Source organism: Spinacia oleracea, chromosome 2, assembly GCF_020520425.1.
Source record: "Spinacia oleracea cultivar Varoflay chromosome 2, BTI_SOV_V1, whole genome shotgun sequence".
NCBI classification, from domain to species: domain Eukaryota; kingdom Viridiplantae; phylum Streptophyta; class Magnoliopsida; order Caryophyllales; family Amaranthaceae; genus Spinacia; species Spinacia oleracea.
This window is the reverse complement of record NC_079488.1, coordinates 78,593,475-78,665,563: the sequence shown is the minus strand read 5'-3', so window position 1 is coordinate 78,665,563 and position 72,089 is coordinate 78,593,475. Positions and strand designations below refer to the sequence as shown.

At 35.6% G+C, this 72,089-nt stretch overlaps 6 protein-coding genes and 1 pseudogene across 7 annotated transcripts; 2 read left to right on the top strand and 5 right to left on the bottom strand.

Moving 5' to 3' along the window:
* Positions 1–2,277: 2,277 nt before the first annotated feature.
* Positions 2,278–8,670, bottom strand: LOC110792179 (nudix hydrolase 19, chloroplastic). Of its 2 annotated transcripts, XR_008928063.1 has the most exons (8): positions 7,860–8,670; positions 6,131–6,271; positions 5,922–6,026; positions 5,350–5,449; positions 5,109–5,201; positions 4,631–4,919; positions 3,032–3,212; positions 2,278–2,904 (listed from the first exon to the last, which is right to left on the bottom strand). XR_008928063.1 is itself a non-coding variant. In XM_021996988.2 (7 exons), exons 1-7 carry the CDS (start codon positions 8,439–8,441, stop codon positions 3,170–3,172), a joined length of 1,353 nt encoding a protein of 450 aa, XP_021852680.1. In that variant the 5' UTR covers positions 8,442–8,670; the 3' UTR covers positions 2,278–3,169. The 2 variants fall into 2 exon arrangements, 1 of the variants encoding a protein (XP_021852680.1); XM_021996988.2 differs by having other exon boundaries at positions 2,278–3,212.
* An 8,364-nt stretch (positions 8,671–17,034) lies between these two features.
* On the top strand, positions 17,035–17,643 carry LOC110792181 (agamous-like MADS-box protein AGL61). Its single transcript, XM_021996991.1, has one exon. It carries the CDS (start codon positions 17,035–17,037, stop codon positions 17,641–17,643), a length of 609 nt encoding a protein of 202 aa, XP_021852683.1.
* Positions 17,644–19,889: 2,246 nt separating this feature from the next.
* Positions 19,890–20,968, bottom strand: LOC110792182 (auxin-binding protein ABP19a-like). Its single transcript, XM_056835526.1, has one exon. The coding sequence runs from the start codon at positions 20,869–20,871 to the stop codon at positions 20,242–20,244; it is 630 nt and encodes a 209-aa protein (XP_056691504.1). The 5' UTR covers positions 20,872–20,968; the 3' UTR covers positions 19,890–20,241.
* Positions 20,969–24,447: 3,479 nt separating this feature from the next.
* Positions 24,448–32,828, top strand: LOC130467945 (uncharacterized). The gene is made up of 2 exons (XM_056837097.1): positions 24,448–24,766; positions 30,475–32,828. The coding sequence occupies exons 1-2, from the start codon at positions 24,671–24,673 to the stop codon at positions 31,321–31,323; spliced, it is 945 nt and encodes a 314-aa protein (XP_056693075.1). The 5' UTR covers positions 24,448–24,670; the 3' UTR covers positions 31,324–32,828.
* Positions 32,829–37,016: 4,188 nt separating this feature from the next.
* LOC130467944 (auxin-binding protein ABP19a-like) lies at positions 37,017–39,999 on the bottom strand (annotated as a pseudogene).
* Positions 40,000–41,002: 1,003 nt separating this feature from the next.
* LOC110792174 (auxin-binding protein ABP19a-like) lies at positions 41,003–41,865 on the bottom strand. Its single transcript, XM_021996984.2, has one exon. The coding sequence runs from the start codon at positions 41,799–41,801 to the stop codon at positions 41,169–41,171; it is 633 nt and encodes a 210-aa protein (XP_021852676.1). The 5' UTR covers positions 41,802–41,865; the 3' UTR covers positions 41,003–41,168.
* A 27,139-nt stretch (positions 41,866–69,004) lies between these two features.
* On the bottom strand, positions 69,005–69,949 carry LOC110792175 (auxin-binding protein ABP19a). The gene has a single exon (XM_021996985.2). The coding sequence runs from the start codon at positions 69,872–69,874 to the stop codon at positions 69,206–69,208; it is 669 nt and encodes a 222-aa protein (XP_021852677.1). The 5' UTR covers positions 69,875–69,949; the 3' UTR covers positions 69,005–69,205.
* Between the last annotated feature and the right edge of the window lie 2,140 nt (positions 69,950–72,089).

Here is a 72,089-nt window from a genome sequence, read left to right as displayed (position 1 = left end):
TCAGCCTGAACATAAACGAATCTAAATTTGGGGTCTTATACTGAAACAATAGACGAACTATTAAAAATAATGCATGGTGTGATAGCTTCTAATTAATTTTTAATAAGTATTCACTTCTCTAATGTATGGTGTGATTATGATCCAACTTTTTTTCCCAGTTTGGATTGCGTTTTTCAGTTGGAATTTGAGTCAGATAATGCTAATACTTTTTTAAGGAGTCTATAATTAACATAGCATCATTATTATCTTTAAAATATTCCATATGAAAAATGTTCTAACGAAAATTTATCATATTCTATCTCTTCCATGCTTTATATTCTATATATGTTACCCATAATGATAAGATAAATATTATAAAAGATGATAACTAAAATAGCATTCTAATTATCTTTAAAATACCCCATACGAATAAAATATCCTAACGAAAATTTATCATATTCTATCTCTTCCATGTTTTGTACTACGTGTAAATTATCCATAGTGATAAGATAAATATTTGAAAAGATGATAACAAACAAAATGGTAGTAGATTTTCAACGTAAATTTATCCTACGTACTTCTACTTTTTAACATAATAGAGTTTTACTTACATTAAGCCTTTAATATTCGTAACATAGAGTGTAACCCGTGATTTAAACCCCTACAAGACTACAACTCTTCAAGTGCTAGATGCGAATAATTAATTCAAATGACAATTACTAATACATTATTATAGTCGTATACAGTATTTAAGCACGACATTACCAAGAAAACAACAACTAATGTTTAAGCTGGTAACAAGTAGGTAATGACAATTACTTTACTAATACATTATTATAAAAGTGCGATAACATACACATGATATACGATTAACTTCTATTTTTAGATAATTATCAAGCATGTAATAGAGTTTTATTTATATTAAACGTTTGATATTTGGATCAATTCGTATCATAAATTTTAATTATGATAATTATTATTAAGTATTTAATAGAGTTCTAATAGCATCACATGAATAACTAACTCGAGTTTTTCCATTATTGAACTAACCATTTTATAAACTCGGTTTTTCTATGAGACTCTTATGCATAAACATTTTCAATGTTAAGAAAATATTTATATTCTAACTTGAATAGGGATCTATTTTAACTTTCTATTATATGTGTAATTTATAAAACACCTATTTATATATGATAACACATGTTGTAATAATTTGGCGGGTTTATTTAGAAAAATGATCTAGGAAATTCTTTAAATTGTTTTTTAACAAATAATCAGACATTACAGTTTCTATTTTTCATGTTTGCCAATACGTATTTTGTATCACTTTAATCTCTAATAATACATTAGACAAAATAATAACATTGATATTCTTAATGTACCCATAAAAATGGATCAAACAAGACCCTACATGAATATGTTTTTTCTTAAGTATTGGAAAGAGTTTAGTAGATTCTCTTCAATTATGAATACCGTTAACATTCGAAAGTGTAACATTAGAGGCAAAGGGAGTAGTTGTTTTAGCTTGTTATTTATCCATAGTAATAACTAATAAGAGTTAAAAAAATAAAAGTACAAATTGGATCTCACAATTAAAATAAAATAAAATAAATGATTAAGGCAATTCTTGATCACAATAGTAAGTGAGTATAGTTCTAAGAACGATTAACAAATCATATTTAAAAAAAACCGTGCATCGCACGGGCTTAAATCTAGTTTATATAAAAGGAGAGAGAATAGATAATAAAATAAAGTAGATATATGAAAGGAGTTTTCGTTGGGAAAATTTTACACCAATAAGTTATATGTGTCATTCCTAGTGTTGTTTTAGTATAATGTAATAGATGGATTTATAAAAGTTAATCAAAACATGTTTAAATTACAAAACCGCGTAAAACTTAGCTCAACGTACACCTTGTGCGTACAAGAGTTTTCTTAATATGGATTAAAGTATTTAAAGAACGAAGTTTTACTGAACTTTATCCGAACTTTATCCTATAGACAAACATTTGCCATAAAGAAACTCATTTAATCAATTTAGGATAAATACATGCATTTTCCCTAATAGGCAATTAAGATTTGAGATTTTGAAGCATGTGATGATAGCCGCTTAGGGAAATTGAAAATCAATAAGCCCTTTCCCTCAATCCATAAATCCTGCTATCAATCCACTCTCATCTAAAAAAAAAAAAAATATAATTTGCATAAGGTTGCAACCTCCGATCCTAATAATAGAGCGTTATCCAATTGAGAGGTATTATGGTTTCGGAAATTGCAGTCTGATAACAACCTGATTCGTTGTGTAAAAAGTTGATTTACTTAGTTAGAGTTTTTATTGTTAAGCCTAAGGAATTGTGTGAGTTGATAGTAAACCTTTGTAAAGTTTCTACACTGTTTAAATAGGCCGAGACACTACATAATGTGGTAAACCGATCTTTTTACAGAGCAGTTACAGATGAACCTAACCCAAATTTGCACATCACGACCTTCAGAGGAGGGGAAAGGATAAGAAAATCTCCATGCTTAATAATCCTAATTGGGGAGGGTAGCACTTGATATCTAGTACGGAGTAACAAATTTAACCCCATCAACTATATATACCTCAAAATAAAAACCTAACTCAAAGTTAAGGGGTCGTTTGGTATCACTGCCTGTTTCCAATTTCTGGTTTTGCAAGTCATGATTTAGCCCATTTTGCAGCTGATCTTGCCAAAGCATCTACAGGATCAATCGCGACCCTTAACAAGTTGCGTGCTCCCTTCATGTCTTTCTGCTTCAAGGAGAATATAGCTGGGTTTATGATGTGCTCCATGGTTGATTTATCTGGCTACACTACCTCAAACCCATGTACTATTTGTTCCGGTTGTGGAGATGGAACGGTTTGAAGGTCGGACCTGATATTATGTATCATGCATCCGACTTAATCTGCACCATAAAAAGGGTTAACTAGCTTCGGGGGTGGTCCAAGTATCACCCCTCCGATGTCTAAGTCAGTAATGTTGATTACTCTGCAATTAATGAACTTTGGAATGATTGGTGAGTTTTTACATACCTCCGGCAATTAATGAGGGTCCATATATATAGGTGGGTGACCCGTACGGACAATCTAGCGGAAGATCCGTAGGACAGCGACCCGCTTAGGCTTGATGGGGGCTAGTTATGAGATCAAGTCTGGCTGGCACCTCCTCAACTAGCATCTTTTCCCACGTATTCCTATCTCTTTTTCAGAGCAACTGCAGCAATAAACGTGGATTGAATGTTTTGCTACATTAACTAATACAGACAGGGTATATCTTTTTCAAAGCGGTCTAAAATAAACGAGTATTTTCTTGGTAATACAGATTACAGACAGACAATGAAAGGGATAGTCTCGTGTTTGTCTCTTGAATTCCATAATACAAACTTCTTGAGGAAGATCAATGTAGAAAGAACGGACACACCTCCAATGATCCCGACAGTATTTTCTTGGTTATAACAGAGAGGAGCACTCAAAGAGCTGTAAAACTCCTTAGATTCTGCTGAATATATCGTGTCTAGAGCAGTTATTATAGGAAGAGAAGATGACTGCAGGAAAGACGAAGATGAAGAAGGAAGTGACCTTATCATACACAAGGCATGCCTCAAAGAACAAACCAGTAACCCTAGAGTAAAAAGGAAGTCCAAGAAAAATCCCACACTCTCTGTATATAGTATGTTGCTGTCAACTTTGTTTTCTGGAAAAACTTTGATAGATACCTATATACAGACATCAGAACTGGTGGGTTCTTTTGTTACTATATTGGGTTGTGATAGTTCAATGGACGGCAGGAAGAAGATGTGAATTGTTTTAGTATGAATCATTGAGACAATGCCTTCACTCATCACTCATCACTGAGGGCATGTGAGACAACAACCAAGTTGATATGTCATCCTCTAATGACAATATCCATCACATACAATTATACAAATACCAACTTGGGCTCTATAGCTCTTACCTATACCTCGATCAATAAGTCACCGGAGTGAGATGGTTTGTACATGGACTAGAGTGTGATTTGTTTTCCTATCAAAGATGATTACATTTTCTATTCTAGTCATTTTGTGATAGGTTCCAGGTGAAGTGTACTTCAAGTTCTGTGACATTTGTAAACATTTAGGCTAAACCAAAGTTAATGTGGAGGATATAAAAAAAGATTCCAGTAACAGCCTACAGCCTACAGCCTACAGCCTCAATCCTGTAAGGGCTGTAACAAAAAGTTAACAACTCAATCTCGCAGCTAAGGCCGGATTGGGTAGGTTCAATTGGAGAGTTTACCCACCTACCAATCTACCATTAGAAAGACCTGTCAGAGAAGGTATTGGTACAAGTTGTACAACAATTTCTTTTATAAACTCCGCCAAGAACGTAACTATCAGGATGCAAGGCACAACAGTAGTGCACTCAACTTTTGATTTATATATATATATAAGGAAAGGAAAATAGGTAGTGCCTACTTAAGAAAGCACTAACCTAGATCATCCCAACAGATGAATTGATAAGATTACACCAAGGTACGTATAAATATGGATCACAGCCAAAGAATAGTTATTTCTCAATGAAACAAGAACAATCAGGCTGAACTAAAAAAACTAAAGGGAACAAATAGAAAAAGAATAACAAAAGAAAACCTACAAGTTTGAAAAGGAACTAATAGGCTGTTTAAGTGGATTGTCAGAACTGCTTACTGGCACCCCTTGAAAGACCCAAGTAGAAATGAGGTGGTGGGCGATGGCGTAAGGCCCTGGAATAAACATTGATGCTAGCTCTCCACTTTCGGTGTTGAAATCCGAGGAAAGGTTCTGATTCTGTGTAACTCCCTTACAAATCTGCTCTACCTTAAAAGCAGCTGTTCTTTGTGCCTTTTCATATTCAGCAAATGTAAGAGCTTTCTTGACATCTTCTCTACTATGCCACTGAGCATCTACACAACCACATACATAAAGTATGTGATATAAGTTAATATTTGCATTCAGTTAATCTAGTAAGAATGGTTCTTTCTAAGTTCTTTATCAAGTAATATTGCGATCCTACTTTGATTTTCTTGTCTAAATGAGGAAGGGGGAAGAAAGAGAAGGTTAGTAGGAGAAAAATTATGTCAACATATATATACCTTCCAACTCATCCTTATCCACGCTTATCTCTAGAGATTTTGCATAAGCATAGAAGCCTACCATCAACTGGCATGGCATGCTGCTTGGCCCAACTGGAACAGGTTAAAAGTAAATCTTTGTTAAGCTGAGACAAGAAACTGATTGCAGAGATTTGTCTGATATCACATTACAATACAACAACATGACGAAAATCAAATAGGAGATGGAATTTACTCAAATACCAGCCGCAAAAGAACTTACCAGGCCATGGCTGAGAACTGTGGTAGACAACTTCTCCTACTTCAATCCCAGTTTCCTCCCACGTTTCTCTTCTCACTGCTTCTTCCAAACTCTCTCCAGGCTAAGACAAATATAAATGTATATTTGTACATGATACTTTTTGAAGTGATAAAAAAGGTACTAAGAAACTGAAGCAGAAAGCACAAAGGAAATGAGAAGAATATGATGTTTTCGGACACCATACAGCTCAAAACTGGAGGTGCAAATGTATCACAAATACAAAAAAAAGAGACATGCATATTCTTCTAAATAAAAAAGAGACATGCATATTCCCTCTAAATAAAAGTAATATCCTCACAACAGAGGAAATGAAACAACCCTTCTCAAGCAAAGCCAATACTATGCTTACTCCGTATTATTTAAAAACAAAAGGAGGCGGGGGTGGAACCGTGGAAATGAGACAACCATGCTCATGGCTCATGCAGCCGAACCGTTCTTTTGGGACTAAGGCTTTGTTAGAGTTATTACTATTTACGAACTAAGTGGTTTCTTAAATAAGCTACAATCATAAGATTTTCTGCAGGAGCACTCACCTCTATAAAACCAGCTAAACAGCTCCACATTCGAGGTACATATCTCGACTGTCTGCTTAAAAGTGCACGATCGTTCTCCTTATCAATCACGAGCATAATGACTACCTGATATACGGACACACAACAAGAATAATTTCATTCCATGCATTCAAAATGGATCATCTAGTCATCTGCATTTCATAATGAATGAGAGATTGGCATCACCATACTGGATCGACACGAGGATAGATCCTCTTTTTGCACAGTTCGTTTGAGCACTGCACTCTTTTCCCAGCTTCCATAGGAACTGTTTTACATCCACAATGCCCACAAAATCGTGATGTACCATGCCATTCTAGCAATGCTCTAGCCTAACAAATACCAGAGGCAGAAAGAAAAAGACCAGAGTTACGTGGAATTAGAATAAGAGGGACAAAAAGCAAAAGAAACTGGACAACTGTTTTGAGCTTAAGCACTGAATCGGCACGAGGAATAATACCAAATATATTGAGCTAAAACACTAAATTGCCAGCAGTTAGCCAGTCACACAACGAAACTGGTCAACTATTTCAACGAAGCAAGGCTGTAAAGTCCGACTACAATAGAAACTCAAGCTCATTGGAAAGGCTAAAACTCAATCATTGAAAGTTGAGATAACAGAACAATCCGTTCCCAACTCCATAATACCAGAGTTGTGGAAACTTTGCCTTGCCGATTAAATTACTTATAATTATTAGTAGGTTGTACGTAATCATAATCTGTTTCCTGTTTGATCCTTAGGCAATAATATACGGTGGTTTGAAATATTACTTCTCACTTACCCAAAAAAAAAAAAAAAGTTAAAGAACTGAAAAGGCTAACTATTTTTTATCTACATACATTTATATCCCCCCGTGGCCCATACAAGGCTCACCATTCCTGCCATCAATACACCCAAATACACAGGAGGGGCTTAAATCAGTCTAACGATTAAACAAATAATTGGCAAAAAAACACAGTCGATACATCATTCAACGGATAGACCAAAATACATCTCTGACTACAGGATGCAGGAACCACTTGTGCAAATTCATTACTCAAATTTCTCTCTCTGTCAACACATCATTCAATGGATCAACAAAAATACATCTCTAACTATAGGATGCAGGAACCCACTTCTGCATTTCATCACTCAAATTTATCTCTCATTTCCATCCTCCGTATGCCGCACTCATGTTATTGTTAAAGTAAACTGATCCAACCTTCAAAACTTACCAAAATAAATTTTCACATGTTTACCTCCCGTTGTTTAACTATTACAGAGTAGTTACATCCGTGACATAAACCAAGACAATATTTTCCATCTCCAGTTATAAGATGTCCAATTACATCTACCACCATGACTAAATCTTCAACCTCCTTCAATAACCCCACTTCACTTAATTCAAATTGAGTGAAAAAATTAACAAACATAACCCCATACTATTCACTTATTCAGTATTCAGTAAACACACGTGCTCATAATCTGGGCCTATTTTGTTCCTGGTTGTAAGAATCTACGAATACTGATCAATGAAATACAACTATTTTCCCTTCAAACACACTCTTCTCTCGAACATAAGACATCCTCACAAATTCCTCAACTTAAGAAACCTAACATCAACCCATTTGTGGACCTCATTCCGAAGTAGATCAACTCTACAATCTACATCATACAAGTCCTCTCTCTCTTTCTCTTTACCAGAACATCACGGCGAGTCAATTATCATTTGGATAGGTGCTATTGTGTTAATCATCATTTCAAAGTGTCGCCTAGCTATGATGTGCAATAGTTTGCAATACAAGATGGCAATCAACTTTAAACAGGAAGGCACAATCAAATAGGGCTAAAATATTAAACTAGCTAAAATGTCAAAGAAATCATAACTCCAATCCAACAAGAAACAAAATGAAAAAACAAATAAACAATAGCACACTTACATGGCCAGCAACAGCTAAATCAGCCATGGCACGAGAATCAGACCAATCAGTAGCAACCATTAAAGTCCTAAGCTCAACAAAAGAGAAATACTTCTTCCCCAATTCATCCACCAATTTATCATCTTCGGACACATCAATTGCCCAATAAACAGAATCTTCCTCTGATTTTGAACCCAGATAAACCAACGAATTTCCCTCCAATTTGACAGTGAAATCAGCCAACAAACCCTTACAATCCCCCAAACTAAGCCAACCCAGATGCCAATTTGGGGAGGAACCCTGAGAACCAGCTAAAGGGCGCCCTTTTCTGAAGGGTAGGACCTTAAAATTAGGGGAAATGGCGTCATGGGTATTGCTCAGAATGTGGGATTTGAGTGTCTCCAGGGCGGAATTTGAAGAAAAGGGGTCGTTTGATTTGGGGGTTTTGGCTTTGATGGGGTTGCCGGCGAAGGCGTGGGATTGGAGGTTGATGGAAGACATGGTGGAGAAGCGGAGGAGAGAGAGTGGTGGGGTTAGTTTAGAGAGAGAGAGGAAGAGGGAAGTGGCGGCGGTTGTTGTGGCGGAGGAGAGGAACAAGAGCATTGGTGCTCTGTCTCATCTGCGGTGGTTTTTAGGGAGGAGGAGAAAGTCGGTGATGGTAATGATTTGAGGAAAGAGCCGGTGAGTTTGGTGAGGAAATGTTGACGTGTTACGTCCATTATGAGATTTTTTGTGTGGATGAGGAATTGCCCATGTCTCTACTCTTTAGATCATGAATCATTGTCTCCTCGGTTATCTTCACCTACTCTTGTTTGATCACTTCTACTCTATTTAGATCATGAGAAATTTTCCATCCATCTATCTTTAGATCAAAACCTGGTTACATGGTAGTATTCAACCTGGTTACATGATTTGTACTATAAACAATCCTTAGAGTTGATCAAAACTCGGGTCAGACCGGACCTTAAACAAAAATTCATGTCTAAACCCATAATTTGGTACGGGCTTTTCAGGCCGATCTCGGGCTATGGTAAAAAAATGTGTATATTAGGCTACCCAAATTCACACTTTCTTGGGCCTGGTCGAGTCAGCGGGTCGGGCTAAAATTGATTAGGTCTAGTTGCCCCGAATCATCTAGGGGTGTCACAACTCACAAGCTCGCAACTGCATTCCTTTCACTTTATTTATGTACAACTAGTCTTATATGTACGCGATGCATGCGAATTTAAATTGTGATGGTATAATGTTGTTATTATATATATCTAATAACCTCAAACAATAGTAAAGGAAATTTGATAATGTAGTTCCTCTAATTAACAACATATAGTGTTTTATGGACGCAATGTAGATATGGTTTCTCTCCCTCACGACAGGGCCGCTCTCCGTTTCAACGTTGTGACTCCAGCAAAATGGCTGAGGAAATTATCCCTAAATGTTCTTAATTGAATCTAGATGACGATGAAGGAGGTGTAGCGGATTTGAGTGGTTTGGAGGATCCAAAAACAAAGGAGAAATTGACAATTTTATTGATTGATCCAAGTTTATTTGCCTTTCAGTTTTTCCATTGGAGAGACAAGGAGAAGGCTTTGAGCGGGAGGCCATGGTGTTTCGAGAACAATCTCTTGGTGTTAAAGGAGATTAATGGAGACGAGCAACCGTAAGATGTTAAACTAACTCACTCTCCATTCTAGGTTAGGGTTAGCAAGCTACCTTTTAATTGTAGGTCGAACAATGATGTCAAAGCTCTCACATCAGGGTTGGGTGAATTCATGGAGATTAAGGATGATGTGTTAGGGTTGACCGCTTTCGACGTATATGCATCATGATAGACATTACTAAGCCCATTCGATGAACACAACAGTTAAAGGACAAACGTGGAAATGAGGTGGAGGTTGAATATAAGTATGAAAGGCTCCCGTATCTCTGCTTTGCTTGTGTCATTATGGGGCATTCGGAGATGGATTGCCTCAAGGTGTCGGAAGAAGATAAAAAGAAGAAGTTGGGACGGAGTATACATTTAAGGGCCTCCCCAAAGAAGGGTTATGCGAAGGAAGTAGAGGAGTTGAACCAGATTACATCAAGTAGACGTCTCCTTTTTGTGACAACGGAGCCAGAAGTGGTGGAGACGGAGAAGTTGCAGGAGAAACTAGACGTTGTTGATGTGAGTGTGGATGATGTAGACGTTGTTGTAGTTGTTCCGCAACTGAAAACCACTCTTGGGATTCTACCTCAAGGGTCCCATGAGAAAACTATAGATTCTCAGGCAGAGGAGCAACTTGACCATGCTAATATGGAGCAGGCACCAAATAAGTTCATGATTGGTCTATCTGACCACAAGGAGGATGGATGAGGTAAAAAGTGGAAATGTACTGCAAGACTGACTAAAGGAGTAGCTAGAGATGGAGCACAACTAGGTGCACAGAAGAGGCACATGGGGATGGTAGATATGGAGATAGAGGATGGTGACGAAGGAGATGGAAAACTTAGCAAACTGATTTCTCATGTCAATTATGAGCCTACCACATCGATGGAGGTTGGGGACGCCCAATCACGCCGAGCACAATGAATCTTCTTTGCTGGAACTGCTGGGGGATTGGCAACCCCTAGACAGTTCGTCAGCTCCGTAGGTGGAGCGACAGTTATGCCCCCGATTTGATTTTCTTATCGGGTTATTTTATTGGAGGGAGGAGGTGGATTTCAGGTTAGTTTCATACTCACATAATCACATATGTGGAAACATTTTTCGAGAAGGATTGGTACATGGAGGTTCGTGGGGATTTATGGATGAAGTAGTTGGTCACATACTTTCATTTCTTACAACAAAGTGCGGAGTGAGCACAAGTATATTATCAACTAAATGGCGAAGTTTTTTTTACGTTGACAAACAGTCTTTGGTTTGATGATAAAAAGTATCTGATTCATGGGGAAGTCGAAGAGAAGAGGACCGAGGAAGAAGAAGCAGATCAAAAGAGAAGCTTTGAAACGTTTGTGAATATCACCAATTAAGAAATTCAGTCTATAGTGTCAATACACTTATGAAATTTCATTTCTACATGCATGGATTAGCACTGCATTACAAAAGGGAGTGCAGGAGCTCCATCTCTGGCTTTATAATAAACCAAACGATGACACGCCACCTTTCTTCTTCGATTTTTGTTTTCAGTTTAACCAGCCTAAAGCATTGCCACATTCTTTCTTCAGTTCCCAAACATTGGTGGTATTAAAAATGAGGTTGTATATTTATCATTTTGAGGTTCCCGAGTCAGTAAGCTTGCCAAGTCTCAAGATACTTCATCTTGACAGTATCACATTTCAAGATTCAATTGTCAGATTCTTTGCTGGCTGTCCAGTGCTAGAAGAATTGAATATTTAGAACTGTCAGTTTATTTTGGATGAGCATGTTCACATATATATATATATATATATATATATATATATATATATATATATATATGAAGGAAATATCTAAGGACATAATTCCTTCAAGATTTAACCATAGCAGAGTAATGCGCTGTCTCAGCATGCAATACCACAGAGTTGCACCTGGTAAAAGGATTTGTATACGTATGTTGCTCACAATCTTTATCTTCTATTCTTCTATACAAATTTTTGTGGATTATGTATATGCCACTTCTCTATTCAAAAATAAAATTTACATTCTAAAGAAGCTATAAAAAATAAGTGGCATACATGTGGTACACAAAAACGTGGGACTGTCTCTTTCATGCATTTATTCATCAAGCTTGCTAGTTGCTAGCTAATACTATGTTATTTCTTTTGGTCAAGAATCTTACAAATGCCGAAGATGATCACTTACCTGTATTCCCTATGCTGGAACGATTGTACCTCGATTGTTGTCTTCCGAGAGGTAAGTGCCACCTCTATTAATAATCACTGCTGCATTTTGCTATCTTGGCATGATTGAGAATTTACTCATTTATGTGCTCCCATAAATTATATTTTAGGACATTTTGACGTGGAGAGAATTACCCTTGTTTGTTCCAAAGTGTACTCTTAGTATAGATCTAGTCCCATTTTTATCGTCTGTCAAAGTAATTGAAGTTTATCACTTCTGTGGCTATAAACCAGTCACAACTCTTCTGAAATACCTGCTTAGAAATAAGAAGCTGATTCTGCATCCATGTCAAACAAAAGGGCAGAAGACGCCTTCATTACGGGTGGTAAAGGAATTGGTGGCAGTACGGAAGGCATCCCAAGTCCCAACACTTTACTATAGATATCGAATTGGTCTAGCTGATTTTCTTTTTAACTAAACTTGACATTTCTTTAAAGAGGCGACTAACGCCCACTCTTTTATACTTCCTCCGTTCTTTTTTAGCTGATACAGTTCATATTGGTAAACATATTATGGAGTGCGGGAGGAAAGAGAAAGGAAAAAGACATAAAGACCCCTCCCACTAACCCATCTCCTTCAATTTGGTTTGTTTTAAGTAAGGGAAAAACATAAACTTTACATTTACAAAATTTAACAAAATAAGGAGTGTTCCAACTTAAAAGAACTTTCCCTAAAAGGAAAGTGTATCAATTAAAAAAGAACTGATGAAGTAGTTTACGTCCTATTGCTAATTTTGCAACAATTTTGCCCTTGATTTTATTCCCATCTTCATCTTTGAGATCAAAGAACAAAGTGAATGAGATAAGGGATCTCTAAAACAAAGGAAGACAGTTAAAGCCAAACTAGTTTTTGGGCCCGTTCGATGAATGGGCTGGTTATATGATGGTAGTGTAATAGAGTTTAGAAATTATGTTTCTTTTAAGCAGGTGTTAGAAGGTGTTAAAACCAAATGACAATAATAAAACTTTACGACCTATGAAGTCTTGTCTTTTTAATCATTATATTTTTCTACTTATGTTCATCTCCCCTGAAAAAATAGATCAACTTTAAATCACATATTGCCACTAATAACATATCATTTGTACAAAAATCAAACAAAATTGTTACAGTGTACGACTATACTCATGATATCCAATTAAGGGAAGGCTTTACAAATTCTAACTATTGAACTATATTGACAAAACTTTTCTTATTGGAGAACTAAAACTAATTGTAAGTTCTCTAACAACAAAAATAACCAAATAAAACCCACCTAAAAGTCTCAAAATGTTGATGACGATTTGCCTACCTTTAATCATTTGCATGGAGACCATACATTATAAGATTCTCCTTCTCTGAAAAATGAATTGCAACTTATTAAGCAAGAAAAATAAACAACATACTTCCAATATGCTTAAGAAATCAAGAACAACGTGCTTAGAGAGAGAGAGAGAGAGAGAGAGAGAGAGGGGGTGGGGGGGGGGAGGTGTTACTACAACTTGAATTGCATGCATGAAAATAAACAATCGAAATGTTGAATTAAAACACCCTATAACCTCCTATCGTTCCAAAAAGGATCAGTCAAAAATTCTATTAGTTGGAGGTTAAATTTTGAATGAATGCTACAGGAGAATGAGAGAAGATTTGGGGGATCGAATTAAATTAACATTGCAAAATAATTAAGGTTGGAGAGTTAATGGGAAGATGAAGTAGGGGAAGATGAAGTAGGGGACGGTTGTTTAGGCATAATCAAGTTGAGTATCGATCCTAATTTTTGGTACTCCCTCTGCCTCATTACTGTAGTCCTGTTTTTATTTTGAGCGTCCCAAAATTTAGAAAAATCAAGAACATTGTGCTTAGAGGGGGGGGTACTACAACTTGAATTGCATGCATGAAAATTAACAATAGAAATGTTGAATGGAAACACACTATAATCTCCTACCGTTTTAAAACGGACCAGTTAAAAGGTCCATTAGTGGGAGGTTAAATTTTGAATAAATGCTACATGAGAAGGGTAGAAGATTTAAGAATTGAATTAAATTGACATTGAAAATAATTAAGGTTGGAGAGTTAGTGAGAAGTTGAAGAATTGGGAAGATGAAGTAGGGGACGGTAGTTTAGGCATAATCAAGTTTAGTATTAATCCTAATTTTTGGTACTCCGATCCCTCCGTCTCATTTTTATAGTTCTATTTCTATTTTGAGAGTCCCATAATTATAGTCATGTTTCTATTTTTTGCCATTAAGTTTTTCACTTTTCCATGTACTATATTAATATAAAATGCATTGAAAACCCAACAAAACTTCCCCATTATATTTCAGTTCTTCATGTACTATATTCCCTTTTCTATGTACTATATTCCACTTTATCACAAAATCAATTATCAATGTACTATATTCCAATTTCCCGTGTACTATATTGTATTTTTTTTAAAACCCGTGTTTTTAGTTAACGGGACTATAAATATGGACGGATGGAGTACATTTCTAATAAATTAAAGAGACGGGGATTAGTAGTCTACTACGTGAAAACTAATGGAAATAAAGTGGAATAATGAATGACCATTATTTTTTTATAACAAAAAGTAAATAGAAATATTAATAAGGTTTGGACACGTGTCTTCAAGACGGTGTTGCTTATGTGTCATTCAAATGATGATGGTTATGTTTTTCAAATACTAGGTATTGATTTCCCGTGTACTATATTGCATTTTTCTTAAAACCCGTGTTTTTAGTCAACGGGACTATAAATATGGACAGATGGAGTACATTTCTAATAAAGTAAAGAGACGTGGATTAGTAGTCTATTACGTGAAAACTAATGGTAATAAAGTGGAATAATGAATGACCATTATTTTTTTATAACAAAAAGTAAATAGAAATATTAATAGGGTTTGGACACGTGCCTTCAAGATGGTGTTGCTTATGTGCCATTCAAATGATGATGGTTATGTTTTTTAAATACTAGGTATTGATAATCGTAAAAATGTTACCTCTTCCGAAACTGGTATTGACCACACCCAAGTACCCAACATATCATTTGTTTAGAGTCATAACATAACGCATTTGATAGGTTTTTTTTTTGAGGGACGCATTTGATAGGTTCATATGAAATGTGATTACACGTTTAAAATATTACCTCCCGGATATTTTACCATCTAAGCTAGTGAATACTTCCTCCGACTCAAAAAAATTGTAACACTTTGATTAATACGTTTACCGAGACATAACTTTGACCGTAAATATCTCTAATCATACTTCTTTTTTTTAATCTTAAAATTTAATATTATGAAAAATATCCAATGAAATCAATCCACCAACATTTTACTTATAATATTTGGTTTTAATAATTTAGTAAAAATTTATGGTCAAAGTTAATAAATGAATAGTGGCAAAATTGAAAGTGTTGCAATTTTTTGAAACGGAGGAAGTATATATATTGGATTTTTCATGAAATGCCCCTGAGGTTTGCCTTAATGCACCAAATACCCCTAAACTTTTCAGAATGCACCAAATACCCCCAAGGTTTAGTATAAATACACAAAATGCCCAAAATGACTATATTCCGTTAACTCCGTTAACTTTAAATTTAATTTAATTTAATTTTTTCTCTTTTCCTTTTGATTTTTTTTTTCCATTTTTTTCCTCTCTCTCCCCTCCCTTCTTCCCTGTCCTTCTCTTCTTTGGGTTGGAAGCACCATGGAAACCCTTTTCTTCCTCACCACCACCACAACCACCACACACCACCCTGCTATCCTCTTCTCTTCCTCACCACCACCAAACACCGCCATCGATACCAGCGTACTTGAGCGGACCCGCCCAGATCGTCGCGAATCCGCAAACACGCAGCCATCCACCACACACCACCCCGCTAACCCCTTCTCAAATCTGTAGCCGCCGCAACCCGCAAACATCCAAACCCGCAGCCACCGCAACCAACCAACACCGCGCCCGCAAATCTAACAATCTTGTATTTTAGGTCCTGATTTTTCTAGAATTGAGTTTGTTTAATTCTTATAGAAATTAGGGAATTAAATGGAGAGTTGAGGAATTCAATTGGAGAATTGTGAATTTTAATTGGGGAATTTTGAAGGTTGATGCGTGGAGGAGAGAGAAAGCTTGAACTATCTTGAATGGTGGTTCCATGGCAGTGGGGAGAAAAATAGAAGGGAATGGGCGAGATGAGAGAGGAGATGGAGATGGTGGTTACGTTGGAGCGAGGTCGGCGGGCCAGCGGCAGGAGAGCATTGTGTCTGGTGTTTTTTGGGGGTGGTTGCTATGGTGGATTGGTGGTAATGTGGGAAGGAGAAAGAAGAACCAGAGGTGGAAGATGCAAGGATTTTTTTTTTAAATAGTTAATTTTTTAAGACTTTAATTAAGTTAATTAAGGGTTAATTAATGTAATTAAGGGTTAATGTTAGGATAAATAGAGAATGATTTATTAAGGGCAAAAAAGTAAACATACGCTAACGGGGACTTAACGTCCGTTAGCCTTGTGGGCATTTTGTGTATTTATATTAAACCTCAGGGGTATTTGGTGCATTCTGGAAAGTTTAGGGGTATTTGGTGCATTAAACCAAACCTCGGGGGCATTTCATGAAAAATCCGTATATATATTGTTATCACACACGATACCGTAGGAATGAGATTAAGAACTAAATGGTGTACTCCATACAACTTTTACAAAATACAAACACGTATTTCAAATTTGTAAAAATAATCGACATTGTACGGAGTATGTCAATTCGCAAAAACAAATACCCATACATAGTACTCCATAACCTAGTCAAAACCCTAGCATTGGATTCATACATAGTATTGGATTCAATGTCATGGTCTATTGTATTTAATTTGCTATTTCCATGGCTTAGTTGTACAAGATTAATTATGTTGCAATTACACAGAAATTAAAACAGAAAAAGGAGGCCGGGGAATCCCAAGCACTAACATAGTAACATATTGTTCCTAACCTTTGAAATAAATACACATAATTGTAACATAATTGACTTTTAAAGGTCAAATGCTTATCTATGTGTGTTTGTTATGTGGTTTAATTCACATTGAACATTGGATTCATGCACAATAGTTACCAAATAATTGGAATTAAATCTCCATAATGAGAAACATATTAATTAGATAAGATTTGTTAAACTCCTAAATCGGCAATAATTGGTAAAGAAGTAATGAATTAAGTTATAATTTAAAGCCCTCTTAAGAACCACTCCTAATTAATCCTTTAAATACCCTTCAAGCTAGTCTTACTTCTCACAACAACAGAAATTCCATTTTGTTCTAGTCAATTGTTTCCAATCCTTCATCATCCATGACAAAGAAAGAATCGAGAGGTCGTCAAAAGATAAAAATGGCCAAGATTAAAAACCCAAGCCACAGACAAGTTACCTTCTCAAAACGTCGTTTAGGCCTGTTTAAAAAAGCTAGTGAAATATGCACTCTTTGTGGTGTAGAAGCCATTATAATTGTCTTCTCCCCTGGCCAAAAAATCTTCTCTTTCGGACACCCTGATGTCGAATCTATAGTCAATCGATTCCTTAGTCGTACCAAAGATGAAGGTGGTGTTGGTGGTCAACAAAGCTCTACTATGCGTGAACTCAACATGCAACTAACCAAAATACTTGATCTCCTAGAGGCTGAAAAGGTTAGGGGAGAAGTGTTTAACAACTTAAAGAGAAACCCTAGCCAATGGTGGTGGGAGGCGCCTATCGATACCCTTGGCTTGCAAGAACTCGAAATTTTGAGTGCTTCAATGGAGGATCTTAAGAAAAATATAGCTAATCAAGCTATTTTTCTAGAGAAAAAAACTTCTTCTGCATCAATTATGGATAATGGTAACAATGATGTTCGAGTTTCGGATCATCAACATTTTGATCTTAAATCTATTGAGGCCAAAATTGAAGGGTTTTCTAATCATGATCATCAATTTGGAAATTTTCATTCACAAAAGTTCTTCTAAACAAAAACAAAAGGGAAATGGAAAAAAACATTTTCCGAAAAAGTGTTTTTCGAGTTTCGGATCATCTACTTTTTGATCTTAAATCTACTGAGGCCAAAATTGAAGGGTTTGCTCATCCTGATTATCAATTTGGCAATTTTCGATTTTTATATAACGGGAAAAATTGAAAAATCATTATCCGTGAAAGTGTTTATTTTTCAAAATAAACAAAGGTTTAATTAGTTTTACCTCTTAATTGACTAGCATCTCACTAGTCCAACCTTGGTGTTTTTTTTTTATTCCTACTTTATTTTGTTTTTTTGGTCGTATCTTGTATTTTTGTTTTCTTTTGTTGAAATAATTATTAAGCACAAGTTTAGTAGTAATAATTAAACTTTGTTCATGCAATTAAAGTGACGAAGATTATTCTATTTGGTTTTGATTATCTGTGTATGTAACTCATACATGTGTTGCCTAAAATTATCATTTACAATAAACATGTAACATTAATTAAGGTTTTACATAGGAGATTTTATTTGCACCAAAATAAACATAAGGAGACGTATATACTTGATTTGCCATATTATACCATCTTCAACAAAATAGTTACTTACCGATAAGTCAGAATCACATCAATTTTATCGGTGGTGCGGATGTGGGAAATTACAAATTATAAATGAGGAAGGCGCATTATTTGGGACGTTTATATCCAAGAAAGTACTTAAAATAAGTGATTTTAGTTTCACTATTAAGAGCGATGCCCACTATTTGGGATGTTTATATCCAAGGAAGTACTATTCGAGTCCCATACCATTTAACCCTGGTAATTGAGCTGTAAACGCTGGACTTGCACCAAATTTGAAAATGTTTACAGTGTTGCCTGCAACACCCAAACCAGAGTAAATAAAATCATCAATTGTAACTTTTGCAGGATCCTTACAAAAATACCCTGACATTCCTCTAGGTAGACTGAAGTCTCCGACACAATAATCGAAAATCGTATCATCATAAGAGAGAGACACCAAGAGGGGAAAAGTGGAAAAAAAAAGGTGTCATATGCATGGTTGTTACTTGAATTTCTTTTGAATTTCAAGTCTATTTATAATAAGTACTCCGTAGTCCGTACCCGAATAACATTGTATGTTGTACAACATGATCGATTGGTAAGTAGTTTGGCGTTAGGAGATATCTCAACAACTGTTTTTTAGTCACTACGTCATTTTCTTAATTTAATTACAAAATCATTGAAAATTTTCTTACTAGGTCTCAACAACTATTTATCAATAAAAGTTTTTGTGCGCACAAGGTGTACAATAAATTTATTGTACACCAAGATATCTTTTACACATTTTTTTGTAACTTTAACCTAGTTTTCATTGACTTTTATATTAGTAAAAAAAAAGTCGATAGATAAACATTTTAAAAGGTTAAATGATTAATTTTATACATTATTAGTGATTTTGAAGAAATATGTTTTATTAAAATGAAAAAATTTTATCATTAAAAAAATAGATAACTTTTACATATATAAGCTTAACTTTTAAGCATTTTGAGTTAACTTTTAATCCGGTGTACAATATTTATTGTACAACCCTTGTAAATAAGAATTTGTGATTTACCAATAACGTACATTTTACTAGTTGCGTGAATATTTTCGGTCAAAACCCTCTCGAGTTATATCCTACAATTTTGTATCTTGTGTGTCGCTTTCTTTTATGGTTTAGATATTTGTACTTTGTCATTAACTTATTATTTCTGTACGGAATACTCCCCTAGGCCCAGTTCTATACCAGAATATCATATTCTAGTATTATGGGCTCAAAGAGTAATAAAGGCCAAGGCCCATTCTATGACCTATAAATACTCATTTATGGGGGAAGGTAAAGGAGACTTCTCTACACTCTCTACTCCCTCTTCTCTACACTCTACACTCTCTACTCCCTCTTCTCTGTACTCCATCTCTTTATGATATTTCACTAATGTTGGGTGTCGGAGGCTCCGATCCGGGAAACCTCCCCCGGATTTGGGGTTCACTTTGCAGGAAATCACCTCCACATTCAAGATACGAAGATCCGACCACACAGGGGTGAAGCCAGACTCGGTTATCAAGGGGGGCCGAACACTAATTAAGCAGGTGGGCTTAGCCGCTAATAGAAAACTATCTAATGTTAACTCGTTAGTCTTTTATTTAATATGTGTGGTTGGACCTCCAGGGGGCCATGGCCTACCTAGACCCTCACTATGCTTCGCCCCTGCGACCACACCACCTGATTCTAATACCGAAATAATTGACGCTAGAAAAAGGGGCACAATAACATACCATTGTGAATTATGATACGTGAATTACGTAAAATTGGAATGATTCCCGGCTAACATTAAAATTTCCAAAATAAGTCTCTTTTTATGAAATCCCCAATCGGTTGTCTATGTCAGCGGAAGTTTTTCGTTGCTAAAGACATAACGATTTTGCTTAAAGTAAACCCATTAATTGAGTACAATTATTCACTCTCCCCACCCCCTTTTTTGGTAGAAAAGAGGTGCAATTATTTACATTGACATAACACAAAAGAAAATCATTGCACATAAGATGAATAAATTAAGAAAATGAAGTGAATTTGATCAATTTGAACCACCAAATATTTTCTTGAGCTTCTGCACTTGTGCAAGATCTAGCAAAGTGACCTTCTCAATCAACTCTGACGGTAGGGTGTTTCGGAATAAACCGGTGGTAAATATTTGGTTACCGGGATTTTCACTAGCGAAACTTACGTATGCAAGCGCCGGCGTTGATCCGATGTTAGCTTGGAAGTGGAATAGTGTAGGTGGGAATATCATCATGTCCCCCTTAGTTAAGGTTTTATAGTATGCAGTGTTATTTGTGTCAACAAATCCAGCAATCAACGTTCCTTCAATTAGGATGGCTAGCTCTGCCACACGATGTGAGTGGAGTGGTACAACTCCACCTACACCCAAGTCTGCTCGTACCATTGAAATACCCATACCGTTCAAGCCTGGGAATTGGGGAGCATATGCCGTGTTTGCACCAAATTTAAAAATGTTTGCCGTGTTACCTGCATCACGTAAGCCAGAGTAAACGAAATCATCTACCGTGACTGTTGTAGGGTCTTTACAAGAGTACCCTGTTGGCCCCGGAGGTAAGCTCAAGTCTCCGACACAATAGTCAAAAACTATATTAGCCGAAGAGAGAGATATTAGAAGAGAAAGGATGGAAAGAATACGAAAAATCATCTTAGGAAATGATCAATTAATTAAAGGTCGTTGGTTGTATACTTGTATAGGTGTATGTAGTGAATGTACACTAACAAAGGTGTTTAGTTTGATTTCTCGTGAGGGATTTGGAAGCCTATTTATATACACAAATTTGTGGTTTGGGTTGTAACTTGTTTAATTGTTATACATAGCACGTAGTATATCACATACTACCTCCGTTTTCAAAAAGATCTTTACAGTTACTATTTGCACGGATTCCAATGCAATATTTAACTACAAATATATCCAATTTCGTATGTGAAAAAATTATCAAAATTTGATATTCTGAAAATACATCCCGAGACCAATCTAACAAGATTTTACATGTAACGTTTTGATGTATATAATGATGAGATTTACGGTCAAAGTTTTTATACTTTGGACACATTTTCCAAAGCGTAAAGAACTTTCTGAAATAGAGGTAGTACGTGCTAGGGCATTGACTTTTAAGGAATAATTAATTGATGTAACTTGATCATAATTAACTACTTCGTATTTTATTTAAGATCTTACGGATCAAGTCGTTTGTAATGTACTCTAATCCGTAATATCAAATTATCAATTATTACGATCACCAAAAGAAAAATTATCAACTCTTACAAAGTCTTGGTAATGTAATATAGAATTATCATTACATATTGATATATGATAATTAATCTAATACCGAGCAATGAAATAGACATGAGAGCTAATCCTTTATTTTTATAAACTTGGTTTACGTAATTTGATGCATAATTAAGTTGCCTGTGACAATATTATTTATCATGGACCATTTTGTTTAATGTTAAATCTGGAAATCAGTTGGTTTCTGTCTGTTTTTATGGCCTCTGGGAATTATTATACGTTAGGAAATTTGAATGCGACAAGAAAAGATGCATAGGATCACCCAACCATATACTGTAGTCTGTAGGCAATTTTATTCATTTGTTGTGCTTTGTGAGTTGTGAGTTGTGACCATCATCAACCATATAATGTACGGAGTAGGCAATTTTCTACGTACATACAACAGTAGGGGCGGACCTATGAAGCCCCGGAGGAGTTTAAAGGGACCCCTATTATTTTAAAAAAAAATTAATAAACTGATTTTGAGGTAATTAATTGCACTTAAATAAATAAGATATACGAAGTATATAATTAACTTACATTAATCTTAATGAAATACATTTGGCATGATGGTTGTTTGTCTAGGTCTCTAACTAGGCAACTTGGGTTTGAATCCTTGTGAAAGGACTTTATAAGATTATTTTTTAAAATTTATTTTATTTTTTACTTGTCGTTTGTTGATCCTCTAGCTAAATTCTTCATGTTTTTTTTGTTTTTCCCTTTTCCCTTTGTAAGTCATTTTTTCTTATCACTTTTTTATTTTGTTGTTTCTATAATGATACATGATTTAATTTGATTTACAAAAACAAAAAAAAAAGTGTACGGCGTAGTTTATTTTTTCTTCAAAATTATTTTATAATTTCCATAAGATATGTTTCTAGTAATGTATATACTCCATTTTTATATACTTATAGTTGCATGTTACCTTGAACTTTTTAGAGGTGTAATTAATTACCGCAAGTACTAAATACAGTACAAAATATCCTAAATGTAGGATAGATTAATAATATTAAAAATACTAAAAGACTAATATACCCATTGTTTTATCGATACTCATTCTTTCTCCAACCTCTCCCCTGATTATCTTCTTCCCTTATCTGAATCTCCGATCTTCTAAATTGATGAAAAAATTTTATTGTTGATTTGACTTTCTAAAATAAGATTTACTGGCAATTATTCTAAACTTCAAATTCAAAACTTTGGTCTGGATGAACTTTCAAGTGTATTATATAGTCTCTTCCCAATTGAAAGGAAAAACTTTCAAGTGCATTATATAGTGTCTTCCCAATTGAAATGAAGGCATCGAGGTAAATGATCCGGGATTTTTTTTCCGGCAGTCGCACAAGAGCTCCAGAAATTCTTTCCGGCAGTCATATAAGGGCTCCGGAAATTTGATCCGGCAGTCAATCAAGAGTTCCGGAAATACTTTCCGGCAGTTAGCTAAGAGTTTCAGAGATTGTTTCCGACATTCAGATAAGCGCTCAAAAACCCGACGGTTCTTTGTTGTTGCCGGCAACACCATTTGACAGTCAAGAATTACAGAGTTTACAGAGTAGCAAGGCGTTGATAGTTGTTTACAAGTGCAGTGTCAAATACGGAGTAGTTATTGGATATGAATAGTTTAGATTAAGGGAAGGGCAACTTAGGAAGGAAAAAAAATAAAATGAAATTTAATTGTCCTGCATTTAGGGAAAATCTAATTTGTATTTAGTACCGCCCTTAATTACTTAGTAAATAGATTTATAATGTCTCACAAGCGTTGAGAATAATTTAAATTCCTTTTTTTTATTAGTGTTTGTGTGTGCTATTTGTTCATAGATAATTATTGTATTAAAGTAAATTTCCTTTAAATTATGAAAAACTCATTTTCCATTTTAAATTGATATCGCGCCAATTTATTGTTATAATTTGGACTATTCTTATGAAAATCCAAAATTAAAGTTCATAAATTCTCCACGTAAATCATAAATTTTTTTGGACCTCCATAAATAAATTCCTGGGTCCGCCCCAACTGATGCAAGCCTAGAGATATAGCCGAAAGTTGTACGTTATGCATGATACCGAGTATAAGTTATACGGAGTACAAACTAGCACTGGTTACAAACTTTATTACTTTGCATATATATTGCTATCCAGTTGTAAGGATTGTATTTTCTAACCTTAAGGATGGAAATTAAATCCCACCCTGGGCATTTTGGGAATAGATTTTTTACCCTTCTCCAATATATTTTCAATGGAGCCCGCTAACGGGTGTCCCGGGACGTTAGATAAGAAATACATTTCATTGCACAAACATTTTAATTTTAATTTCAATTCACAAAGATTAATAAATAAATCATGTATCATATTCTACTTATCTAACGTCCCGGGGGCACCCGTTAGCTTTTGCCATTTAAGAGATACACTTGGTCAGACACGAGTATTAAGAAAAAGTATTGAATGAAATAAAGTAATAAAACAAGTGGGGTTGATTAGATATTTTAATCAGAAAAATAAGTTGGGACCATGTCATTTTAGGGGGTGGGGGTGGGGGTGGGGTGTAGATATATTATTTAATTAGATGGTGGGGTTGATAAGTTACTAAAAATGAAAAGTGTATCTCTTAAATAAATATGGATGAAAAAGACAAGTGTATCCCTTAAATAAACACAGAGGGAGTATAAAAGAAGAATTCATTTTTGGGTACAGTTGTACATTTGTATCTCAGCGTGTACCCCTCCGCCGGTGATAAAACTATATTCAAATTTACATTATTATATATATGTACATATTCTCTTTTCTTATTTTTGATAGGTAAAAAAAAAACTATCCTATCGAATTAGAATGAGTCAACTAGGTCTAAGTTGGCGGACAAGACCTTATTAAAATGTTTGTGCAATTGTATTTCTTATCTAACGCCCCGGGCACCCGTTAGCGGGCTCCATATACTATTATGTCAAGGAGAAGGTTTGACCTAAATTAGATTTTGTGCATTTACCGGCCTACTCAACCAAAGTAATATTCTTGTTATAATTTGAAGCAACTGGATCTGGTCTCGATATCATATATTCTAGAGAGAAGTTAGAGAAAAGAAGCAAAAGTCAACTTGAACTCTTTCCATCAAAAACCTAGCTCCGTGGAGGAGGAGACACCGTCTCCAAATCCAACAACAAGAAACCAAGATGAGGATGAAGTGATGCATGATCTCAATATCAATAGGAAGTACGAATCAGAGGCGAATTCAAGTCCCACACATAAGAACAATACATGTATTGTATCAAGTCCGAGCAAGGTAAGTACTATTTTCTTTCGTGATGCTGTTTTAAAATCTACACAATGGTTTGATGAAGCTAAGAAAATAATAACTACTTCTAAAGATTGGTATGAGGAGGAGGAGAATATAGCTCCAGATAGCAATTTAGTTGTAACCTTTGATAAAGATACTTTAACTAGGTTAAGATCGCCATGGAGATTAACCCTTATGGGTAAGTGTTTGGGAATTAATGTCAAGATGTCATATATGGATCTTAGGGTTAGAGCTATGTGGAGAATTAAAGGATCTATGGAAACTATAGATGTTGGGAAGGGTGTTTTTTTCTTCAGATTTACTTTGGAGGAGGATTATGAAAGAGCTTTATTTGGTGGACCTTGGTTTATCCTTGATCATTACATAATGATCACCACTTGGAAACCTAATTTCAGATCTTCGATGAGTAGTTTTGATAAAATCATGGTATGGGTGCGATTTGCTGAATTACCAGTAGAATATTATGACAAAGAAGCCTTGTTTAGTATTGCCAAATTAGTAGGGAAACCAATTAGGGTTGACTACGCTATGGATAAATTAACACGAGCTTGCTATGCCCGAGTGTGTTTGGAAATTGATTTTGAAAAACCTTTGATTACCAGAGAATATAGATATGCTATGTTTTGAATGCGGGAAAATAGGACACGTTAAGCAAAATTGCAACAATATTAATAAAACGCGAAATAATAATCATAATAATGAAAATAAAGATACAGAGCTAGAAAAGGATGGGCCACGAAGCCCAATTCCACCAAACCCCAAACCCAATGTGGACAAAACTATAAATATTAATGTGACTCAACTTAATGATCAAGATTATGGTCCATGGACCTTGGTGACCAATAGAAGGAGTTCTAGTAATAGTAGGCAAAGAGCAGATAATACCAGAGCAAGAAACAATGGAAATTTTTCGAACAACTCCAGAATAAATGAATACGGAAGAAATAAATATGGGGAGGTTAATGGCTCAAGAAATATTTCGGGTACTGTTCCAATACATGGGAAAGATAAACAACTTTCATCTTCTACCCAATCACAGTGCACTACCATTAGTAATTATAATGAAAAGCAGCAGAAAATAAATCAACAAAATATTTTAACTACTTCTACAAGAAATAGTAAATACCAAACCCAAGTTCCATTGCAGCACGTGGAACAATTTTCGGAGCATTTGGTATCTACTGGATTGGGGAACGAAGCTTTAAACCCTTCATCTCCCCTTTCTAGTCTCCTTTTAAACACCACCCAGTCCATAAACCTTCATCACAATCTCTCTCCTTCTCTCTCTCTCCTGTTCTTTGCTCTTATGTCTCTCTTCCAAATTCTCTCAATCTCTCTTCTTCTTCTCACAAATTATCTCCCAATGGATCCAAATTCGAAGCAGAAATCGACATGCATGAATCTAGAGGAACTCCCAATAACAACTTATCAACGAAGATCAGTTCTAATTCGGAAATACAAAGATTCAACTCAAATTCCGATGTCTTTTCAAAGGAAACTACCAGAGGGTCCCTGGGAAATGAAACCTCCAAGGACTCTCAATCTTTTCCCATCGGAACCGGAGATTCGATGCACTGTGACGCCAATTCAGACAGCAACAATGGAGGAGCTGAAGAGCAGCCTCACAACACTCAACTCACTGAAATATCAAGGTCAGAAGTTTGCTCGACCATCAACGCCACGAATTTACAACAAACCGATGGGTCCGTATGCACCAGTGGCGGTGGGTCCGAGACAACAACATGCAGGCCGAAAGAATTGGGAATTTATTCCAACAAATCGAGTTCCAATTACTCAAAGACAACCTCGTCCTTCCCTTCCAAAAGGAGTACACATAGTACCCTTGCATTCAGAAATTCAAGGTCAAGACATGGGGCATCAAGATTGCCTTACAGCCATGTACGTAACGACGGAGGAGGTGGTGGGGGTGCAGATAAAGGCGAGATATTGGAACCCACCATTAGCTCACAGACAGATATTCACTTACCTAACTCCGGTTCGGTTGGAGGACATACATCTCACAGGGGCCAAGCAGTTTTGGAAGGATTGGGAGAGTTACTTGATAAACCAGCCATTCAACAACCAGAACCCGGTTCGTATTAATTCTGAGCTTGAAAAACCAAATTTGCAAATGAAAATTTGTATGTGGAATGTGAGAGGTGCAAATAGAGGTTTATTTATGGATCATGCACAAGAGGTTATTGCTAACCAACATCCAGACATTTTTATCTTCCTGGAAACAAAATCGGATGGTAGTAGAGCCAGAGAAGTCATGATGGAGCTTCATTTCAATGATTATAGGGTGGTTCGTCCAATGGCTACAAGGGGTGGAATTTGGATCTTCTGGAAGAACACTATGGACAAAGTGCTTTTTGATGCTGATACCAACTATCTGTATGCTTTATTCCACTTCAAAAATCTGGGAAAGGAAGGTTTGATTACTGCCATGCATGCTCCTAGCACTCCTGCAGTGAGAAATAAGTTCTGGGATCACATGAGAGTTGATATGCCACCTTCTAACACCTCTTGGTTGGTATTAGGGGATATGAATGAGGTAATTTCACAGTCGAAAAAAATGGGAGGGCGTCCAGTGCGTTCTAATCAAGGGAGAGGGCTAATTGATTTCATGGACGATGCTGGGTTGGTGGATATTGGCTACAACGGCTGCCCCTACACTTGGACGAATGCTAGAGAGGGCATGGAGCTAATTCAGGAACGGTAAGACAGAGCCTTGGCCAATTCTCCGTGGATGGATAATTTCCCCCATACTAAGGTTCATCACTTACCTCGCACATATTCTGATCATTCTCCTCTTTTAATTACTCTTTCTAATTCCATTGCCAATGGTCCTTTTCCTTTTCGTTGCAAAGAAGTTTGGCTTTCTCATCCTGATTTCTCTACTTATTTTGTTAATAATTGGAATCCTCCTAATCAGGAGTTTCTGAGTGGGAGATATAATTTTTTAAATACTATTAACAATTGGAATTATAATGTCTTTGGTAATCTTAAAAAACAAAAAAAATAACATTATTGCCAGAATTGATGGTATCCAAATTGCTCTCAGCAAGAATTACTCTAATTATTTAGTTAGGTTGGAAGCTGATCTTCTCAATTCTCTTAATGATTTCTATAAAAAAGAAAGAATTATTTGGGCACAGAAAGCTGGTTTTAATTGGAGGAAGTTTGGTGATTATAATACTAAATATTTTCACACAATAGCTAAAATCAAAAAGTCGAAAGGAAAAATCTTAACTCTCAAAAATGATTCTGATATTTGGATTACTGATCAGGCTGAATTGAAAATGATGGCTACTAATTACTTTAGTAAACTTTTCACTTCTTCTCACCTGGTTGGTAATTTAGTTTGTTCGAATAAAAGCAATTTGCATCTTAATGTGGAAGAATTAAACACTTTAACAGCTAGTTTAACTATGGAGGAAGTTCGTGAAAACCTTTTTGCCATGGATCCCATCAAAACCCCGGGCCCTGATGGCATTCAACCTATCTTTTTCCAAAGACATTGGAATGAATTATGTACTTCTATTTATCAGTTTTGTGTTACTTGTTTTGATCAAGGTTATATTCCTAGGGAGATCAATCAGTCCTACATTGCTTTGATCCCTAAGATAGCTTCCCCAACAGTCATGCCTGAGTTTCGTCCTATTGGTTTATGTAATACGATTTATAAGTTGATCACTAAAATTATTTCCTCTAGATTAAAACCCATTCTAAATCGTATCATTAGCCCTCTTCAATCTAGTTTTATTAAAGGAAGAGGTATTGAGGACAACGTTATCCTAGTAAAAGAAATGGCTCATCATTTTCACAAGGCTAAAAAACGAAATAAAATTATGCCCTTAAAGTTGGATATTACTAAAGCATATGATACTCTTGAGTGGGATTTCATAAGGGATACCTTACTTTTCTTTGATTTTCCTATGTCTTTTATTAATCTTATAATGTCTTGTATTACTTCAACTTCTATTTCTGTTCTTTGGAATGGTGAAATTTGTGATCATTTTTTCCCTTCTAAAGGAATTAGGCAAGGAGATCCTCTCTCGTCTTACATTTTTGTGCTTTGTCTTGATAGACTCTCAACTATGATTGAGGAAGCTGTGGGTCAAGGTCTTTGGAAACCTATTTCTATTACTAAAAATATCAAAATTTCTCATGTTTTTTATGCAGATGACGTCTTTTTTTTCAGTATAGCCACTGTTGATAATATGTCTACTATTATGAATATTCTTAATCAGTTTGGAGATCTTTCTGGCCTTAGAATTAGCATGAACAAATCTACCCTAATCTTTCCCCAACTCTTTACACCATTCTATTAGAAAAGATATTGCTGGAAATTATGGAATTAAAACTACTAGTTCTTTTGGGAAATATTTAGGCCTTGAGATTAGACCTCATAAATTAAAATTAACTAACTATTTAGGTTTACTGGATAAAACTTTGGATAAGGTGAGGGGTTGGCAAGCAAAGCTTTTAAACATGGCAGGACGTTGTACCCTAATTAAATCAGTTCTTAACTCTTATCCTCTTTATGCTATGCAGACCAATTTGCTCCCTACTACCATTACTTATGCCCTAGAAAAATGCTGTAGAAAATTCCTTTGGAATAAAGTGGATAGAAGCCGTTATATTCCAGAATTTGTTGGGATAAAGTAACCAGTTCAATGGAGTTAGGAGGATTAGGTATAAGAAGACTAAGGGAGTGGAATTTAACTTTCATGGAAAAACTAGGATGGACCATCCTCACAAAACCAGATAAACTATGGGTCAAGATTGTCAAGGAGAAATATTTGAATCATTCTAATTTTCTAAATACTCTCCCTAACTACAACCAATCTCCTTTATGGAGAGATATCCTTAAAGGAAGAGAATTACTTCAGAAAGGTTTAATTATAGGAATTGGGAATGGTAAAAGCACCTCCTTATGGTATCATCGTTGGATTGGAAATGCCCCCCTTTATACTATGGAGGAGGTTAAAATTCCTGAATCCAAAGCTCATTGGTTTGTGCATAATATTATTAAGAATGAAAAGTGGTACTTAGATGAAATTCAGCACCTTATTCCTACCAACATCAAAACCCTTATTTTAGCTTACCCACTCTCCAATAATGATGAGGAACAGGATTTTATTAGATGGAACTACTCTAAATCAGGGGATTTTGAGATAAAATCTGCATATCATATCCAAATAACTAATTCCAACCCCATTCCTTCCCCTAACAATTTTTCTCGGAGATCAATTTGGAAAGTAAAAGTTCCTTTCAAATACAAAATGTTACTTTGGAATTGTTGTCATGAGATTCTTCCAGTAGCTGAAAATCTTAGTAAAAGAGTTAGAGAGATAAGTCCAAACTGTTGTAGATGTTCCAATTCCATTGAAAATCATATTCATCTGTTTAGAGATTACCCTCAATCCAGTGTTCTTTGGTGCTTTATTTTTCAAAGAATATGGAATATAAAAACTTTTGATTTTAACTCCTTCTATAATACTCCTTGGAAAGACTGGATCACTTTTAATCTTCAAAACTCCATGAAATGGAAGGTGATTTTTGTCATATCCCTTTGGCATATTTGGATTTCAAGAAATAAAACTGTTTTTGATTTTAAAATGAAATCTGCCTTTTCTCTCTATAATTCATTTTATATGGATTGGAAAATTACTAATTCAGCTTTGCAGGGAAAGAATATAGATGGCAAAGGAGGACTGTGGGAGCATAAGAAACACTGGATTCCACCAGCTGAAGGATTTATGAAGTTAAATATAGATGGGGCTTGGAAATCCAATATTGTTTCAGGAGGTGGTGGTGTGTTCAGAAGACACACAGGATCATGGTTTGTTGGTTTTTCAAGTAAGTTTGCAGTTCACTCTCCATTAGCTGCTGAGTTATATGCACTTTGTGAGGGCCTGAAAATTGCAAAAGATCTGATGATTGATAAGCTAGAAGTGGAAACAGATGCTATGAATCTCAAATTGCTTTTGGGAAAAGTTCAAAATCAGGTGCACCATGAATTAGGTCCTGTCCTTAGGGAAGTAGCTATTTTGTTGAGTCAGAACTGGACCGTAAGTTTCAAGCACATCCCAAAGATTTATAATAAGGTGGCTCATTCCTTAGCAGCGCATTCCTGGATTATGGCTGTGGGTCATAAATTACACTACATCATTCCATCTTGTGCTAAGGATGATTATGAAAGTGATTTCGAGAAGGTAAATCCAGAATATGTAGAAGAAATAAGAAGAAATGCTCATGATCAGGCTATGGCAATTGTTGGTGAAAGAGTGGGGAATCAAAGAAAAACTAACAAGGATGGTGCAAGCTCTTCTGCTTCAGAGATTGTGTTTGGCAGTATCGTGTCAACTATCAAGCAAGTGGTTGGAAGCTCTACTAGTACAGATGTGGGGAGCAAAGATAAAGGAAAACTAAAAGCATTCACTCCTTTCATTGTTGGCGGTTCAAAAATTAACAAGGATATTGAGATTGTTGAAGTTGAGGATGATGAAGAAGATACTACAGTGACCAACAAATGATTGTGATGATGACTATCTTTTGGAAGACGCATGATTCTCAAGTTCAAGCAGGGCGTCAAGTTCATCAAGTTTTAGTTGTACATACAAGTATCTATGTAGTTTTTACTATCTGGGTGTTAAGGAGATGCATAAGGCATATTAATGGGTTCATATTTCTCCCCCATTTTGACAAGTTTTTGGAGATTGATGGGGTTGTAAGTGCTAATGTAGAATTAGGGTTGGCTTTTGCTTTATCTTCAGAATTTGATCTCACTTAGTGGGATAATTTTGGTGTTTTGGTGTTTTCCACCCTAATTAATTAATATATTTCGTCGGTTTGCGTTAAAAAAAAAATTTGAAGCAACTGAAATATGTACGGAGTACTAGTGGACTACTCCCTCCATTCCTTAATATTCACACCGCTTTTCTTTTCAGGCCGTGCCTTAATACTTGCACCGCTTCTATAAATGGAAATCTTCACCAATATTATATTATGTCTCACACTTATCTACTACCCCACTGACAGGCTTAAGTCGTATCACCTAATCGAAAATAACCTAAGTCCACTAGCATCCAAAGACAAGGCTCGAAAATCACCATTAAATCTACTTTCTATCACATTCCTTGTATACTCATTTAACCCACCATAAGCAAAACCACAAGAATCCCAAAGATTAAAATTGTGGTAACCAATAAAATCATTTAGCCTATCGAAATACACCCAAAAAGGCTCATTTACAAATTGAGGGAAAGAATAATAATCCATTTTTTCAGGGAAAAAAAATATATAATATAAAATAATAAAAGTTGAAAAAAAAAATTAAAAAAAATAAACTAAAGAAAATAAAATATATACATGGTCTCAAAGAACTGGAAGTTCTATGAGACTCAAGAAAATAATCTAGATCTTAAAATTAATAGCAGAAAATTAAACCGTTTCACCGGCAACGGCGCCAAAATTTGACAGGCTTAAATCGTATCACCTAATCAAAAATAACCTAAGTCCACTAGGTAGGTAGCAAGGGAAGTCAGGATCGAATCCACAGGGAAACAATGTTCTTTCTACTATTAATCAATCAGACTAGACTATTGGGAACAAGAGTTGGTTTGATGGTTTGCTAAGACTACTACGATAATTAAACAATTAAGAATCAAGATATTAATGAATATAGGGTATAGGTTCACCAACAAATAACAATCCAGGACAATAAACAATCACGATAATCAACAAAGTAATTAATTGGACTAGCATGCTCTCTCGAATCGATACTAATCATAGACTTAGATTTAAGGGGCTCTCGCTACGTATTAACTCCAATTCCACCTATTGACACAAGCCTAAACATCAAATTGCATCTCTCGAATCTTAACTTGATATTGCGTAACTACCACAATTAAACCTGCGCAAATCTAATTGTATAGTGAAATAAACCAATCAATAGGAATTAATTACAATGCCAACAATCACAATTATTCAATATCCCTTCATGTTATTCAAGGATCCCCAAACCTTAGAAAATAAATTGCTCAAGCATAATAACAAATAACAAAGTAATCAACATAATGGAAAACATGATCAAAAGTAATTAATAAAGCAAAATAGAAAGCAATACCTAAATGTAGAACAAAAGGATGAACTAAAAATTGGAGCTTTGATTGAAACTAAAAATATGTGCTTGGAACAAATTTGAGAGAAAACTAGATTAAGAGAAAATAAACTAAGGGTCTAATACTAGAAAATAAGATGCCACTAAAAATAAAAGGGGCTAGTATTTATAGTTTGCCCAAAATATAGCCCAAAACCGGAAATAAAAACTCGCGAAAAAGCAGCAGGGGTTGGCGTCGCCCGATCGGGCATTCTGCTCGATAGTCGGCCCGATCGGGCGAAATTCCGCCCGATCGGGCGGTTGCGAAATGCCCAGAACAGCGCCCAGAATGACCGCCCGATCCGGATCGGGCGAAACCAATCAAATCCATTCGACCATAAATCCTCCCTAACAATCGTCACGCAGAGCGAACCACAAGTGCACAATGGAATTCAAGACTAGTGCTCACACACTCTTCACTCATTTATGTGGCGGGTAAAAGATGTACCCGTTCGCTCTTCTCCCAAGATGTATGTGAACAATTCCCTCCCAAACTCACAACACTCGTGTGTTTAAAAGAACATGCACTCAACCTAATAGTCGACTCGGAATATGTCATGTCATAACTTGCATTGAATAACAACTACTTTCACATTAATATGACTCTGTGCAAAAAGGTCGGAAGGACTTCAAAGCTTGTAATGATAGGCTTAGGTAGGGGTGCGGTAAATTTGGGTAAAATGTGAGCTTAAAGCCTTGACTTTGGGGAGCATAAATCCTAGCAAAACCATGATCAACCACAAATGATGACCACAACTCTCCCACTCAACACATGATGAAACAACAAACAAACCTCACTATACTTTCTTGCCTTTCTTTCACAATTAAAATCAATCACTCATAAAGATAAGAAATTACAATATTTGAGTGAAACAATGCTTTGAATTTTTCTGAGAGTAATGAATTTTTTCTTTTTATTTTTTTCAATTTCTTTTTTTTTTTCCTTTGGAAACCTTCATATTTTCTATTCTTCTCATCTCTTCACTCTTCATTATTTTTTTTTTCTCTTTTTCAAACAACAAACAAGATAAGAAGAACTCCCTTATTTCCTTTTCAACACTCACTTTGTGCTCAAAATGTAGCACACTACAACTCCCTCATCTCACTTACTATTAGCTCCCCCAAGCTAGGCTTGGGACTAGTAATCAATGGGGCTTTCATGGGCTTGTAATATGGCTAGTCACCGAATAAAGGGGCACAAGCAACAACATGGGCAGAAAAGAGGGAACAAATGTATTTAATTTCATCCGAAGGCTACCTAAATAAAAAAAATGCCTTCGTCCTCCTCAATGTGCATGTATATATATGAGTCATAAAACATTACTAACAGTTGCAAATCAATACTCAAAATCAATGACACACCAGGAAGCTATCACACATTCCTAAACAAATCAATTAGCCAAGCACCAAGTCCACAAATAGTTGGTCAAAGTTGACTCATATCAAGGCATCAAAGTAATCAAATATCAAATCATGGCTAACATATCAACATTGCTCGTCATCAAAAACCAAGAATCAAAACAATTTTAAATCAAAGGGGCACAGGGAAGCATGATTTTGTATTCATCGGAACGTTTTTTTTTTTTTTTTTTTTCAAAAGCGATAAACTACTCTAGAAAGCAATAACACATACCTCCCCCAAGCCAAACTCAGCAACGTCCTCAGTGCTTCAAGGAGTGGAGATCGAGGGTCTCAATCTTCATTAAGCCCCTCCGGCTCCAACTCTTATATGCCTCCCGCAAAGAGATTGGTTAGTAGATAACCAACGAACGAGCGCAGAAGCTTGTCATGCGCACTCGCACAACTTTCGTGCAACAAGACATGCACGATAATCAACAACAACATTTGCATAAAGTCCGAATGAACTCTATGCCAGTAAGGAGTGGGATGCCTAAAGGAAGAAGAACAAAAAGAAAAAACAATAATAAAAGAAGAATAAGAAAAGGAAGGAAAAGAGAAAGTAGGCATACTCTCCTTATGGAAGTTGTTTTTGCGGACTATTGATTCTTCAACCTCAATGATCAATGAAATAGCTCTCTCTGTGTTTTGGAATTCATGGTGGGCAGGCTCTTCACCATATAGAGCTCTCTGCAAAGCATCCACCTCTTCTTTGTAAGTACTATAAGTACCTGCAAAAGATTCACAAAGAGGAACATACTCTATTGGGTCATTGGGCTTTTGATTTTCGTGGGGAGGAGGAAGATCCTCAAGCAAAGGTTTTATGGGGAAAGAGAAGGGGAGTGATACAGTGTAAACGGGGCTAAGAATAACCCTTCTTGGACTAGGAATATGAGGGGTAGCGGTTGACACAACAACAAGGGTTTTATCAACTTCAACTTCCTCATGGACTTGCTCTATAACATATGGCTTTTGAGTTTCAACAAATCCTTCATCCATTGATCCAACAGTCACATCATCATCCTCCAACTCATCCTCAACCTCTGTTATAAGTTCCTCCCACTCTTGGTTGCCTATGGGTTCACTCAGTTGACCCCCATCTCCAACACAACTCGAATCATTATTTTCAATAATTTCTTGAACTTTTCTAAATCTCTCAAGAGTTGCCTTACTAGCTTTAATAATCTCATTAGTATCCTCTTGAGATCTAGTACACTGAATCTCAATCTCAGAGTTTAATCTTCTTAATTCCTCTAAGAAGCTGTCTCTGCTTTCTGATTCGGGTTGAACAGGATTGGGCAAGGGTTCACAATAATACACGGGAGAAGCAACTGTGGAATCATGAGGCAAAGCATTGATATCCATGAAAGGGTTAGATAAATCATTAGAATAGACATGATTATCATAAATATTAGATTGCACCTCATTATAACAAGCATTCAAGGGAGAGGGGGTAGAAACATGTAGATTATGCTCATAATTTGGATTAGCACATGTAACATGAATGGCCATTTCGCGCTCATACAAATCCCTCGCAAACCACATATAGTAATCCCACATATCATCCAAAGACAAGGCTCGAAAATCACCATTAAATCTACTTTCTATCACATTCCTTGTATACTCATTTAACCCACCATAAGCAAAACCACAAGAATCCCAAAGATTAAAATTGTGGTAACCAATAAAATCATTTAGCCTATCGAAATACACCCAAAAAGGCTCATTTACGAATTGAGGGAAAGAATAATAATCCATTTTTTCAGGGAAAAAAAATATATAATATAAAATAATAAAAGTTGAAAAAAAAAATTAAAAAAAAATAAACTAAAGAAAATAAAATATATACATGGTCTCAAAGAACTTCCAGTTCTTTGAGACTCAAGAAAATAATCTAGATCATAAAATTAATAGCAGAAAATTAAACTGTTTCACCGGCAACGACGCCAAAATTTGACAGGCTTAAGTCGTATCACCTAATCAAAAATAACCTAACTCCACTAGGTAGGTAGCAAGGGAAGTCAGGATCGAATGCACAGGGAAACAATGTTCTTTCTACTATTAATCAATCAGACTAGACTATTGGGAATAAGAGTTGGTTTGATGGTTTGCTAAGACTACTACGATAATTAAACAATTAAGAATCAAGATATTAAGGAATCTAGGGTATAGGTTCACCAACAAATAACAATCCAGGACAATAAACAATCACGATAATCAACAAAGTAATTAATTGGACTAGCATGCTCTCTCGAATCGATACTAATCATAGACTTAGATTTAACGGGCTCTCACTACGTATTAACTCCAATTCCACCTATTGACACAAGCCTAAACATCAAATTGCATCTCTCGAATCTTAACTTGATATTGCGTAACTACCACAATTAAACCTGCGCAAATCTAATTGTATAGTGAAATAAACCAATCAATAGGAATTAATTACAATGCCAACAATCACAATTATTCAATATCCCTTCATGTTATTCAAGGATCCCCAAACCCTAGAAAATAAATTACTCAAGCATAATAACAAATAACAAAGTAATCAACATAATGGAAAACATGATCAAAAGTAATTAATAAAGCAAAATAGAAAGCAATACCTAAATGTAGAACAAAAGGATGAACTAAAAATTGGAGCTTTGATTGAAACTAAAAATAAGTGCTTGGAACAAATTTGAGAGAAAACTAGATTAAGAGAAAATAAACTAAGGGTCTAATACTAGAAAATAAGATGCCACTAAAAATAAAAGGGGCTAGTATTTATAGTTTGCCCAAAATATAGCCCAAAACCGAAAATAAAAACTCGCGAAAAAGCAGCAGGGGTTTGCGTCGCCCGATCGGGCGGGCGTTCTGCTCGATAGTCGGCCCGATCGGGCGAAATTACGCTCGATCGGGCGATTGCGAAATTCTCTGAACAGCGCCCAGAATGACCGCCTGATCCGGATCGGGCGAAACCCGCCCGATCGGGCGCGTGTCGAAACTGCACGATCCTCTATCTTCAAAACGCCATAACTCCTTCGTTATTCGTCGGAATTAGGCGAGTGACCACTTGTTGGAAAGCTATTGAAGTCTAGAATCCAACCCAATTAGAATTACTTCATTTGGAGTTGTATAACTTGACTTATGATTAAAATAGTGGACTATAGTCATTTTTCTACTTCTTTCGTTATCCGCTTTGCTTCAAAACTCTTCCAACTTAATGTTTGTGCTCTCGAAAGTACATAATCTCTTGTATTGATTCAAATGAGTAGGAAATGCACAAAAATATGCTAATTCCTACAATTATGAACCTGAAACTACAAACACACTACAAGGAGCACATTAGTACTAAAAATCGCTCCGAAGAGCTCATTTGAGATCAAAAAGTACTAAGGGATGGGGGTAAAAACACTAAAAAATATGAACATATCACCCACCTACACCCCTACTCCCTACAAAAAATCATTTAAAAATCCACACCCCACACTCACCACTCCTCACCCCTTACACATTTCCCACTAACTATAACTAACACCCATTAAATTAATAAGTCAATTCAAATGTCTTAAACTCCGCACCGGTCAAACCGGTGTGAGTATTAAGTGACGGAGGGAGTACTCCCTCCGTCTCTTTTTGTTTTTTACGTTTTCCTTTTTGGGTGTTTCAAAATGTTCTTTACATTTCCTTTTATATTATCACATAAATGATTTAATATTTTATCAAAATTTGTGGCAGTTATTATATTAACCAATTAAATCAATTGGGTCATTTAATCTCTCACACTTTTCCATAAGGACATTAACTTTTTTTCATTTTCCCAATATCAGAATTTTGATAATAGTGAAAACATTATAAATATACGTAATTTTCCTCGTTTACATGAAAAACTTAGAAGAATATCAATGCACGTTAATTAGTCGTTAAAACGCGTGCAAAATACCAAACGTAAAAAACAAAAAGAGAAGGAGGGAGTACTAATTATCATATACGTTATACTTATACTCCCTCCGTATTTATTTAAGAGGGAGCCCGCTAACGGGTGCCCCGGTGCGTTAGATAAGAAATACATTTCATTGCACAAACATTTTAATTATAATTTCAATTCACAAAGATTAATAAATACATCATGTATCATATTCTACTTATCTAACGCCCCGGGGGCACCCGTTAGCTTTTGCCATAGTATATTACTTTGTCGGGTCAATGTCTTTTGTTTTCACTTTGTACATCACTTTTTAATACCTCAACTAGTTTTTAGGCCCGGGCGATGCCCCGGGTTACTGCATTAGTAACATTTATATTATTCTTACTTTGTATTTAAAAATATTATTAATCAGTTCCTTTTTAATACATTTATTAGTATATTTTTTTACAATAATAGCATGCAATGTGTTATAGCTCGATGGTAAACACTTCAATGTTTAAACGTGAGGTCGCGGGTTAGAGTCTTATACATGCTACATTTTTTAATATATGAAGATTACGTGAAATGAAATAATCACAAGCAAAGCGCCACGTGGCTCATAAACTTCTTTGAAAACGCCTTTTAATATATAGTATAGATAGATATAGATTGGAGATGGCTCGTCCACTGAATTTTATTATTGTTAATATAAACAAGAGGCGGGAGAACCGGTTCAATGGTACAATTATTTACTTTAGCAAAGCATTAAGATTTAAGAGTATGTGTAGTATTCCCTCTGTTCTTAAATGTTCTTCCCATTTTTCTTTGGCACATTTTACATCGTTAATATTTCTAAATACGTGTTATTAAAAATTATAAAATTTTCATATTGTTAAAGTACTTATTGAGACAAATCAAACAAGACTCCACATGACTATGTTTTTCCTTACATGTTAAGCATAATTCAAAAGATTCTCTCTCATTGTGAATAGTGTCAATATTCCAATTGGGAAGAACATTAAGAAACGGAGAGAGTATATGTCTGCATAACGTTTTTTTCTTCCCCCAAACCGGAGATCCTGGCTCATCCACTGAGTTTTTAATTTATTGCTAAAATAAACAGGAGGCATATGATGGTTCAATTTAAACTATTTAATACCGACTACCAAATGAGCGATAATAGTATATCTCTCAAGAATGACAAGAAGAAAATTACGAATGTGAAAGGTGGAAACATATCAATTATTAGTGCCACCAAAGACATTTTTAAGTTTCTTGACTTGTGCTTTATCTAACAAAGTAACCTTCTCAACCAACTTTGAGGGAAGGGTATTTTGGAACAATGCAAGATCAACTATTTGCACCCCAGGATGGCAGGATTTTCACTTGGGAAAGTTGCATATACAAGTACCGGCGTTGATCCTACATTAACTTGGAAGTGGAGAAGCATTGGTGGTAAGATCATCATATCCCGGCCTTTATTCAAAGTTTTATAGTATGTAGCGTTGTTTGTGTCAATGAATCCCACGTTGATTGATCCTTCAATTACGATGACCAACTCGGAGAGTCGATGGTTGTGGATCGGTACCACTCCACCTACTTCCAAGTCTACTCGTACCATTGAAATGCCCATACCATTTAACCCTGGAACTGAGAAACAAGTGCATTACTTGTGGCGAATTTGAAAAGGTTGGCATTGTTTCTTGCCACACTCAAACCAGAGTAAACAAAATCATTTACGGTGACTTTTGCAGGATCCTTACAAGAATATCATGTCGGTCTATGAAGTAAGCTCACAATTCGTGGACTATGGACCATGGTGCACAGTGAGCATGGTGCACCAAAAGAACATATGTGCATAAGCAAAAGAACATGACATTACGACAAAAGAACATGCGTTATAATAATTCACTTTTTTGTTATAAAAAATAAAATTATTATTTTCACTATTTTTTAAAAATATAAATAAAATATATGCATGTTCTTTTCACGTAATCAGATGTTCTTTTAATTATATACTAGTGTTTTTAAGGTGCACCATGCTCATTGTGCACCATGGTCCACCTTTTAAAATTCGGTAAGCTCAAGTCTCCGACACAATATTGGAGAGTGTGTTAGCGGAAGAGCTGAGAGATATATTAGGAGAGAAGCTATGAAAAGAATACGATAAAACATCTTTGGTATGAATCGGATGAAGAGTTAGACCCTTAGAAGTCGTTATTAGTTGTTGGTTGCAATGTTTCATTTCTTTGGAACCCTATCTTTATATAAGATGTGTGGATGGTAACTTGTCGAATATTCCACGGAGTACAAACTTACTTGTCGGTCGATGGGTTAACTCTTGACTTATTACTGATGTCGTTTACAAGGATACAAAGAATCAAGTCGTTTTAAAGTGCTAATCAATATGATAACCCAAATCATAAAATTGAGCTATCCGTTACCCACCTAATCCTTTTTTTTTTCCACAGTAGCTACGGAGTAGTTGATACATATACACTTGTGGTTCTAAATTTCTAATTAGTTTCCGGGTTAGGGCGGGCGGCACATGGGTATGTACATGGATATATAACAACAATTTTGACATGTGAAATAAAGAAAAATTCATAATTGGATCTTACTTTTATTAAATAATTTATTTCATCTTATTATCATTTATAGTATTCAATATTTTGCTTGTAAAACATTAACATAAACGGAGTAATATGACATGTATAGGCGTATTTCTAGCTCAATGGACAATAGTGTTTAGTGTTCATACTTGATATATCATGAATTCGAATTATATAATTTCTAATTTTTAAAATGTACATGAATAATATGAAATGACACGTGTTGAACTGAAATTAGTAAGCATTACAAGGCATACATTGTTTTTAAGATACTTGCCCGACTTAAGTAACAAAATTACAAATATGAAAGGCGTAAACCAATCAATTACTCCCACCAAAGATTTTTTTGAGTTTCTTGACTTGTGCTTGATCTAACAAAGTGACCTTCTCAACCACCTCCGACGGAAGGGTATTTTGGAATAATGCACCGTCGACTAATTGGACACCAGGATTTTCACTTGGGAAAGTTGCATATGCAACAACCGGTGTTGACCCGACATTAACTTGGAAGTGGAGTAGAATGGGTGGGAAGATCATCATATCCCCCTTATTTAAAGTTTTATAAAACGCGGTATTGTTTGTGTCAATAAATCCAGCAATAATCGTTCCTTCAACTACAATGATTAGCTCAGAGACCCGATGTGTGTGGATTGGTACCGCTCCACCTACATCCATGTCTGCTCGTACCATTGAAATTCCCATACCGTTCAACCCTGGGAACTGAGAAGCAAGTGCAGTACTTGCACCGAATTTGAATAGGTTTTTAGTACTACCTGGAATCCTCAAACCAGAATAAACAAAATCATCTACCGTAACTTTTGCAGGATCCTTGCAAGAATAGCCTGTTGGCCCAGTAGGTAGACTCAAGTCTCCAACACAATAGTCGAAAACAATGTTAGCGGAAGAGATGGATATTAAGAGTGGAAGTAAGAAAATAATACGAAAAATCATCATTGGGTGACCAATGTTGATTGTATTTCTTTGGTTGTAAGAGTGTTTTATTTCTTTGGTTGTACAAGTATTTCTTTTAGAGGGCTTGGGCTTGGGCTTGGGCTTGGGAGCCTATTTATATAAAGATATGTGGATGGGTAGTCGACTTATTGATGTAAGAAATGATGTCATTAGTAGTGTACGAAAGACTCAAGTCGTTCAAAAGTGGTAAGCAATGATCAAGATGATAACCCAAATGATGAAATTGATAGCTACCCGTTTCACCTAATCCCCTCTCTCCGTACTAAGCTAATTAGAGTAAGTTGTTTTCTCTTTAAAAAATTAAATTAAGTTTCGGTTTCAATAAGTGTATATAAGTTCAAATAAGTTGCAATCGATCAAGTTTATACTTTATAGGTACGAGTTAGATCCAAAAATTTGAGATACGTTTAGTTCATAACATTCAAGTGTTATAAAGTTCAGATAACACACCCTTAATGAACATATAGTGATAGTTCTAAATTAAAATGATTTATGTAATTGTGTGCATGAGTGATGAGTTAAATAACTATGAACCTACATGAATGCTCACTACAAGAATCAGTAGCAAAGAGGCGATTTTTTTGTAAAAGAAAAGGCAACTAAAAAATCGTCCTCATAGAACAAATCAATGAGGGCAAAAGAAAATTGTCCTTGTTGATAAAAACAAAGAGGGCGAAATTGGTCTTTGTCTTCTTTGATAGTTAATGAATAGGACGACTTTCAAACTTTCGCCCTCTTTGATCAATTTAATTAAAAAGGAAAAAAAAAATTAGCCATTCCTTTTTTAAAACAAAAAGGGCGAAATTGGGGGTTGCCTTCTTTGATAATTAACAGAAAGGCGACTTGTAAATTCTCGCCCTCTTTGATCAATTTAATAAACAAAAAAAAAATTGCTCCTTCAACTTCAGACTGAGACGCCTCTACCAACGCTTCTTCAACGCTTCTTCAACATTGTTTCCCAAAATGAAAACCCTCTCCATCTTCAATTTAGCTTTCTCTCTCCCTAAATCTCAATTTAGCCTTCTCTTTCTCTCCCCTAAATCTCTCATTTATCTTTGTCTCTCCATCTCCATCTTCAATTTAGCAGTTCATAAACCCTAATTTTATGCGTTTTGGTTGAGTTCGTCTGAAATTTGGTTGAGTTCGCCTGCAACTTAATCAAATTGCACATATTTGCTCATCTCTGAAGTTCGTCTGGTATCATATTTGCTCAACTTCTTCTTCTTTGCGTAATTTTTGCTAGTTACTGGTGCAAATTACTGTTATCATATTATTGCGTTTGAATTATTTTGCTAGTTCATCATTATTTTCCCTATTTTATTGCGTTTTTGTTGTTGAAATTTGGACAATTAAGCGCTTAATGTTTTGCTAGTCCCTAGTTACTCGGATAGTATTTAAAATCGTAAGTTAAGTGAGCGTTCAACGTTCTAACCTTGTTTTATTTGTACCAAAATTACGTGACCTTCTTTTTTAGTAAAAATGGAACAGGCTTTTAATTTTCCTAAAATATATGAAATGATTTTTTAAAAGTGAAAATAATATGAATAGAATAAGACATCTGTCTATTTTAAGCTATGTGAATTCAATTAATGGAGTACTCGTATAAACCAAGTAAGCTGGCGAATTTGAGTGGTGATCCTCTTCATTTTCTACAAGATAAAAAATGGAGGAAAACATATGAAAATGATAGTAGCATGGTGAATTCATGGACCATGATCCATGACATAATTTAAATGTGACTTTTGCGACAAGGAAAGGAGCACAATGTCAGCAGCATTTTGGCCTGCCGTGTTTGACGTAATTTGTGTTCGTCAATTCATCATCAATCAAGCAGAACTACTCCATAATAAATTGATGATAGTCTGATGGACCACGGATTCACGGCAACTTTTGTGTAAGACTGCTTTACTGGAAAGATCACTTTTATTGGTTAACTAATTGAGTCCACTGCTTAACTAACTAACTAGTTCTAGTGTTTAACTAACTAGTTCCATTGCTTAACTAATTGATTTCGGTATTTAACTAATTAGTTCCAGTAATTAACTTATATGACACCAATATGATTTTTTATGTAAGACCGCCTTTTATAAAAGTTTGTAGAAAGACCAAGTTCGAAGTTCGGACTCGAGGGCCGGGTGTCCAACTAGGAAAATGATTTTGCCGCTTTAAAAAGTTGATCTTGGCGCTTTCAGCATGGTAGCCATTTGCTTCACTCACAAGTCACAAGGAGGAGTGCAAAAACGACACTGATCACCACACCATTTGTTGACTGTAAGTTCAAGATTTGACTTATTCAGTAGGGTAGTGGTATACCAAAATTTGAGAAATATTCAATCTAATTACGCATTTGTTGACTGTATAAGTTTAGAATTTGACTGTATATTTTGTAGGGTAATGGTCAGTTGTGCCCAATCTCAGATAATCTGGCTATAATTTCCTGTAATTACAAATTTTTGAAGTGCAAAAATCAATGTCTGTTTAGCTACTCTTTATTACCTGTTTAATGAAAAAACAAAAGGTCTTGCGCGCACAAGGTGTACAATAAATTTATTGTACACCAAGATAACTTTTATGCAGTTTTTTATAACTTTAACCTATTTTTTTGTAACTTTTATATTATAAAAATAAAAAGTTAATAGATAAACATTTTAAATGGTTAAATGATTAATTTATACATTATTAGGGATTTTGAAGAAATAATTTTGATTCAAATGAAAAAATTTATCATTAAAAAATAAATAACTTTTACATATATAAATGTAACTTTTAATCATTTTGAGTTAACTTTTATTCCGGTGTACAATATTTATTGTACATCCATTATAAATAAGAATTTGTGATAACAAAAAAATGTGGGTTGGATACTTGGGTCAAAGAAATGACGAGTTAAACCGTCATGTCCACCAAGATCACTATTATTGGGAGTTTGGCAATTGCTAACTGCTGTACCCGGGTACAGCCAGCTCTGGCTGTACCCCAAAACGACGCGCTCATATTGTTTGTTCATTCTTGTCGACTGTTTGTTCTTTTTTATTGTACTGTTTGTTCATTCTTATTGTATTGTTTGTTCTTTCTTGTTGTACTGTTTGTTCTTTCTTGTTGTACTGTTTGTTCTTTCTTGTTGTATTGTTTGTTCTTTCATGTTGTTTTTTAAATTCATCATCAAATTTTCATAATTGTTGTATTTTTTGTTCTTTTTTCTGGAATTTTATGTTCTTTTTATATTGTTTGTTCTTTCTTGTTTATTTGTTTGTTTATAATAATCATATGGTTAATGTTCATAATTAAACTCTTCATTAATCTTTTATTCTTTCTTTTTGTATTGTTTGTTCTTTCTTGTTGTACTATTTGTTCTTTCTTGTTGTTTTTTAAATTCATTCATCAAACTTATTGTTGTATTGTTTGTTCTTTCATGTTGGCTTTAAAATTCATCATAAAATTGTTCATAATTGTTATATTGTTTGTTCTTTTTTCTGGTACTTTATGTTCTTTTTTATATTGTTTGTTCTTTTTTGTTGAATTATTTGTTCTTTCTTGTTTATTTGTTTGTTCATGATAATTATCTGCTTTATTGTTTGTTTTTTCTTGTTGTATTGTTTGTTCTTTCATGTTGGCTTTAAAATTCATCATAAAATTGTTCATAATTGTTGTATTGTTTGTTCTTTTTCTGGAATTTTATGTTCTTTTTTATATTGTTTGTTCTTTTTTGTTGAATTATTTGTTCTTTTTTGTTTATTTGTTTGTTCACAATAAATATATGGTTAATGTTCATAATGAAATTATTCACTTCATTGGTCTTTTATGTTTTTACAAGCGCCTATATTGTTTATTTCCAAATAAATCAATAAATGTACATTTTCAAAATAGTAAAAGTTCATTCCAAATAAATAAATAAATGTTCATTTCCGAAATAGTAAATGTTCATTTTTGTAGTTTATTTCCAAATAAATAAATAAATATTTATTTCTAAAATAGTAAATGTTCATTCCAAATAAATGAATAAATGTTCATTTCTGAAATAGTAAATGTTCATTTTTGTACTAGTATTTGTTCTTTCTTGTTGTATTGTTTGTTCTTTCATGTTGGCTTTAAAATTCATCATAAAATTGTTCATAATTGTTGTATTGTTTGTTCTTTTTTCTGGAATTTTTTGTTCTTTTTTATATTGTTTGTTCTTTTTTGTTGAATTATTTGTTCTTTCTTGTTTATTTGTTTGTTCACAACAAATATATGGTTAATGTTCATAATGAAATTGTTCACTTCATTGGTCTTTTATGTTTATACAAGCGCCTATATTGTTTATTTCCAAATAAATAAATAAATGTTCATTTCCAAAATAATAAATGTTCATTCAAAATAAATAAATAAATGTTCATTTCCGAAATAGTAAATGTTCATTTTTGTAGTTTATTTCCAAATAAATAAATAAATGTTCATTTCCAAAATAGTAAATGTTCATTTCAAATAAATAAATAAATGTTCATTTCTGAAATAGTAAATGTTCATTTTTGTACCAGTATATTAATGTTCATTTTAAACAACACAAAACGACATCGTTTTGGATGGGGGTACAGCCAGCTTTGGCTGTACCCGGGTATAGCCAAAAATTTGCGGGAGTTTGGGATGGGATTGGGCCCAACGTTATGTCGTTTAAGGCCTTTATTTTTATTGATAAAAATTGATTTATATTTATTATTAACATATTCTAACTTGTTTTAAAAAGAATGATTTGTTTTAAGAAATGGTACTCCCTCCGTTCCAGATCAGTTGTTACACTTTTTTTTTCGTGTGTTCTAGATTAGTTGTTACACTTCTAAATTAGGAATGACCCCACAATTATTATATTGTCTCTCTCTTTCGACTAAATCTTTTTTTGTCCCCACACCCTCTCTCATTCAATTAAAAAAATACCCCACTAACTCCTATCACATTTACTTTTTCAATAAAATAATAATTGATAACCACACTACTACTTATCGCATTAAACTGTGTGCCCAGAATAGTGTAACAACTATTCTGGGACAGAGGGAGTACTTTTTTTTAAAAAAAAAATGGTACTTTCTCTCTCTACTTTGTCACTTTCTCTCTGATGTCGTCACTTTCTCTCTCTATTTTTTTTTCTCATTCTCTCTCTTATTTTTCGGTTCTAATTGTGTGTGTTTTGTCTTTATTTATTACTCCCTCCGTCTCTTTTTGTTTTTTACGTATTTCATTTCGGGTGTCTCATTTTGTACTTTACATTTCTTTTATATTATCACATAATGCATTAATATTCTATCAGAATTTGTACCAAAATATTATTTTAACCAATTAAATCCATTGGACACTAAATATTTCTCATTTTCCCAATGTCAGATTTTTGATAAAAGTGAAAACATTATAAATAAACGTAATTTTTCTAGTTTAAATAAAAAAAGTAGAGTAATCTCAATGCACATTAAATAGTCGTTAAATCGCGTGAATAACATCAAACGTAAAAAACAAAAAGATACGGAGGGAGTAGTTTTTTTTCCTATTTTGTCATGTTGTGAGTGCATGTGTCTTGTCAAGTTGTGGAGTAATATGTGTTTCCCCACACATATCTGATATGCACTACGCCAACTCATATTCACATGGAGAGGGTAACAAGATCAAGAGCAACAACTGAGAATTTCACCTATTGCACTGCACCATCTGCAGTACATTCTGCACACACATAGAATAGTGGTTGCATCACCATATACAACACGGAGGCGAGGCGCATATCCGATATGTGTGGCAACACACATATCACCCACAACAGGACAAATTACAGAAATAGCTAATAGGTAAGGACAAAATACTAAATGACAAAACACAAAAATCAAACAGAAAAATAAGAGAGAGAAAGAGAAAAAAATAGAGAGAGAATGAGAAGACAGTAGAAAGAGAAAGTGACAAAGTGGAGATAGAAAATACCATTTAAAAAAAAATACCATTTCTTTTCAAATAAGTATGTTTTGTTTTTTTTAAAAAGTATCAATTCTTTTTTTAAAAAATATCATTTTCTTTTAAAGTATCATTCATTTTAAACCAAGTACCACTTTTTTTCTAAAAAAAAATTATTTCTTCATTTTTTCGTATTAATAATCAATCTCATAAAGTAAACATAACAATATTAGTTTAAAAAAGATAAAATTTTTTTTTTTGTTTTTTCCTATTTTGTCTTTTGTTGTGATATGTCATATGTGTATTGCCACACATCTCTATTATATAAGCCAGCTGCTGAGGGCCCAAAACCACAATAACAGTTAATCACAATAACAAAGATGACTTATTCAGTGACGTTCACAACATTCTTAGTGGGCCCAAAACCACAACTGTACAGCTTATTTGACTGCCAAAATAACCTAAAACATTCAATGTTCAAGAAAAGGGAAGGAAATCAATTAGCGGAATATAATACAATTGAATCAGGAAAGGAAATACTGAAAATTAGGGGAATATAATACAAACACAGAATCAAAAAAACATAATTAATACAAAAAACGAAATTATTACAATCATTTCAATTGCCAAAACATAAACTCCGGAAAACTCAGTAAAACCTCCATCATTGTTCTTCGTGAAAGCTCCATCACCAAAACCTCCATCATCGTTCTTCGCGAAGTCGCTCCCACACACGTAAGTACCATTTTTCTCACGATTCCTTGAATGAAATTTAAAACAGAAATTAAACAATTTTGTAATAATAATAATTCGTGAATTTTATGCATAACCATAAAAAACAGTAATGAAATAATTAAATAAAATATGAGGTGTAATAAGATCTTATGGATCTTAATTAATTATTTCGGTTTAATTCACGCTTTTAATTAAATAATAATAATTCCTGAATTTTTTTTTGCATACCCTTAAAAAACAAACATTAAACAATTAGTGATTTTTTAATTTAATTGAATGGACAGATTCAAACCTGTGTATGCATAAAAATACGCATAAAAATTATATTTTTATGTATATAAGACTAGATATAAAATAAAAACATAAATTAAACATTTTAAATAATAATCATTCGTGAAATTTCATGCATAAACAAATGTTTTTCTTAATAGAGTATGTCTATTAAGAAAATAGAGTATGTCTAACTAACATATTTGGGATTATTTATTTTGCAGATTTGAAAATACAAGGTATGTAATATCCCTGCTTTTATGGACTGAACTTTATTATTAAATATTTTAATTCATGCTTTTTGTTAATAATCTCTTACACTTTTTAATCTCTAATGGAAGATTCAAAATATAAGGTATGTTTATATGTTTTTGTGAATGTGCTATAGATTCTGAAAAGACACTTCATTGGAAATTTGTTTTATTAGAATTATGAATTGAAAAATAATTGACTTGAATCGGTTTTTATGCAGATTTTAAGTTGGGTTTAAAGTCCATAACGATATACAATAACGTACCACATACGGTATGTGCCCCAACAATCTCCTAAACAAAAAATAATAGTAATCGACATGCTTTTAACCGATCTTAATTAATTATTTCAGATTTTAATTTATGCTATTAATTAAATAATTTCTTCTCTAATTTCATATTTTATTGATAAAAAAAGTACTTGACAAAAATTCATGATTTTATTTATTAAAAGCATGAATAATGTAAAGTGGAAAATAAACCATGAAATCTGAAATAAATAATGGTTTTTGCAGATTATATTTTGGTTTAAGGTTCGATTTTAAGTTGGGTGTTAAGTTCGTCAAGGCACAAAATAACCAACGGAATAAGGTATGTTCCTCATCAAACTCTCAAACAAAATAGTAATATGCATGATTTTATTGATTTCAATTAATTATTACAGAATGATGTTCATGCTTTTAATTAAACATGTTGTTATTTATTTGATTTTTATAGTTAATAATAAACAATTTATTCTTATATAAATCTGACTGATTAGGATTATAATATGATTTTTGATTTACTAAGAATTATATAAATCAGATTACAATAAGAATTAATAACAATTGTTGAGATCGGTATTATTCCGTAATAAATAAGAATCAATTTTTGTTTAAGAGATTCTTGGCGCACATAAGAATTAATAAGAATTACTATTATTTGTTTAAGACATATAATTTGTTGGGGCACTTAATGACTATTACTATTATTTTTTGTTCATTGACTTAATAAGAATTGTCACTCACCAAAATACTGAAATTCCACCGTACTAAAAAAAATGAGGACATTTCCAACAACAAACAACAACAATATAAACTGATTCATATATTCAATGAAATATCATTACCACAATAATTTTAAAAAAATATTTTGCATTGAAATTCAACAATTCCACACTCAAAATCAAGACACAGAGATAAAGTGAAAGAATTAAATCATGCTATTCCAAATATCAAAATTATTAAAGTAGGAGCCCTAATATCATCACACTTAGCTTTGTTCAATTACACATTTTTTTTTAAAACTGAAACCAGATCTAATGCAAGACTGACCACTCATACCGGCACAGCTTGAATAAGTTCTAATTACAAATGTCAAAAATAGTATCGGTTTTAAAATTCCGAAATCAAGTACAACTCAAAATTTTGGACATACTGCTGATTCAGATACAAAGACAGACTGACCAACAGAAATGCTACAACCATTAAGTACTTGAACATACTGCCAACACAACAATTTCAAGGATTATAAGACATCCAGAGTCTAGACTCTCTTAATTTTTTTACTTCAAAACTATCTGCTCACCAGAAGGCTAATAAATGATGGTCCATAAACAAATCACAACTTTTTCACAACCTCATAATGTTCACGGTTTAAGTAAATGAAAATCACATCATAGAAACAATAAACCATACAGAAAGACACGTGTAAGTTAACTTTTGGTTAGAAATTAAATTATTTTACCAATTTGAGCTACTCCTGCAGTTCTACTTTTTTGCATTTTCATCAAAGGTCATTACTCAAAACTCAGAATATTTCCAAATATATGGGAACACTGTCAGAACGATTCCAGAACTGTGTAAACACCGTGAAAATTAACCTATTTTTTTTAATTTTGGCAAAACTAAAGCTTCCAGATCAATAAAAATAATGAAAATATCAAGCAAACGCCGAATTTTTGGTTTGAACAGCCAAGAGTTGAGAGGCTTTTTTGTAACATTACTTTTCATGTCCACTTGCAAAAAGACAATATTACTTTTTTTAAAAAAAATTTAGCCCTTTTTAAAGGTCACGTGACCAGCATGTGGGAAAATCAATGCCGGAAAGTTTGGTCAACTGTCATTATCCGACCAAAGGTTCTAGTCAACAACAAAAAAGTTGTTTAAGGTTTCAAATTGCCACTTTCTTTATATAAGGTCATTTCCCACAAAGTCAACCTTATAAAAGGTTCTTTCTAACAAAAAGTCCTTTAATAAATTACTCTAAACAACACTTCTATACCTAGTATTTAAAAACTGAAACCATAAGTTAGAATGTGACATGTAATCATATGTTGTTATAATGTGACATGTGTCTTCACATCACAATCTTTTTTTAAAAAAAAAGACAAAAATCAAATACATCATTATTAATGTACATGACTTTTGTGTTTAAAGAGGAAAAACTCAAAAGATTTCCCCTCCAAATAAAATAAAAACCTGAAAAAACTAAAAGACATTCATACAAATAAATAATCATAATTTAATGAGCTAAGTTAAATTGTTATTAATGTTTCGTAACAATAACATTAATAAACATTAGTTCTTACTAAATTGAAGGCATAAGAAGCTAAACATCTTGCCAGGATGAACCATCAACTCCCCATCTTCAATGCACTCCTTATAAATACGTACCATTTCCGTTACATCACTTGCACAATCAACTATATATAATCACACATTTTCTGAGCTAATGTGTGTTTTACTTTATGTGTCTATTTTTTTTTTTCTATGGCTAAATATCAAATTTTCGTCAATTTATTATGATTATTTTAATAACTGTTTGTTTTTAAAGACATTATATTATATGTTACATTTTCATCACCTTTGATTGATTGTTCTCACTAAATGTTGTTAAATTAACTTAGTAATAACCTTAACACATACATAATGTGATTTTATTTATTTATAACTTACATTAAGCAAAAAATTACGAATACACATAAATAATCTAAAATTTTTCATAATATCTAAGTTATTGTATGTAGAGCAATGTAACTATGTAAGTTCTTATAAAACTTTACAAAATGCTCCCATGCATTACACGGGTCAAAATGCTAGTTAAATTAAAATATGATGTACGTACAATAAATTTGTGAATGTTTTTTACTTAACTACTCAAACATTAAACTGTAATAAACAACTTATAAAAAGGGTTACGCTTCAGATCCCTGCACCTGTTGTCCCTTGGAGTACATGGTTAGCTGTTTTCACAAACTAGATATAAAAGATCGAAAATGATAAAGGTCGCAACATGCGACCTTTAAGCCGTGTAACAACGATGACATAACATGTTTATGTGTCATGATTTAAATTGAAAACTAAAATATTTACTTTATATAACCTATTAGACATGTTTCAAAAAAAGTAGGAAAATCTATATTCTAATTTGTTTAATTCTTTATCTTGAATACCTTATTTACATATTTTCATAATAAAAATATGGTATTGATAGTAAAAATAATATGATAATGCATAGCCTACGTGTCGCCTATGTGTATCAATTAAATTCAGACACGTAAGATTGCAACAACTAAATATTGTCACAACTTGCGACCTTTATCATCGCCCATAAAAGATAGACTTGCTACTTGGAATGTTGATACTGATGGAATATGCGTGTTATGTGGAGTCAACCTGAATCAACTGAACACCTTTTCTTCCAATGTTTGCTTTATGAGGAATATGGAATAAAATCTTGTTATTACTTCAAATTCGGAGGAATGCTTTACCTTTTAATCTTGAAGTGATGGAGGCAGCAAAGGTTTGCAGGAATAAATCTTTGAGAAACCAGCTTGATGGTATGCTTTTCTCTAAGGCAGTGTATGCTCCGTGGAACCAGAGAAACATGAAGATAATTCAAGGAGAGCAAGCATATCAGAAGATGTTGCATACCATAGTTTTTAAAGTAGTTTGTAGATGCTCTAATGTGTTTTCGCTTAAGGTGGCCATTACTAAGCACATGAAGGGTTTCCTTTTCAACCCTTCCTACAAGGTGGGATCGGAGAGGTGAACATCGATGCTATTTGTAAACTATTGTTGGCTGGTTTTGTTGATTTTTATAACAAACTCTTTTTGGTTAGTAATAAAATATTATTACTCCATATTATAGTTTGATATTAAAAAAGACCATTAAGGTCTTGGCCTAGTGGTTAAGACTAAAGTTTGTACACGATAGATCTCAGGTTCAAATTTTCACTCTTCCGTTTGTAATTTATATTACACTTATATCTAATTCGCACTAGGGATGGCAATGGGTCCAAGACCTAAACAAAATTAACGAATATTCCATATTTAGTGGTTTTATTAAAGCAACGTTACGTTTACATACAAAAAATAGGCGAAAAATTTACGTAATATAAAATAAATGAGGGACAAATTTTTTTGGAAAACAAATACGCTTAGACCCATTTAGGACCCAGATCCGACCCTAGACCCATTAGACCCAGTGGATCTGAGTCTGGATCTGATTTTTTTGGACCCAACGGATCTGGATCGGATCTGAATCCACCTCTTAAAAAGCGGGTCTGGGTCTGGATCCTGTCGGACTCGGTCCAGATCCGACCGCGACAGGATCCAGACCCGACCAATTGCAATCCGTAATTCGCACCCAAAAAAAAGTATTAGTTTGATATCAAACATAAATTTTTAATTTAAATGTTGTTTAGATATTAATGATCATGGATTCTCTCCTCTTGCCTAGCATTAATTTGACATTTTAGCTTTCATAAAAAGTTTATAAGTGCGTCTACCCTGTTATAAAATTCCGGATCTGCCGCTGCAATAGTGTCTGATAGATATTGTGTATATTGTAATTATATGTTTGTAATTATTTATTTAATTACCTAATTAGCCTTGTAACCTAATTAGCCTTGTACAAACTCTTGTATAAATAACTCTATGATCAATGAGAAAAGGCACGGAATTGAATTCCTTCATGGTATCAGATTAGGTTTCCTTCCTCCAAAACCTACACCCAGCCGTCGCCCCTCTCTACCCTTCTTCTTCTTCTTCTTCTTCTTCTTCTTCCTGCTGCACCTTTTTCTCTCTTCTCTAATGGCTGAAACAAAATTCCATTCTGCCCTAACTATGACTAACATTAAGTCACTCATTCCAATCACTCTTGATTTGGAAACCAGCCAATATCATTCATGGGTGACGCTCTTCAAGATTCAGGCTCGTATTCACGCTGTGATCGACCATATTATTCCTCCTATGGAGGACGCTGCCAAGACTGCTTACCAAGAAGCCAAAGCTGCTGATCCTTCCCTATGGCTTCGCCTGGACTCTGTCGTCCTTCAGTGGATTTATGCGCCTGTTTCTTCTGAAATTCTTGACTCTATCATGGTGGTGAAGGAAATAATGCCCTTGGTCCAAGTATGCAAGTCTAATAAATGCGGTTCAGTATTAATTAACAAGTTAATAATTCAGTGAGATCAAGTGAGCTGAATGCCTAGCTAGAGGCCGCTTCAGTTCAAGTGGAATTAATGATATTAATCCACAGCTTACTCTTGACTGAACCCGTAGGGTCACACAAATAGTACGTAAACGGATCAAGTATTTAATGGCATTAAATACTCCATCTATGGATATTCGGAATCGACGGATCTTGGTTTCAGTGGGAGCTGAGATCGTCACAGGCAAGAAATGAATACTCCGGAAACGATGATATTGCCGGAAACGGAAATATGGATCGTATCGGAAATATAAATATTATCCAAGTCGTAGATGTTGCCGGAAACGGAAACATGGTACGTATCGGAAAATATTATTGGAAATGGAAATATTGCCGGAATCGGAAATATTGCCGGAAACGGAAATATTGTAAGAATCAGAAATATTATCGGAATCGGAAAATAATTCCGGAAACGGAAATATTAAATATTTGTTCGAAACGGAAATTGATTCCGGAATCGGAAATATTGAATATTGTTCGTATCGGAAATGAATTCCGGAATCGAGAATTTAATCGGAAGCGTATCGTACGAATTAGCATCGGACGAGGCCTGCCAGACGAAGGCCCAGCACGAAGCCGGGCCATCGCCCAGCAAGCCAAGCGCAACAACCACACGCCAAGCATACGACCAGGCCCAGCGCAAAAGCCAGGCCCAGCCGAAGCTTGGGCGCGCGCGCGGACAAGGCTGCGACAGTGGGCCTTGCGCTGTGCGCTCGGCGTGGGCCGCAAGGCCTGCGTGCGGGTGTGCGGTGCTTGTGCGCCACTCGTGTGTGCTACTCGAATCCTAAGGCTACCGGGATTCGTAATATGATTAAATCTAATCCTAATAGATAAAGTTTGTTTAATTAGAGTCCTAGTAGGATTATAATTAAATAGATTTGTATTCTAATAGGATTATAATTCCTTTCCATAAACTCTATAAATAAGTGCCTAGGGTCACATATTTACATCGAGTATTCAAGTATTCAAAGTGAGTTTTTGAGAGAAAAATTCAGTCACACATTTGCCTAAAAGTGCCGAAAATAATAGTACCTTATGGGCGATTCTAGTTGGTCAATCTTAAGGCGGATCCGGACGTGATGTGGACTATCTACGGAGGGACGACACTTGGAGTCCTAAAGACTTGTTCTTGTTCGGTTCGGGCGCAGCTAGGGAAGGCACGCAACAAAGAGTATGCATCTAAACTATGCTAAATGATTATGTGTAAATAATATGTATTCCTGGCTTAATGGTTTTTCCGCATGATTTATGAATTGTCATATGTATCATAACCTAACAGTGGTATCACGAGCCTCTTATTATTTTCATAAACTAAATTTCATGAACATGGTTAAATATTACAAATTTGCAAGAATTAAAAGGGGTGATTAATTTTCGTAATTATTATTTAATTGCAAATTGCGTTTATTTAATTATACGTACGCAGTTTTTCGGCAGTTTCTTCGTTACTCATCCAAATCGAGTGATTTTTGTGTCAATTCCGCATGTAAAAGGCATTCTAAAATTTTGACAAAATTACTATTTTTCTGCCGAACCCAGAATTCTCAAATTCGAAGCCTAACTATGACTTTTCGGAGGTTTTAGTTTTTCGAATGCAAAATTTCGTAAATTTAAGATGTTAAATTAAATATTTGCGATTCTTGTTGACAAATCTTGAATTTTTGATTGACCTACTGTATATGTTTAACAAGTTTGAATGCCTAGCCTTGTTAATTATGCAATCTAATTTGTAATTATGATTAATTTGTTGAAAATTAGAATAATTTAGAATTAATTTGATTTTCATAATTAATTATAATTTAATTAGATACCTATGATTAAAAACCACCATAAAAATTGTAAATTCATGATAAATTTTAAATTTTTATGACCTAGGCTTGAATCCATGTTAATCGGAAATCAATTGAATAATAAATTTTCGATTTTTCGCCCTAAAATTATGAAATTAATATTATTTATTAATTTGTCATTAATTTTAAATATAAATTTTTAAATTTTATGCGATTCTCTCATATAACTTGCACGCACAAAGCAATGGACGCTACGTGTTACCCTTAAGGGGTGTTGTATAGTGCGGGCATGTGACGACGAGCAAGGGAGCTCGTCGCCCATGCGGCACGAATGCAATGAGCAAGGCCATGGTGCACGAGCACAAGGCAGCAGCCCTGCCTTGTGTCGTGGGCCGTGAGCAATGGAAGAATGGGCGAGGGCGAAAGCAGGCACAACAGTCGCGTGTGGGCAGCAAGCGAGCTGCGCCACAACGCGCACTGCCTCGCGCAAGCGTGCGGAGCCTCGCGCGCAGCGAGCGCAAGCTCGCGTGCCACGAGTGCTCCGCCCAGCGTCGATGCCTCGCGCAGCGAGCGATGGCTCGCAGGATCGAGCGCGCGCAGCGAGCGCTAGCCCGCACAAAGCGAGTGCTGGCAAGAGCGAGCAGCGAGCGCTGGCCCGCATAAAGCGAGCGCTGGCGAGCGCGCGCAGCGAGCGCTGGCTCGCATGCAGCGGGCGCTGGCGAGCGAACGCAGCGAGCGATGGCTCGCGTGCATCGAGCGCTGGCGTGCGCGCAGCGAGCACCAGCTCGCGTGATGCATTGCGAAGGAAAGCAGCAGCAGCTATGCGACGCAGCGCATGGGCTGCGCGCACATGGCCAGCGATGGCTGTGTGCGTGTGGCCCATGGGCGTACGTTGCGTGGGGTTGTTGCGTTACGATTAAATCTTTTTGAAATTTTAATTTGAAATTTTCAGTTTACGTAATTTTAATTAATTTTAAAATTAATAATTTAAATTATTTTCTTGGATTTTAATTTTGAATATTGTAATTATAATAAATTTTATTTATTCTAATTATTTTACTAAAATTAAAATCATGAATTAATTTAAATACGACTGAAATTAAATTGAACTTTTTGGATTCAATTATAAATTTATATGAGCTTTAAATTTTAATTAAATTTGTATGTTTCCGGTTAGACTAGAAATACATTTTTATGTTTAAAATTAGTAAAGCATATGAATTTATTGGTTTAAGTGGGAGCCCTTTTAGTCATAAACTCTTGATTAGGTCTACAAATCCTTAAGGTTAAAACAACTTGATTAGAATTAATAAGGACTGAATAATTGGTAGATTATTGGTGCCCTTGATTAATTGCCGCAAATGTTTACGTGATGCATAATGTGTTTTACTAACCAGCTATGTGGGCCATTCATGATAATGAATGGGTGAATGGTATATATTGTATATGTACTGTTTTGCAGGTTATGAAGTGACTAGTATGGCCCAAATAGGATAGAAAATATGGTCTGCGTACCATTAATTTGAATGTAATTGGTCTAAAGTACCAAAGCTGTTTTTCAATTCAAATATGGTCTGCGTACCATCAAATAGTTGTAATTAGTTTTAATTATAGCTTATCCTATTTGAAGAAAATGGTGCCTCCCACGGAGATTTTCAAGGCGGACTTTGAAGTTAAAACTTCAAGATGAAGTCGGGCCATACTAGATCACATTTATCTTATGCATGTTTTAAGTTATTTATTGCTTTTAAATATGTCTTGAAATGCATGAGATCAAAAGCTTGATTATGTTGCATGATTAAGGATTTTAGTTCACTTAAAATCTAACCAACATAGTAAGAGCCTTAAGTTCCAAACTTAAAAAAAATTGAGTTAAAAGGTGTCATGCCAAAATATACACTTGCTTGGATATCCTTTACATCAATCTAGTAATAGTTTTCGCTCAGCGAGGTGTTACTTATTGGTCCTAAAGGGGCAAGGTACACAAATAATTGTGAGTACATGTTAGTTTTGGTGAAACTCAACGATATAAGTAAGGAGTCCTTTTATGTCGTGGAAAAATAGATAGGTTTACCTAATAAGTTCTTAGACGTACCTATCAACCAAGAATAGTTTCTAGACTATTAGCAAAAGGCTTTTGCTTACCTAAGATGTTTTAGGATTAAGTCGACAAACTGTGCTTAGTTCTTCAATGATTTTAGGATCTTGGAATCATTTTATTCACACCTGCCGGAACACATAACTTGAATAAAATGCTTAATAAACATTGAATTATGCATGTATGCTAGAATTTAAGTTTATTAAGAGAAACCGTGAATGGTTATTTATTTGTTTATTCTTTTCAATTGTAGTTTTAAATATGGCAAACAACAATTCATTCAACATTCGATCAATTCTCGAAAAGGAGAAGTTGAACGGGAAGAACTTCCTTGACTGGCAAAGGAACTTGCAAATAGTTCTTATGCAGGAAGAAAAGGAGTATGTCCTAGAAGAGGCGATGCCCGAAGCCGCAGGCGACGGGGTCACTCAGGCAGCCCTCAATCGTTGGATTGATGCCAACAAGGATGTGAAATGTCTAATGCTCGCCACCATGAGTGCGGATCTACAGAAAACGTTCATCAACTCAGATGCTTTCACAATCATCAGTGAGTTGAAGAACATGTTCCAAGACTTGGCTCGAGTCGAAAGATTCGAGACTCATAGGCAAATTCTTGAGACCAAGCTTAAGAAAGGCGAGCCCGTAAGTCCACATGTTCTCAAAATGATTGGACTCATTGAGAATATGAGTCGGCTGGATCAGCAATTTTCTCAGGAATTGGCTATAGACACCATCCTCCATTCTCTTCATAGCGGGTATGATCAGTTCAAACTGAACTACAGTATGAATAGTCTGGACAAAACGCTCACTGAGCTTCACGGTATGCTGAAGACCGCTGAAAAGACGCTCAAAAGCGATAAGCAGGATGTGCTTATGGTGCGTGGGGGCAAGTTCAAGAAATCTGGAAAGAAGAGGAATGCTAAGAAAGGTGGCAACAAGGCCAGCCCAACTAAGCAAACTGGCGCCAAATCTGTAAAGAGGAAGGTCAGTCAACCCACTTCTGAATCCGAATGCTTCTACTGCAAGAAGAAGGGGCATTGGAAGAGAGATTGCTTGAAGCTAAAGGAAGATCAGAAGAACGGAACAGTCGTTCCATCTTCAGGTATTTTCGTTATAGATTGTATACTTGCTAATTCAACTTCTTGGGTATTAGATACAGGTTGTGGCTCACACTTATGTTCCAATCCACAGGGACTAAGAAGAAGTAGAAAGTTAAGCAAGGGTGAAGTCGACCTACGAGTGGGAAATGGAGCACGGATTGCTGCATTAGCTGTAGGAACTTACTATTTGTCGTTGCCCTCCGGGCTAGTTTTGGAACTGGAAGAGTGTTTCCATGTTCCAAGTCTTACTAAAAACATCATTTCAGTTTCTTGCTTAGATGCTAAGGGATTTTCCTTTTTAATAAAAGACAATAGTTGTTCGTTTTATTTTAAAGAGATGTTTTATGGATCTGCTAGATTAGTCAATGGACTTTATTTATTAGATCACGATAAACAAGTATATAACATAAATACCAAAAAGGCCAAAAAGGATGATTCAGATCTCACCTATCTGTGGCATTGTCGATTAGGCCATATAAACTTGAAACGCTTAGAAAGACTTCAAAAGGAAGGAATTCTAGAACCATTTGACTTAGAGGATTATGGTAAATGCGAATCATGTTTACTTGGCAAAATGACAAAGCAACCTTTCTCTAAAGTTGGAGAAAGAGCAAATGAACTATTGGGTTTAATCCATACAGATGTATGTGGACCAATGAGTACAAATGCTAGAGGTGGTTTCAGCTACTTTATCACTTTCACTGATGACTTCAGTAGATATGGTTATGTCTACCTAATGAAGCATAAGTCTGAATCCTTTGACAAATTCAAGGAATTTCAGAGTGAAGTAGAGAATCAATTAGGCAAGAAGATTAAGGCACTGCGATCTGATAGAGGCGGTGAATATCTGAGCTATGAATTTGATGACCATCTGAAAGAATGTGGAATTCTATCAGAATTGACTCCTCCTGGAACACCACAATGGAACGGTGTGTCAGAACGGAGGAACAGAACCTTGCTGGACATGGTCAGGTCAATGATGGGTAAGGCCAAACTTCCATTAGAATTTTGGGGACATGCACTAAATACAGCTGCACTCACTATAAATAGAGCTCCGTCTAAAGCTGTCGAAAAGACTCCATACGAATTATGGTTTGGAAAGCCTCCAAATGTGTCTTTTCTTAAGATTTGGGGATGTGAAGTATACGTCAAACGATTAATTTCAGACAAACTTCATCCAAAATCTGACAAATGTATCCTTGTGGGCTATCCAAAGGAAACAAAGGGGTATTACTTCTACAATACATCTGAGAACAAGGTGTTTGTTGCTCGAGATGGTGTCTTTTTGGAGAAAGATCACATTTCCAAAATGACAAGTGGGAGAAAAGTAGACCTCGAAGAAATTCGAGTCGAACAACAAACTCTAGAGAATGCTCAAGATGACATTCAGGATAAAACTCAGAGATCTTTAGAAGAATCTGGTGAGAATCATGGTCAATCTAGAAATGTTACCCTGCGTAGATCGCAAAGATATAGATCTCAACCGGAAAGGTACTTAGATATTTTGACGAACGAGAGCTATGACGTTCTATTACTTGAAAGTGATGAACCTGCGACTTACAAACAAGCTATGACGAGCCCTAGCTCCAAGCAATGGCAAGAAGCCATGCAATCTGAATTAGACTCCATGTCTGAAAACCAAGTATGGAATTTGGTCGATTTGCCAGATGGCTACCAAGCCATTGGAAGCAAATGGGTTTTCAAACTGAAAAAGGACAAAGATGGGAAACTTGAAGTTTTCAAAGCTAGATTGGTTGCAAAAGGTTACAGGCAAGTCCACGGTGTGGATTACAATGAAACCTTTTCACCAGTTGCAATGCTAAAGTCTATTCGGATAATGTTAGCAATCGCTGCATATTACGATTACGAAATATGGCAGATGGATGTCAAAACTGCTTTCTTAAACGGCGTTTTAACAGAAACTGTGTTTATGACACAGCCTGAAGGTTTTGAGGATCCAAAGAATGCTAAAAAGGTATGCAAGCTAAAGAAGTCAATCTACGGATTGAAGCAGGCATCTAGGAGCTGGAATATACGTTTTGATGAAGCAGTAAGTGACTTTGGTTTCATCAAGAACGCAGACGAATCTTGTGTATACAAGAAGGTCAGTGGGAGAAAAATTGCTTTCCTAGTATTATATGTCGACGACATATTACTTATTGGAAATGACATTCCTATGTTGAACTCTGTCAAGATTTGGCTTGGGAAATGTTTTTCGATGAAAGATCTAGGAGAAGCACAGTACATATTGGGCATTAAGATTTACAGAGATAGATCTAAAAGGATGATTGGACTTAGTCAAAGCACTTATATCAATAAGGTGCTTGATAGGTTCAAGATGGCGGACTCCAAGCGAGGCTACCTACCCATGTCTCATGGAATGACTCTAAGCAAGAATCAGTGCCCAAAAACACTTGATGAGCGTAGACGAATGAATGGGATTCCATATGCATCATTGATTGGTTCAATAATGTATGCAATGATATGTACACGCCCGGATGTTGCGTACGCACTCAGTGCTACGAGCAGATACCAGTCAGACCCAGGAGAGGCGCATTGGACTGCTGCCAAGAATATTCTGAAGTACCTGAAAAGGCACAAAGATGACTTCCTGGTCTATGGTGGAGATGATGAATTAATTGTTAAAGGCTATACGGACGCAAGTTTCCAAACCGACAAAGATGATTTCAGATCACAGTCTGGGTTTGTCTTCTGCCTCAACGGAGGAGCAGTAAGCTGGAAAAGTGCTAAGCAAAGCACCATTGCGGATTCTACAACTGAAGCGGAGTACATTGCTGCACATGAAGCAGCAAAGGAAGCTATATGGCTAAGGAAGTTCATAGGTGAACTTGGTGTAGTCCCCTCCATTAAAGGACCAATAGCCCTGTATTGTGATAATAACGGAGCTATTGCACAGGCAAAGGAGCCTAGACACCACCAGAGAGTCAAGCATGTACTTCGTAGATTTCACCTTTTACGAGAGTTCGTTGAAAGAAAAGAAGTCGAGATAAACAAGATTGGAACTGATGACAACATATCAGATCCATTGACTAAACCTCTGCCGCAGGCGAAGCACAACTCACACACTGCAGCTATGGGAATCAAGCATATTGGAGAATGGCTTTGATATTCCTGTTTAATGTTTTAAAGTTTTAGAGTTTAAATCTTTGTAAAACATTATTGGTTAATCATTCACAATAAATGAAAAGAATTCATTTTTCCATTTAATTTGTGGTTTATTAAATGATGAGTCCCTTCAATTTGACGATATATTCAAGATAGACTGTCAGGACCAGTCCTGTGACTAAGAAATGTCTATCAAGTGAACTTGAATGTCAAAGGTTGAAAATGGTCCCTAGTCGGAGTTTTCTATAAAATTGGACGCATAGAAAACGTTAGACGACTAGAATGCAAGATGACTAGTAGTTCTGTTTCTTGAACTATGTGGACATGGCAATGTCATAATCATTTGCATAGATACTTACTTTGGGAAGACTAGTATCGGACAAGACCTATGAAACTTTACTGTAAGAGATGACAATCTGTCATAAGTAAATTTCATTAAAATTATTAGACACTAAATCCTCAATACCTGAGTGATTTGAGATTACTTGTTTGAGAACTGGTTGCTTTGACGTTGACCAACCGTCGCACCGTAAAAGGAGGCTATAAAGGCAACGCTCAGGTAATCACCTATCAAACGAAGTCTAATCTCAAGATCGCAAGATTGGGATTGTCCTCCCATAAATCGGGATGAGATGCTTAAAAGTTGTACAAGGCCACTCGGAGAGCTAGAAACTGTGAAATGCATGGCCGTGCTCGGATGAATCATAGGCTATGATTACCTGTTTATTTGATCAGTTGAACTCTGAAACCGAGGAACACCTCTGGACATAATAAGGATGACAACTCTTACCTTATGTTCAAGAGCAAGCATCGAGCGACAAATGAATTAGGAAATGCACACTTGTCCCTAAGGACAAGTGGGAGACTGAAGGAAATAATGCCCTTGGTCCAAGTATGCAAGTCTAATAAATGCGGTTCAGTATTAATTAACAAGTTAATAATTCAGTGAGATCAAGTGAGCTGAATGCCTAGCTAGAGGCCGCTTCAGTTCAAGTGGAATTAATGATATTAATCCACAGCTTACTCTTGACTGAACCCGTAGGGTCACACAAATAGTACGTAAACAGATCAAGTATTTAATGGCATTAAATACTCCATCTATGGATATTCGGAATCGACGGATCTTGGTTTCAGTGGGAGCTGAGATCGTCACAGGCAAGAAATGAATACTCCGGAAACGATGATATTGCCGGAAACGGAAATATGGATCGTATCGGAAATATAAATATTATCCAAGTCGTAGATGTTGCCGGAAACGGAAACATGGTACGTATCGGAAAATATTATTGGAAATGGAAATATTGCCGGAATCGGAAATATTGCCGGAAACGGAAATATTGTCAGAATCGGAAATATTATCGGAATCAGAAAATAATTCCGGAAACGGAAATATTAAATATTTGTTCGAAACGGAAATTGATTCCGGAATCGGAAATATTGAATATTGTTCGTATCGGAAATGAATTCCGGAATCGAGAATTTAATCGGAAGCGTATCGTACGAATTAGCATCGGACGAGGCCTGCCAGACGAAGGCCCAGCACGAAGCCGGGCCATCGCCCAGCAAGCCAAGCGCAACAACCACACGCCAAGCATACGACCAGGCCCAGCGCAAAAGCCAGGCCCAGCCGAAGCTTGGGCGCGCGCGCGGACAAGGCTGCGACAGTGGGCCTTGCGCTGTGCGCTCGGCGTGGGCCACAAGGCCTGCGTGCGGGTGTGCGGTGCTTGTGCGCCACTCGTGTGTGCTACTCGAATCCTAAGGCTACCGGGATTCGTAATATGATTAAATCTAATCCTAATAGATAAAGTTTGTTTAATTAGAGTCCTAGTAGGATTATAATTAAATAGATTTGTATTCTAATAGGATTATAATTCCTTTCCATAAACTCTATAAATAAGTGCCTAGGGTCACATATTTACATCGAGTATTCAAGTATTCAAAGTGAGTTTTTGAGAGAAAAATTCAGTCACACATTTGCCTAAAAGTGCCGAAAATAATAGTACCTTAAGGGCGATTCTAGTTGGTCAATCTTAAGGCGGATCCGGACGTGCTGTGGACTATCTACGGAGGGACAACACTTGGAGTCCTAAAGACTTGTTCTTGTTCGGTTCGGGCGCAGCTAGGGAAGGCACGCAACAAAGAGTATGCATCTAAACTATGCTAAATGATTATGTGTAAATAATATGTATTCCTGGCTTAATGGTTTTTCCGCATGATTTATGAATTGTCATATGTATCATAACCTAACAGGTGGCAGATGATTTAGCGGAGCGGGCTTGGAAACGTGTGGCTGACTTGTTTCAAGATAATCAAAATGCCAGGACTGTGTACCTTGAGACGCAATTCACCAACACACACCTGGTCAATTTCTCTACAACCACAACTTATGCAAATCGGATCAAGAACATCTCAGACCAACTGGCCAATGTTGGTGCCCCTGTCTCAGACCAACGTATGGTGCTACGCTTGCTCGCCGGATTACCAGAAGCATACAACAACTTTGCTACCATCATCCAATAGAAGGATGTACTTCCTACCTTTTCCAAGGCATGTTCGCGTCTCAAGATGGAAGAGGAAGCTATGAAAGAACGTGCCTCCATTGAGTCCGGTTCCACGGCCCTTCTCACTGTTGACGATGAACCTGATGTACGTCCGACTCCTCACCATGGTCACAACTCTAACAACACTCATGGACGTTATAACAGTAACAATAGAGGCAAGAAAAATTGGCGTGGCAAAGGGAATAATAACAACCATTGCGGTGGCAAGGGTGGTCGTGGTGGTAGGCACAACCACGACACTGGCAGAGGGGTAGCACAGGCACAACCGCAACAATTTGTTCACTTGCAGCCTCCGTATTATGCTCCATGGCAGCCTCCATATTATCCCATGGCTCAACCCCCTTACCCTCACCCTTCTGTTTCATGGCAGCAGCCACGTCCCCAACCTTCCAGGCAGCCTGGTATTCTTGGCTCGCGTCCACAGCAAGCTTATCATTCCTCTGTTGCACCGCCTCCAACTGGGTATGGGTATGGTTATGCACCTACTGACATCAATGCAGCAATGCATACTTTTGCAATCTCTCAACCGGATGATAATTGGTATATGGACACGGGTGCTACATCTCACATGACGGCGGATCAAGGTACACTCTCATCTTATTTAAATTCGAGCACTAATCATCACATTGTTGTTGGAAAGGGTCACGTAATTCCCATTCATGGTCATGGCAGTACTACCCTATCCCCACCCTACCCTCCTTTAAACCTAACCAATGTTTTGCATGCACCGAAGCTCATTAAAAACCTTATTTCTGTACGTAAATTTACTACTGACAATTTGGTTTCTGTTGAGTTTGATCCGTTTGGATTTTCTGTGAAGGATTTACGGACGGGGAACAACCTCATGAGATGTAACAGTTCCGGGGATCACTATCCACTCCTCACCAAAAATCGAGCCAATTCTTCATCAGCTTTGCACTCATCTTTTCTTGCTTCGTCTCCTAGTTTGTGGCATAATCGTTTAGGCCATCCGGGTGCTCCTGTTATTAGCACTCTTCGTAGTCAAAAACTCATTCAATGTAATAAGGCTCGTCTAGATTTTTGCAATTCTTGCCCTCTGGGAAAACTTGTTATATTTCCTTTTTATGTATCTCGTACTTTCACTGAAATGCCATTTGACATAATTCACAGTGACCTTTGGACATCTCCTGTTCCTAGTTCTTCCGGTCATAGATATTATGTGTTATTTCTTGATGATTTTAGCAAATATTTGTGGACTTTTCCGATCTCTCATAAGTCTAAAGTGTATTCGCTTTTTCAAACGTTCAAATATCTTATCAAAACTCAATTTGAACGTAACATCAAAATTTTTCAGTGTGATAATGGCAGAGAATTTGATAATGGTTCATTTCACAAATTTTGTGAACTAAATGGCATGCAATTCCGCTTCTCTTGTCCCCATACCTCATCACAAAATGGGAAAGCAGAACGTCATATTAAATCAATTAATAATATCGTTCGCACCTTGCTTGCTCATGCATCGATGCCACCCTCCTTTTGGCACCATGCTCTTCAAATGGCCACATACTTGCTCAACATTCTTCCCTCTAAGGTCTTGGACTGCCACTCCCCAACTCAAATTCTCTACCGCAAGGATCCTCTATATTCTCATCTTCGGGTTTTTGGTTATCTATGCTACCCCTTCTTTCCGGGAACTACCATCCTTAAATTACAAGCAAGGTCTACACCATGTGTTTTTCTTGGGTATCCATCTAACCATCGGGGATACAAGTGTTATGATATGTCTAGTGGGAAGATCATAATCTCTCGTCATGTGGTTTTTGATGAAACTCATTTTCCCTTCTCTAAAGTACAAATTCCTAAACCCCATGCTTATGACTTTCTGAGTGATGGAGTATCACCTTATTTGTTGCATCATTTACAACCAAACAATGCAACTGATCAGCCCACTCCTACCCTTGGGCCCATTTCTGCGCCTGGCCCACTGCACACACTCCCCTTGGGCAATGACCAGCAACCTGCTCCGCAGGACCTCACCTCTACAGGCCCATCTCCTTCTCCCCCCAACGCCACTCCTTCTACCTCACCTACAGGCCTACTACCCAATACACATCAGCCCAATCTTCCTCCTAGTCCAGTACCTAATCCTTCGATATTTCACCGTATGGCAACCCGTAGTCAGCATGGGATAGTCAAACCAAACCGGAAGTACAGCCATAATTTGAATATGTCAACCACTTCCGTTTCCCCATTACCCAAAAATCCGGTAAGTGCTCTACGTGACCTGAATTGGAAAAATGCCATGACCGATGAATATAATGTTCTAATTGAAAATAAGACTTGGGAGTTGGTACCCCGCCCCCCTGATGTGAATATAATTAGGTCCATGTGGATTTTTCGTCATAAAAAGAAATCTGACGGTTCCTTTGAGAGGCATAAAGCCCGTCTTGTAGGTGATGGCAGGTCACAACAACAAGGAGTTGACTGTGAGGAGACATTTAGCCCGGTTGTCAAGCTGGCTACTATTCGGACAGTTTTGAGCATTGCATTGTCAAAATCATGGCAAATTCATCAGTTGGACGTCAAAAATGCCTTCTTGCACGGTAATCTCAATAAAACAGTCTATATGCCTCAACCTCTGGGTTTTCGAGACCATTCTCATCCTAATCATGTCTATTTGTTAAAGAAATCTCTTTACGGTCTAAAGCAAGCCCCACGGGCATGGTATCAACGCTTTGCGGAATTTTTGGCCACTATTGGTTTTACGCACAGTAAATCCGACCATTCTTTGTTTATATACCGTAATGGGAATGACATGGCTTATATTCTTCTGTATGTTGATGATATTATATTGACAACGTCCTCTGATGAGCTCCGAAAGTCTTTTATGTCTCTTTTGAGTGCAGAATTTGCAATGAAGGATCTTGGTCCTCTTAGCTATTTCTTGGGTATTGCCGTGACCCGAGACGCCAATGGGTTGTTTCTTTCCCAATCAAACTATGCGGAGGACATTCTTGAACGGGCCGGTATGACCAATTGCAAGACATGTCCGACGCCCGTGGATACTAAGCCAAAACTTGGGGCTTCTAATGACACATCCTATGATGATCCCACTCGGCATAGACAACTTGCAGGAGCGTTGCAATACCTTACCATCAGTCGGCCCGACATTTCCTACGCAGTGCAGCAAGTTTGTCTCCATATGCATGATCCAAAGCACGAGCACATGAATGCTCTCAAGAGTATATTACGCTACATCCAAGGTACTCTTACTTTCGGTTTGCATTTGTATAAATCCTCTATTGGCAAGCTAGTTTCATACACAGATGCAGATTGGGGTGGTTGTCCGGACACTAGACGCTCCACTTTTGGTTATTGTGTGTTTCTTGGTGATAATTTGATATCTTGGTCGTCTAAGAGGCAACCTACTTTATCTCGTTCTAGTGCCGAGGCCGAATACCGAGGGGTGGCCAATGTTGTCTCCGAGTCTTGTTGGATTCGTAATCTCCTCCTCGAGCTCCATTGCCCCATTTCTACGGCCACCTTAGTATATTGTGATAATGTGAGTGCGATTTATCTCTCGGGTAATCCTGTTCAACATCAATGCACCAAGCACATTGAAATGGATATACACTTTGTACGTGAAAAAGTTGCTCGTGGCGAAGTCCGTGTTCGCCATGTACCGTCTCGTTATCAGATTGCTGACATCTTTACTAAAGGTCTTCCACGCGTACGTTTTGATGATGTTCGAGACAGTCTCAGTGTACGGCAACCTACCGCTTTGACTGCGGGGGTGTGACAGATATTGTGTATATTGTAATTATATGTTTGTAATTATATGTTTAATTACCTAATTAGCCTTGTAACCTAATTAGCCTTGTACAAACTCTTGTATAAATAACTCTATGATCAATGAGAAAAGGCACGGAATTGAATTCCTTCAGTGTCCACACTTTTTACTTTAACATGCCCCCAAGGGACCATAAAAAGATTGGCTGCAAACAAATTTCAAACATGGAACGTGCGAAGTACATTTGATCAATATTATTGTTTATATTTAAAAAACAAATTAAGGAAGACAAATTTTGGGGACAATCCTTAAGAAAACATGATTAATTAGTTCCACCTAATATTTTTTTAAGCTTCTTGATTTGTGCATCATCTAGCAAAGTGACCTTCTCGATCAATTCCGATGGCAGATTGTTTCGAAACAAAGAAGTTGTGACTAATTGAATACCAGGATTTTCATTTGCGAAACACGCATAAGCAAGAACCGGCGTCGAACCCGAATTCACCTGGAAGTGTAGTAGTGTTGGTGGAAAGATCATGATATCTCCCTTGTTCAAAGTCTTATAGTACGCCGTGTTGTTTGTGTCAATAAACCCTGCAATAATTGTACCTTCAATTACAATGATTAGCTCCGACACTCGATGAGTGTGGATCGGTACGGCTCCACCTACTTCCAAGTCTGCCCGTGTTAAGGAAAGACCCATACCGTTTAAACCCGGGAACTGAGAAGCAAATGCGGTACTTGCACCGAATTTAAAAAGGTTCTTAGTGTTTCCCGCAACACTTAAACCTGAGTAAACGAAGTCATCTGCCGTGACTTTTGCAGGATCCTTACAAGAATAGCCTGTTGGGCCACTAGGTAAGGTGAGATCTCCAACACAATAGTCGAAAGCAATATCAGCAGAAGAGAGAGATGTTATTAGGAGAGAAACGATGAAAAGAACTTGAAAAATCATTTTTGGATTGGATGATGAATGAGGGCTCACTAGCATTTCTTTGTAGGGTTTGGAAGCCTAGCTTATTATCTACAAGTATATAAGGAAATTCCTATACATGCTTGCTTATTTATTTTGACAACTAATTGATAAAATAAATATAGAATTGAATGATGTAACTTGTGACGATGATACAAGGAATCGTGTAATGAAATTGTGAGCAACCCTTTAATTAATTCCCATCTACTCCATTTTTTTCGTAGTCTATTTAAAAAGCCGGGTTCCGTGCAAGACTTCATTTTTCTTTTTGGGACCTAATATGACGAGTATTTTGTGACCAGAAAAAAAGAGAAATGCATCAAAAGTATCATTTTGAATCGATCCAATTCGGATTTGGGTGTGTCTATTCTCGATACACTAGAGGAAAAATCGTCATGTGCTTCTCTTCAAGGCGTTTTTGTGTATTTATATGAGGCGTTTTGTATAAATGACGTCAGAAATAAATCATTCGTTAGCAGCGTTTTAAAATGCCTATAATGAATACTCATTCATTTGCACGTCCTCCATTAGCAGTTATGCAAAAAACGTAGCAAATGAATGTAAAAGTGACGCATGAAATAAATATTTTCTACTAGTATAGGTTACAATTTTTATAGAAGATTATCCTAACCTTCGTGTATCTTTCCATTACAAAAAAAAAAAACATCCAAAATGATTTTTTTTATATATGAGATCATGTTTTTTGCTATAACAAATCCAAAAGGATTTCTAATAAAATAGAAAGAAAATCATATGACATTTACAAATAGTGGTAAATATTCTAACTATATTGTCTTATATGTAAATTTTCAAAAATGATTATCTAAACGTGGTGTAAAATAAATATTGCGCATCGCAATAAAAGTTAAAAATTTATAACGTAATGGAGTATAAGTTATCTATTTTTATGTGATAAAGTTTTTTGTTTTAGTAAAATTATACATTAATCACTAATAATGTATCCGGGTAAACATTAATCCTTTTAAAATGTTTATCCATCAAACTTTGTAAAAGTTAATCAAACCATGTTAAGAGTTACCAAAATCTAGATAAAAATTATCCCGATGTATACTAAAATCAGGGGAGTGATAAATACAGCCTGATTTTACATGACGCAACCCTTTTTACTTTCATTTTTCCATTCTAAAAAAAACTCTAACCTTCACTTTTATTATTTTCTCTCAACCTTTTTTGATATTACTTTGATTTAAATTTTGATTTTCTTTTTAATATTACGCGTATCAAATCAAATTATAATACATATTTTAATTGCACTAAGTGATTTTTCTAAGAGGTAATTTTTTTTCTTTTAATAAATCCAAATGGATCTTTAGTAAAAATAAATAAAAATAAGAATAATCACATGAGATTTACAAACATCAGGATTAGTTTTATTACAAGTATATAAATAGCCAAAACACTTAACCATTTGCTCATATCTCTACAACATACACATATATTGAGACTAGTTGATAACTAACTTTTCTATCTTCCTTAAAAAGTTTCTTCTTATCAAATGGCTGGAAAGACTTCATTTTTGGGTCTCATCATGCTAGTACTACTAGTTATTTTATCTTGTGGTAAGTGTCAAAGTTTTTGTACCTAGCTTTTTAATCGCTTTTAGTTAGTTTTTTTGCTTTGATTTTTTTCTTTTGGTCAAACAACCAATTAATATAGGATTTGATAAATGCCTTTTTCAGTTTATCTTGTGATATATGTCAAAGTTACTAATTCGTATCTAGCTTTTCATTGGCTTTTTAGTTAGTTTTTTTTTTTGGCTTTTAGTTTTTTTATTTGGTCGAAAAACCAATATATATTCGGTAAAGTACTTTTTACATGGCTTAAAAGTCAACCTTTATTTCAACCAAAATCCAAAATCAAATAACGTACACTACATTTTTTATGTTGGTTGTTGGCTTTTCATTACACTGATCATATTTATACCCCCTTATTCTTTAATTCCCTCTTATAAATAATAAAATATGTCAATGTCCTAAAAAGTTATATTGTATAAAACAACCGGTAGCTAACAACCAAAATTTTTACCAAACACTTTTTTAGAAAGCCTATAGTCAAGCAACCAACATAATAATTCAACACCTTTTACTGATCAAACAAGTCAAGTGAAACAACTATCAGCCAACGGCCAACTTCCAAGCATCTTCATAATTAAACAATATGATGAGGGTGTCAATTAAATACAATTCATTTTTTTCCATTAAGTATTTCAGGC

Coding starts and splice junctions, on each gene's coding strand:
- LOC130467945 (XM_056837097.1), top strand. CDS start 24,671: ATGCATGATCTCAATATCAATAGGAAGTACGAATCAGAGGCGAATTCA. Junction 24,767..30,474: donor TTGTATCAAGTCCGAGCAAG/GTAAGTACTATT, acceptor TCAGCTTTGCAG/GGAAAGAATATAGATGGCAA.
- LOC110792182 (XM_056835526.1), bottom strand. CDS start 20,871: ATGATTTTTCGTATTCTTTCCATCCTTTCTCTTCTAATATCTCTCTCT.
- LOC110792179 (XM_021996988.2), bottom strand. CDS start 8,441: ATGCTCTTGTTCCTCTCCTCCGCCACAACAACCGCCGCCACTTCCCTC. Junction 6,027..6,130: donor TCTATCCTCGTGTCGATCCA/GTATGGTGATGC, acceptor TCCGTATATCAG/GTAGTCATTATGCTCGTGAT. Junction 5,450..5,921: donor GTTTAGCTGGTTTTATAGAG/GTGAGTGCTCCT, acceptor TATTTGTCTTAG/CCTGGAGAGAGTTTGGAAGA.
- LOC110792181 (XM_021996991.1), top strand. CDS start 17,035: ATGGCCAAGATTAAAAACCCAAGCCACAGACAAGTTACCTTCTCAAAA.
- LOC110792174 (XM_021996984.2), bottom strand. CDS start 41,801: ATGATGATTTTTCGTATTATTTTCTTACTTCCACTCTTAATATCCATC.
- LOC110792175 (XM_021996985.2), bottom strand. CDS start 69,874: ATGCTAGTGAGCCCTCATTCATCATCCAATCCAAAAATGATTTTTCAA.